The 72,089-nt window shown below is 34.9% G+C and overlaps 3 protein-coding genes across 3 annotated transcripts; all 3 read left to right on the top strand.

Moving 5' to 3' along the window:
- The first annotated feature begins 27,439 nt into the window (after positions 1 to 27,439).
- LOC127130588 (uncharacterized) lies at positions 27,440 to 27,985 on the top strand. The gene has a single exon (XM_051059569.1). It carries the CDS (start codon positions 27,440 to 27,442, stop codon positions 27,983 to 27,985), a length of 546 nt encoding a protein of 181 aa, XP_050915526.1.
- A 9,536-nt stretch (positions 27,986 to 37,521) lies between these two features.
- Positions 37,522 to 38,067, top strand: LOC127130589 (uncharacterized). Its single transcript, XM_051059570.1, has one exon. It carries the CDS (start codon positions 37,522 to 37,524, stop codon positions 38,065 to 38,067), a length of 546 nt encoding a protein of 181 aa, XP_050915527.1.
- A 30,202-nt stretch (positions 38,068 to 68,269) lies between these two features.
- LOC127130590 (uncharacterized) lies at positions 68,270 to 69,283 on the top strand. Its single transcript, XM_051059571.1, has one exon. It carries the CDS (start codon positions 68,312 to 68,314, stop codon positions 69,281 to 69,283), a length of 972 nt encoding a protein of 323 aa, XP_050915528.1. The 5' UTR covers positions 68,270 to 68,311.
- The last annotated feature ends 2,806 nt before the right edge of the window (positions 69,284 to 72,089 follow it).

The following is a 72,089-nucleotide window of genomic DNA, read 5'->3' on the forward strand; positions in this document are numbered from 1 at the left end:
AATTTTCAAAGTGTGTGAAGTTTGAGAACGGGCTGCGTCCCGAGATCAAACAGGCTATTGGATATCAGCGGATCAAAGAGTTTTCTGACTTGGTTGACTGTTGCAGGATTTTTGAACAGGATTCCAAAGCCAGAGCGGAGAGCTATCAGCAGAGGGTTGATAGAAGAGGCAAGAGTCAGAATGATCGTGGAAAACCGTATGCAGCTGGCAAGGGTTTTCAGAGACAGAGTGGGATGAAGAGGCCTAGTGGGGGAGACTCTAGTGCTCCTGCTAAGTGTTATAGATGTGGTCAGGCTGGGCATCGTATCCATGAGTGTACCAGTGCTGAGATGAAATGTTTCAAGTGTGGAAAAGGTGGTCACTTGGCTGCAGAGTGCCGGTTGAAGACTGTGACTTGTTTCAACTGTGGAGAGTTGGGTCATATCAGTCCACAGTGTCCTAAGCCGAAGAAAGAGAATCAGTCAGGAGGCAAGGTCTTTGCTTTATCAGGTTCTGAGACTTCTGCAGATGATCGTTTGATCCGAGGTACGTGTTATATTAATGGCTTTCCCCTTGTAGCTATTATTGATACAGGTGCTACTCATTCCTTTATATCTTTGGATTGTGCTGTGAAACTTAAGTTAGAGATATCTGAGATGCGTGGTAGTATGGTGATTGATACTCCTGCGAAGGGTTCAGTGACTACTACTTCGGTTTGTTTGGATTGTCCTTTGAGTATTTTTGGTAGAGACTTTGGGATAGACCTTGTGTGTCTTCCACTAGTACAGGTTGATGTTATTCTGGGTATGAACTGGTTGGTGTTTAACCGAGTCTATATCAACTGTTTTGATAAGACTGTGATTTTTCCTGAGATTGAGGAAGGAAAGAGTTTGTTTCTATCTGCAAGGCAGGTGAATGAGGAAGTAGCAGACGGGGCAGAGTTGTTTATGCTATTAGCGACTTTGGAGGCTAAAGATAAACTGGTGATTGGTGATCTAGCCGTGGTGTGTGATTTTCCTGATGTGTTTCCGGAAGAGGTGAATGAATTGCCACCAGAGCGTGAAGTTGAGTTCTCGATTGATTTGGTACCTGGTACTAGACCGATATCGATGGCTCCGTACCGTATGTCTGCTGTTGAGTTAACTGAATTGAAGAGTCAGTTGGAAGATCTGTTGGATAAGAAATTTATTCGTCCGAGTGTGTCACCGTGGGGTGCACCAGTGTTGTTGGTTAAGAAGAAAGAAGGTACTATGAGGTTGTGTGTGGACTACAGGCAACTGAATAAAGTAACGATCAAGAATCGGTATCCTTTGCCGAGGATTGATGATTTGATGGATCAATTGGTTGGTGCGAGTGTGTTCAGCAAGATAGATTTGAGATCTGGGTATCATCAGATACGTGTGAAAACTGAGGATATTCAGAAGACTGCTTTCAGAACAAGGTATGGACATTATGAGTATTCTGTAATGCCTTTTGGTGTGACTAATGCGCCTGGGGTATTTATGGAGTATATGAATAGGATTTTCCATCCGTATCTCGACAAGTTTGTTGTGGTGTTTATTGACGATATTTTGGTGTATTCGAAATCTGAAGAAGAGCATGCTGAACATTTGAGAGTGGTTTTAGGAGTTCTACGAGATAAAAAGTTGTTTGCTAAACTGTCTAAGTGTGAATTTTGGTTAGAAGAGGTTAGTTTTCTTGGTCATGTGATTTCAAGAGGTGGTGTTGCTGTTGATCCTTCTAAGATAGAAGCGGTGTCTAAGTGGGAAGCTCCGAAGTCTGTTGCTGAGATTCGAAGTTTTCTTGGTTTGGCTGGTTATTATAGGAAGTTCATTGAGGGATTTTCTAAGTTGGCGTTACCGTTGACGATGTTGACTAGAAAGGGGCAAGCGTTTGTTTGGGATTCGAAATGTGAAGAAGGTTTCCAAGAGTTAAAGAGAAGGTTGACTACTGCTCCTATTCTGATATTACCGAGTCCGTCGGAATCATTTGAGGTTTACTGTGATGCTTCATTGTTGGGTTTGGGTGGTGTGTTGATGCAGAATAAGCAGGTTATAGCTTATGCTTCGAGACAACTGAGAGTTCCTGAGAGGAACTATCCGACGCACGATTTAGAGTTGGCAGCTGTGGTATTTGTTCTGAAATTATGGAGGCATTACTTGTATGGGTCGAGATTTGAGGTTTTCAGTGACCGTAAAAGTTTAAAGTATTTGTTTGATCAGAAAGAGCTGAATATGAGACAGAGAAGATGGTTAGAGTTTCTGAAGGATTATGATTTTGGTTTGAATTACCATCCGGGTAAAGCAAACGTAGTGGCTGATGCATTGAGTCGGAAATCATTGCATATGTCTATGTTAATGGTTAAAGAATTGGATTTAATTGAGCAGTTTAGAGATTTGAGTTTGGTGTGTGAGAGTACTCACAATAGTGTTAAATTGGGAATGTTGAAGTTAACGAGTAATATTTTGGATGAGATCAGAGAGGGTCAGAAATCCGATATGCTTTTGGTTGATAAGTTGACTCTAGTGAATCAAGGTCAAGGTGGTGAATTCAGAGTTGATGAGAATGGTGTTTTGAAATTTGGTAATCGGGTGTGTGTTCCGGATGTTATCGAACTTAAGAAGAGTATTCTGGAGGAAGGACATCGTAGTGGCTTGAGTATTCATCCTGGAGCTACGAAGATGTATCATGATTTGAAAAAGTTATTTTGGTGGCCGGGAATGAAAAGAGAAATTGCGAGTTTTGTTTATTCTTGTTTGACTTGTCAGAAGTCAAAGATTGAGCATCAGAAGCCGTCTGGGCTAATGCAACCGTTGGCTATTCCAGAGTGGAAGTGGGATAGTATCAGTATGGATTTTGTTTCTGGGTTGCCGAGGACAAGTAAGAATTTTGAAGCTATTTGGGTGATTGTGGATAGATTGACGAAGTCGGCTCATTTTATTCCGATCAGAATGGATTATCAGTTAGAGAGATTAGCTGAGTTGTATATTGAGAAGATTGTAAGTTTGCATGGTATTCCGTCGAGTATTGTTTCGGATAGAGATCCTAGATTTACATCGAAGTTTTGGGAAGGTTTGCAGAAGGCTTTGGGAACTAAGCTGAGATTGAGTTCTGCATATCATCCGCAGACTGATGGTCAGACTGAGAGGACGATTCAGTCATTAGAGGATCTTTTGAGAGCTTGTGTTTTGGAAAAGGGAGGTGCTTGGGATTGTTATTTGCCTTTGATTGAGTTTACCTACAACAATAGTTTTCATTCGAGCATTGGTATGGCACCGTTCGAAGCTTTGTATGGTAGGAGATGTCGGACACCGTTATGTTGGTATGAGTCCGGTGAGAGTGCTGTGGTTGGACCGGAGATTGTTCAACAAACTACGGAAAAGATTAAGATGATTCAGGAAAAGATGAGAATTGCTCAGAGTCGTCAGAAGAGTTATCATGATAAGAGGAGGAAGTCACTTGAGTTCCAAGAGGGAGATCATGTGTTTCTTCGTGTTACTCCGATAACCGGTGTTGGTCGAGCTTTGAAGTCGAAGAAGTTGACACCTCGATTTATTGGTCCTTATCAGATTTTGGAGAGGATAGGAGAGGTAGCCTATCGTATCGCTTTACCGCCGTCGCTTGCGAATTTGCATGAGGTTTTTCATGTGTCTCAGTTGAGGAGGTACATTCATGATCCGTCGCATGTAGTCCAAGTAGATGGTGTACAGGTGAGAGATAACCTGACTGTTGAAACATCACCTATGAGGATCGAGGATCGAGAGTTGAAGCAGTTGCGGGGTAAAGAGATTGCCTTGGTGAAGGTAGCTTGGGGAGGACCAGCAGGTGGCAATGTGACTTGGGAACCTGAGAGTCAGATGAAGGAGTCTTATCCGGAGTTATTCGATTGAGGTATGTTTTCGAGGACGAAAACTCTTTTAGTGGGGGAGAGTTGTAACACCCCGATAATAATAAAATAATTATTTAAATTGAGTTAATAATTTATTTATTAATTTAATTAAATAATTGGAAATTTTATTATTATTATTTTTGGATTATTATTAATATTCGGAAAATATATAAGTTGGAATTTAGAAAAATCCCATTTTTGGTAAAAAGGTTAATTTCACGTGAAAAGGGAAAAAAGAGGCAGAAAAGGGAAAAGGGCAAAAAGCCAAAGAACGAAGGTTGAAGGAAGGGAAGCTTGGAGCTCAGAGACTGCCGGATTTACTCAGGTAAGGGGGGTTTATCATCGATTAATGGGTATTATGGGATAATATGTGATGGGTAGTAAGAAACCATGGATTTTGACTCTGATTTGAATGATGCATGCTGAAATTGTGAAATATTTGATGAACGAAATTGGATGATAATTGACGAAAACTCGTAGGAATTAGAGGTAGTAAGGTTAGCGAATTTGGGAGGCCGAATGTGTATGATCTGTAATTGATAAAACGAACGAACATGTATGAAAATTGGACTGTAGAAGGTTGGAATTGGATAGATCTCGTAGCAGAGAAAGCCATTGCAGATCTGGAATTTCTGGCTCTGGTCATACGCGTATGGCACTAGGCAATACGCGTATGAGAGGGCTGGTACGCGTATGGTTAAGGCATTACGCGTATGAGTGAAAAAGATGATATTTTGAACGTAGATTCGTCTCTGTTGGTACGCGTATGAGGATGTGGTACGCGTAGCATACGCGTATGGGCGTGGGCGATACGCGTATGGGATGGGCGAGGAAATGCGCCATACGCGTATGGGCATAGGCGATACGCGTATGGGCAGACTTGTGGTTTTTCTGAACTGTTGTTGTGCAGTTTTTGGTTGTTTAGGCTGAGGGATGTAACTTAGCTGATGTATGACGTGGTAGGGATCATTTCCCGTTGTTTTGAGTAGTATAGGTATTAGTAGAGTGTGCTAATACTGTGTTGATTATGCGGCATGATATGATATGCTTTTGTGATAAAATGTGTTGATGATGTGTGATGGTATGCATGATGTGGTGAATGTATCAGTTATGTATGCATTTGTGAATAGACTGTTTTATGGCTTAGAGTGTGAGCATATGTCTATTCTTGAGTTGTTGTTGTCGTTGCATTGCTAGGTGATTAGCATGCATATTGTGGCCCATTTGGGGTGGTAGCTAATTCCCATGGTGAGGAATTAGTGAGTAAATCATTTTGATTGTTGTTGATGTTTGCATGCTAGGTGATTAGCGTGCATAGCATGGCCCATTTGGGGTGGTAGCTAATTCCCATGGTGAGGAATTAGTGAGTGAGTCACTATGTCTCAAATGAGTGGGACTAGTGAGCTTGGTAGTCGTGCCTGGATTTGGACGGTGAGGTTGAACTATATGTTCACAAATAGTCGGTACCGCATGCATGGAGTCTCATTGCATAATATATGTATGGTGTATAATATGAATGGATGTATTCCAATATTATACGTGTGTTTGTGTTGGTGTTGAGTATTATGTTGAGTTGATGTGCTGTTACTGAATGTATGTTTGGATTAGGGTGATGAAGTGTGTTAAAATTACTTAGCATTACATAATGTTTTATAATGCTTATTATATTGATTGAGGAACTCACCCTTACAACTATTTTTCAGGTAACGAGAAATGAGTTGAGTAGAAGCTAATTATTGGAGTCTAGTGTAGTCTCCGTAGTGGGTCGTGCTCTGATAGATGTAACATCGGGATGGGTTGTCTTAACTTGTTTCGAATGTTTTATTGTTGGTTGAGAACCATTTTCCATGTAATGTTTTACATGATTGATGAAATTATATCCGCTGTGTTTTATGCAATTGTTTAAGTTTGAAATTAATAAAAGAGCATGACCGTTATATTGTTGAATGGTGTGAATATTATGTGTGACACCCTTGAAGGGCATAATTACTCTGAATTGTTATATGTTTATTATTTTAATTGAATAATTGGGGTTTTTTTTTTAGAAGGGTGTTACAGGCGGGCCCTGTCCCGTATGCATTTGATAAATCTGTCCCGTATCAGTATAATGCAACTATGTTGAAAGACGGTCAAGAGGTTCCATTACCTACGACCAATTCTATCGTAAACATTGCTGATGTTACTAAGGTGACCCACAGTGGTCGTGTGTTTGGGCCGGTGTTCCCAAAGAATATGGAAGATTTGTCTGTCAGTAAGAAGGTGGATGTGCCTATAGTAGAATCTGTTAGTGCTTCAAGGTTTTAGTCTGGTGAATCCAGCGGCTTGAAGCCTAATGATGACGATGAAGTACTCAGGCTGATTAAGAAAAGTGAATTCAACGTGGTGGAGTAGCTGCTTCAAACCCCCTCAAAGATCTCAGTACTGTCTTTGTTAATGAACTCAGAAGCACACAAAGAAGCACTGCAGAAAGTTCTTGAGCAAGCGTATGTGGAACATGATGTTACGGTGGATCAATTTGATCATATTGTAGCTAACATCATGTCCTGCAATAACCTCATTTTTTGTGATAAAGAACTCCCCGAGGAGGGTAGGAATCATAACTTGGATTTGCATATCTCCATGAATTGAAAAGATGATGCTCTGTCAAATGTGTTGGTAGACACTGGATATTCTTTGAACGTATTGCCGAAGTCAACTCTTTCCAAGTTGTCATACCAAGGAGCGCCTATGAGATATAGTGGCGTGATCGTCAAAGCTTTCGACGGTTCACACAAGACTGTGATTGGAGAAGTGGACCTTCCGGTGAAGATAGGTCCGAGTGACTTCCAGATTACTTTTCAAGTAATGGATATCCACCCGGCCTACAGTTGTCAATTGGGAAGGCCATGGATTCACGAAGCGGGAGATGTTACATCCACGTTGCATCAGAAGCTCAAGTTTGTCAAGAATGGGAAGCTAGTTATTATTAGCGGGGAGAAGGCATTGTTGGTCAGCCACCTGTCATCTTTCTCTTATGTTTAAGCTGAGGATGAGGTTAGAACTTTGTTCTAAGCCTTATCTATTTCTAGTGAAAAGAGAGTTGGGGCACCTATGTCCTTATTTAAAGATGCAAGGAAGATTGTTGAAGATGGTCAGTCTGATCAGTGGGGGCAGATGGTAGAGGTCTCCGACAACAAGAGTAGAGCCAGTTTGGGTTTCCAACAAGGTTCGTTAGCAGTCAGATCTTAAGATGTACAACTCAGCTTCCGTAGCGGAGGGTTCATTCATGGTAATGAACAACACTTAGCTGCTGTGCTAGAGGATGACGAAGAGGAAGACTGCACCAATTTTGTGACGCATGGAAAGGCTTGCGATAATTGGACCGCTTTTGACATTCCTATTATTATGCATCGATCTAATTAATTGCTTTTATTTGTTTTTGAAAATCCTTCTCCCATGCCTAAGGGAGAAGTGAACATTGTTTGGGCATTTCAATTTGATCATCAATAAAATATAATTCTATTCATCCACATCTATGATGTTTTGTTTTTACTTTTTGTTTTATTATGAAAATGGTAATCACAAAAAACATAAATAAATAATAATAATTGCCCATCTGCATAATATTTGGTCACAAATTCACTTCTCTAAAATCAAAATATCAAATCATTATGCAGGTTGGTTTCTAACCCCATTGAATACAATGATCCATCTCCTTCTCCAAATTTTGAATTCCCTGTGTTTGATGCTGAGGAGGAAAGTGATGAAGAAGGAAGCGATGAATTGTCTCGTCTTCTTGAGCATGAAGGAAAATCCATTCAGTCGTTCGAAGAGCAGATTGAGTTAGTCAACTTGGGTTCCAAAGATGATGTGAAGGAAGTCAAGATTGGGTTTCGAATGTGTCCAGAGGTTAAGAAGGGGTTGATTGATCTTCTCCAAGAGTATTCAAATGTGTTTGCTTGGTCCTATCAAGACATGCCTGGTTTGGATTCTGAGATAATGGAGCATAGATTTCCGTTGAAGCCAGAATGCCTGTCAGTCAAGCAGAAGTTTAGAAAGACCCATCCTGATATGGCCGTGAAAATCAAAGAAGAAGTGCAAAAGCAAATTGATGATGGTTTCCTTGTGACTGCTGAGTACCCGTAATGGTGGCTAATATCGTGCCTGTTCCAAAGAAAGATGGAAAAGTCTGCATGTGTTTTGATTACAGAGATTTGAATAAAGCTAGTCCGAAGATGATTTCCTTTTACCACACATTGATATGTTGGTAGACAATACAGATAAATTCAAAGTCTTTTCGTTTATGGATGGATTTTTTGGATATAATCAAATCAAGATGGCACCCGAAGATATGGAGAAGACCACATTCATTACACCTTAGGGAATATTTTGTTATAGAGTGATGCCTTTTGGTTTAAAGAATGTTGGTGCAACTTACCAAAGAGCAATGACTACTCTTTTTCATGATATTATGCATAAAGAGATTTAAGTTTATGTTGATGATATGATTGCTAAATCTATTGGTGAAGAGGAACATGTTGAGTATTTGTTGAAGCTATTCCAGCGTTTGAGGAAGTACAAACTTGCTTGAACCCCAATAAATGTACATTTGGTGTTCGTTCTGGTAAGTTGTTGGGCTTTATTGTCATCGAGAAGGGTATTGAAGTTGATCCCTCCAAGGTCAAAGCAATAACAGAAATGCATGCGCCCAAAATTGAGAAGCAAGTCAGAGGTTTTCTCGGTCGCTTGAATTATATCTCAAGATTCATTTCAGACATGACTGCCACATGTGCGCCTATATTCAAAGCTTCTCCACAAAGATCAGTCTTGTGCTTGAAGAAAGTATGGGTTGTGTTCTTAGTCAGCAAGATGAGACTGGAAAGAAAGAATTTGCAATTTACTACCTCAATAAGAAGTTCACCGACTATGATACTCGGTATTCTATGCTTGAGAAAACTTTTTGCGCATTGGCTTGGGTCGCTAAGCGTCTGCGTCAATATATGTTGAATCATACCACTTGGTTGATATCCAAATGGATCCAATCAAGTATAGATTTGAGAAGCCTTCTTTAATTGGGAGGATTGCCCGTTGGCAGATGGTGCTATCAGAATATGATATTGAGTACCGATCTCAGAAAGAAATCAAAGGTAGTGTGTTGGCTGACCATTTGGCTCACCAACCAATTGAATATTACCAGTCAGTACATTATGATTTTCCTGATGAAGAGATCTTGTACTTGAAAATGAAATATTGTGATGAACCATTGCTTGAAGAAGGGCCAGAACCTGGTTCCCATTGGAGCATGGTATTTGATGGAGCTGTTAATCAATATAGTTATGGCATTGGGGTAGTGATTATTACTCCTCAAGGCACGCACTTTCCATTTACAGCTAGATTGACTTTCAAATGTATAAATAATATGGCAGAGTATGAAACTTGCAGTATGGGGCTTGAAGAGGCCATCGATCTAAGAATCAAGTATTTAGACGTCTGTGGAGATTCAGCTTTGGTTGTGAATCAGATCAAAGGTGAATGGGAGACGAACCAACCCGGTTTGATACCATATAGAGATTATGCAAGAAGGATTTCAACTTTCTTTACAAAGGTTGAGTTTCATCATATCCCTCGAGATGAAAACCGGATGGCAAATGCTCTTGCAATGTTGGCTTCAATGATCGTAGTGAAGTATTGGAATGAGGTTGCCAATTTGATTGTGATGCGTCTTGATAGGCCATCTCATGTGTTTGCTGTTGAAGAAGCCAAAGATGAGAAGCTGTGGTATTTTCTTATCAAGTGCTTCCTCCAAAGTCAGATTTACCCGCCTGGGGAATCTTTGAAAGATAAGAAGACTTTGAGAAGATTAGCCGATAATTTATACCTGAATTGTGATATATTGTACAAGAGAAACTTTGATATGGTTCTGCTCAGATGCGTGGATAGACACGAAGCAGACCTATTGATGACTGAAGTCCATGAAGGTTCCTTTGGTACTCATTCCAATGGACATGCAATGGCAAAGAAGATATTGTGAGCATGTTACTATTGGCTGACAATGGAATCTGACTGTTGCAAGTTTGTGAAGAAATGCCACAAGTGTCAGATATATACAGATAAGATTCATGTTCCTCCGACATTATTGAACGTCATTTCCTCCCCATGGCCTTTCTCCATGTGGGGAATTGATATAGCAAACGTTATTCAAGGTGGAAGAAGTGAACATTTGACTTGTTACTTAGAATATTTTCAAATATGTTTGATTTTCCAAACTTCCACCTCAAACTTCATCACGATCCAAGCTTCAAATGGAAAAGTGTTCAACATGAAAGTTGTTCCCCTTGATCCAACCTTTCAAACAAAATCCAAGATCATCTCATTTGGATCAAAATTGAGGGACTTGCGCATGGCTTCTTTGTTGGGTTTGTTTTGGCAAGATTTGAATTCAAATGATTCTTCTTCTTTTCATGCTTCCATGTGATAACCTCAGTACACTTTGTGCATGAATTGGAGATGGATTGCATCATTCTTTAGGCCTAAACCATTGCCCATGCATCCATGCAACTTGGTTTCCAATTTTGGCAAAATTTCAAGTGGTGCAAAGATCAATTCCCTTGCCTATTTAAACAAGCTCATGGCCTCAGAAATCACATCAACACCTTGCCCAAGCTTTGCCAAGAGAACTCAGACCCTCACACCATAGAATTTCTTGAGGATTTCTATGAAGTTGAGTTTGAATTTCACTTTCTGTTTTAAAGTTCAAACTCCAAGAATTCATTGCCTTTTCCATCTCAATTGATTACTGCAAGCAAGAGGAGGAAGAATCAAGCAAATCCAAATCAAGATCAAGCTGAATTGAAGCCGCTCGAAGCTGAAATTTTAGAAACTTCTCTTCTTAGATCCTCCCCCATTTCTCAATTAAATTTGATTGATTTTTGGTTGGCTGAAGTCCTACAAATGTAGGAAACAAGATTGAGTTGTTTTGAGGTTAAATCGAAGCAACTCAGTTTATAATCCTCAAAATTCAAATCCATGTATCTTTTTATATACTTGGATTTGGAAAAAATTGAGGCCATATTCGAGCTCCTGAGCATTTTATCTTTGAAATAGTGTCCTTGTTTTTCATTTTTCATGAAATTGAGTTTGGACCAGTCCGATGGTGATCACCGGAGAAGATTACCAAAGCTAGGGCTCCGGTGGTGCGTTGGCAATGCCCAAGCATCTAATTTGGTTCAAATATTTTAATCTTGAGCGTTCATTATGATTACCATGTGTACATTGCATTGACCAAGGAGTATGGTGAAACGTGAGCATGTGACCATCAGATATACAATCTCAATTAATGAGGGAGATCTGATTGCCCTTGTTTTTTTTTACTTTCTTTTTAATTTCTGAATTTATGTTTATTCCATTTATTTTGTTTAATTCATAATAATTTCATTTCTAATCCAAAAAATATGGGACTTTCACCAAAAATCTTTAAATATTTTTCTCTTTCATTTTTTGAATTAAAATTATTTTTTGGATAAATTTTGATATTTTTCATGAATTAAATATTTTTGTGCATATTTTTTAATTGTTTAAAAATACTTCTGACTTTTTAAAAATGATGAAATTTTGTCTAAGGTCTTTTGACCTTGTTTGACCTAGAATAAATCTCTTGGCCATTTATTTGGTGTTTTGAAGAGACATTAGGTTTTGACCAAATTTAATTGAATTTTAATGCATTTTTAGATTGATTTTTAATTCATTTGTGTAAAAATTATGTTGAGCCATTTTTATGGTCTTGTGATGTTTGACTATTTGTTTGGGCCTTGGTCATGGTTGATTTGACATTTCTTGGATTAAAATCATTGGATTTAGGGGATTGATGAAATGTACATTTCATCTCCCCAAATAAATGAATGATTTTAATTTAATAAAATTTCTCCCATGACCAATTTGTGTTTATCTCACTCCCCTCCCTCTTCATCTTTATCCCTATTCTTTCTCATTCTTTTCATTGACCAATGAAATCTCTAATATCTAAAGGCTAATTGGTTCATCAATGACCTTGTGTCAGATGAACCAATACAAGTATAGATGAGATAGATCCACCCCTCTTGATCTTTTCTTTTAGTGCGTGGTATGTTTTAGGAGTTTGGTTCTTCATACCAAATCTCTAACATGCATTCACACCTAAATTTTTATTGTCCGCCCTCAGATGGTTGTGACTTCTACATAAGTCCAATTACGCTTGCTTAACATAGAGCTAAATTTGACCCTAAAGGCAGAGCATTCTAGTAAGTGAGATTGTAAGTCTCTCATCCATCATGGTATTGTGTGGAAAGTTTATCTTTTTTCCTTCCTATGGAAGATGTCTTGGTTTAAGGATCCATGCTTGTGAATGAATGATTGAGTGTTCTCCAAATAATGACTTAATCAATTAAAAAACAAAACACCACTAACACTTGACTAACTTTTGACTAACTATTGTTAATATTGCTTTACTTTCAAGTTATTTACTTTATGCAATTTAAATTTTAGTCATTTATCATTCATTGCCATTTACATTTCATTAAACTTGTTTATGTTTATGCCATTTTCACTTTGCTCATTTGAGCCATATCTTGTGATTGTATATATTTGTTTGTGTTTCTTCTAAGATGATCAAGGAGTATTTCATCTGATACATGAGAAGACAAAGAAGACTGCTAGCTATGGGATTTGCTTGCTTGGATGTGGTTATATTTATTTGATGCCTTGATCCTCATGATGTTTGGATATTGCTAATTGCTTGATTGATTATTGCTTGATTCAAAGTCCAAAGGGAAAGTGGGTTTTCTATATGACATTCTTGTCTGTTGGATTGCATCTCATTGGTCAGATATTTTCAACTCTTAACTTTTAATTGTATGCTTAGGATTAGTATCTTCATCTTCTCCCACTTCTTAAATTTCAAAATATCTCCCCCTTTTCAAAAACTTTCTTTGCTTCTGATTTCAAACTTAGGCCTTATTTCAAATAGAAACTTAGGCCTTATTTCAAATAGAAACTTTGGCCTTATGCCATTGAATTTTTGAACTCCTTTTTCTTAAATCAAACTTGTAAATAAATCTAATCATATTAACTTAAAATTTCAAAAGACAAAAAGAACTAACAACTTCATTCAAATTTTTTGGGCCCTTTGTGCCCTTCTAATTAAATTTTTGATTAAAATCAATTCACTCATTTTTGAAATTGTTACCACGAACTACGAGGTTTTGATCCCTCATTTTTATGTTGGTACGTAGGCACAATTCCGAAGGTCTTGTCAAACACAAAAATATAATTAATGAATTCTTTTCTCATCCCCACACTCTATTTCTTCTCAAACATCTTTTATACCAAAAACTCATACACACATAAAAATGGGCTCCCTAGGAGTACCTAGGACACTTTGGGTGCTAACACCTTCCCTCTGTGTAACCCATCCCCTTACCTGTAATCTCTGGCATTTTATTAGTTTTAATTTGAAAACTTCTTATCTTTGGATTTTGTTCGTACTTTTCCCTTTTCCTTTGGAAACAATAAAAGCACGGTGGCGACTCTGGTTTATTGACATTAAGCTTATCCATAGCTTGATGGTCATGAATTTACCGCTACAGAATGCTTTACAACATTTAAGAGGGAGGGCTCCAACTCGGATTAAATCATCAAATATGTCACTAACCCCTAATAAATGGAAATACTTATAATCAAAATATCATGGAAATGGGAGAATTATATCTCAACCAAAGATAACTCAAACCTAAATTCTCTCTTTTGAAAAGGTTAAAAGAAAAGGGCACAAAATGGCCAAAAAGGATTATATGAGGTTGTTAATTATTTTTGTCTTTTGAAATGAAAGTCAATATAGTTAAGTTCATTTACAAGTTTGACTTGACTTAAGAAAATATTTGAAAATTTAATGGCATAAGGCCAAGGTTTCTAACCATTAAAACATGTCTAAGTTGAAAATAACAAGAAAAGAAGCTTTTAAAATGAGGGAGCGATTTTGAAATTAAAGAAGTGGGAGGAGATGAAGAGACTATCCTAGACAAAAATTAAAAGTTTAGAGTTGAAAAGATCTGACCAATGGGATGAAATCCACAAGACAAGAATATCAAATAGAAACCTATTTCCTTTGGACTTTTAAGCAAGCAATATGCATAACCACCCAAGCAATCAATATGAAGATCAGAGGCATCAAATAAAGATGGACAACATCCAAGCAAGCACTCCAAAAGCAAGCAGTCTTCAGTGTCTTCAAAATGTATCAGATGAAATGTTCCTTATGGAAAACTCATAGAAACAATCATCATATATAAACAACAAGATCAAAATAACAGCTTAAGCACAAAGATAAATTAACAGATAAACCAAAGGGGAAGTTCTCAAGGCTTGTATCAGATGAATGAGATTGGCCAAGATAACTCAGTCTCAAATAATGGCATTGGCCAAGTCCTCAAAGCATGGGGAAATTGCCTACTCTAACTCCAAAAGTTCAGATCAAGACAAAGGCAGAGGTCCAACAGTCCACCAACATATTTTTTAGGGTTTTTTTGTTGTTATTAGGTATTTTAAGGTCCTAAGACCATAAACAGAACAAAATCACAAGCACACAATATATACAAGCCCAAAGACATGGCTCAAGTGAGCAAAGTGAAGATGACTGAAACATAAACAAGTTGCATGAAAAGTAAATGGCCATGAATGATAAAGGTACTAAAATTTAAATTGCATTAAGTAAATGACACTAAAGATAAAGCAATAATAAAGAAATGTTAGTGAAATGTTAGTGAAATGTTAGTGAAGGATTCAATTGTTTAAGTCATTCTTTGGAGAACACTCAACCATCCACTCACAAGCATGAAGACATGAACCAAGACATCATCTATGAGAAGGCCTCCAACTTGGACAAATCAACAAGTATGCCACTAGCTCTCACAAATGGAAAAAAGGTTAAGTCTTCACACAATACCATGAGGGATGGGAGACTTACAATCTCACATACAAGAATGTTATGCCTTTTGGGACAGATTTAGCTCTATGTTAAGCAATCGTGATTGGACTTATGTAGAAGTCACAACTATTTGAGACGGGGCAATAAAAATATTGGTGTTAATGCATGCTATAGACATGGTACAAAGAACCAAGCTCCTAAAGCATACCCCACACAAAAATAAAATGGGGTGGACATATCTCAATCAAGCTCATGTTGATTCATCTGACACAAGGTCATTGATGAATAAACTAGCATTTGGATTATAGAGAAATCATTGGTCAATGATGGATTGGGGAAGAAAAAGGATAAAGATGAAGAGAAATGGAAACTGGAAACCAAGATTGATCATGGGAGGAATTCCATCTTATCAATACTATTCATTGATCTTGAGGGATGCAGTGTACACTTCATCAACCCCATAAATCCAATATTATTGATCAAATGGAAGTTCAAATCAACCATGATCAAGGCCAATCAGAAGATCAAACAACACAAGGTCAACCAATTCACTCAACAACATTTTAACATTTAAAAATGAAAAAAAATGCATTTTAAAAAGGGAAAAAACTCAAATCCCCCCAAATCACCAAATAAATGGCCAAGGGATTTATCCTAGGTCAAACAAGGTCAAAGGACCTTACACAAAAAATTTGGGAATTTTTAGAAAGTCAGAAATATTTAAAAATATTTAAAAACAAGTCAAAAACTATTTAATTCACAAAAAATATCAAATATAATCCAAAAAATTATTTTAATTCAAAATATGGAAGAGGAAAATATTTAAAGACTTTTGGTGAAAGTCCCATATTTTTTTAATTAAAAACGAAATTATTATGAATTAAACAAAATTAAGCTATTTAAAATAATAATCTGAAACTAAAATAAAAGAGGAAAAACAAGGGTCATCAGATCTCCACCATTAATTGAGGTGGAAGATCTAATGGTCACACGTGTGCAGTCATGATAGACACAAGTCAACGCGTAGCAACATTGGTAATCCAAATCAAAGGCCCGGATTAGAAGCCATGGACCAGATCAGATGGCCTGGATCTCTTCAACGCATCACCGGAGCCCTAGCTCCGATCATCTTCTGAGGTGGCCTCCACCGGACTGGTCCAACTGAAACTTTCAAAAAAAATGAAGATCCATACACGGTTTTGAAGAGAAAAACACGAGGAGCAAGAATCTGGCCTCCATTTCTTCCAATTCTCACTATATAAAGAGATAAATAGAATTGAAAAATAAGGTGAATGAACTGAGTTGCTTCAATTTGACCTCAAAGCAACTCAATCTTGTTGCCTATATTGGTAGGACTTCAGACAACCAAAAATCAAGAGAAATGATGGAGAATTGAGGGAGAACTGAAGAAGGAAAGTTTCTGAAAATTCACCTTCTGTTTGCAGTGATGAAGCTCAATCTAAATTCCAATTCAACTGGCTTTGCTTCTACTAGCTTGTAGGAGGTGATTTGGATGTAAAAGGGCTTTGAATTCTTGGAGTTTCAATTCCAAAACAGAATGGGAATCAAAAATCGATTTCAAGAGAAACTTTCAAGAATATCTATCAATGGAGGGTGTGAGAGTTTGTAGGTCAAAGCTTGGGCCAAGGGTCCTCCATTCTGAGCAGAATGACATGTATATATAGCCTTAAAGATTCATTTCCACACACTTCCAAAAAATGGCCAAAAATAGCAACTTGGTATGCATGGTTGCATGGGCATGCAACAAGTCCTAAATAATGATGTGATCCAATTCCAAATCATGTGAAATTGATGTTGAAGTCATAACATGAAGCCATGCAATTTGAATTATCATTTGAGTGCAAAAATTTCCAAAACAAACCAAACAAAGGAACCATGCGCAAGTGCCTCAATTTTGATCTAAATGCCATGATCTTTGACTCTTTGGAAAGCTAGCATGAAGGGGAACAAGTTTGATCTTGAAACTTTTTACATTTGGAGCTTGGATCATGATGAATTTTGGTTTATAAGTTGGAATAATCAAACATAGATGAAAATTTTCTAAGTTAAAAATCAAATGACCACTTTTTCCACCTTAAATAACTTTTGCTATGAGCTTTAAATGACTTTGGTTCCTTCTTAAAAGTTGTATCTCTTTCAATACTATTCAATTTGGTCCAAATTTTGACACCATTTGAATATTTCATGGGGGATTTATGAATTTTAGAAGTAGAGGAAAATTGCTTGTTCAATGATGATGGCCCAAAATGACCTATAATGTTTCCTCTTGGTACATGCCCTTGCAAGTGAAATTTGACTCCTCTCAAAGAAGAAAAGTTGGAGAAGACATATTGAAATTGATCATGAAACTTGGATAACCTCATATCATAATAATTGAGCGAGTTATGATTCTTGGAAGTTGACCTTCCATCTAGGGCACAAACAAAATGACCTATAATCTTTCACCATATAAAATGACTTTCCAAGCAAAATTAGCTCTTGATGCAAACATGAAAGTTGTTTAGAATGTCATAAAGAATAACATTTATCTTGGAATTATTTTTATAGGACAAATATTGTAGGAGATAAGGTATATGGAACCCTAGATTTGACTAGTTTAGTTTTCTAGTCAACCTCCTTGAACCAACTTTCAAACTTGAAGTTATTTTGCTATTTGGGGCTCATGGAGAATCATATATGATTAAGATGAAGTATAATGGAGTATCCCTTGAGATTTTTGACCAGATGTTGAAGAAACATGGTAAGGAAGACACACAAGACACCTAGATGAATTAGGGCTTCCAAGGCAAACAAGCTTCAAACTCTTGATGAACTCTTGATCAAATTGACAAATAAAGAACATGGGGATCCATGTATGATGCTTAGAACCATTGTTAACTTTTGATAACTTGATTCCTTGCACTGAGGGTCTCAAACCCTAGATATGAGCTTGATGAGGCACAGGTGGGTGCACATACTACCTACAAAAAAAAAATATGCTAGACATATTTTTGGCCTTTTAGTTAGTTAACAAAGAAAAATAAAGTATGATACAATCAAATATGTGCTTGGTGATCTATCCCAATACAAACCCAGTAAGTAAGGGGTGAGGAGAATGCCAAGGTGTGATCCCAAAACCAATGCAAATGATGAGATGACATGAGGGATCTTAGGGTCAAAATTGGGGTCTTACAGTAGTATAAATCTTTTTTGTGGTTGATCATCTTTGTTAAGCTTCCTAGTAACTGGTAGTTGGTGATTTTTCCCGGCAGTTTATCCTTGATATGTTTACCTCAACCAGTAACAGATATTCTTCCTTTGGTCTTCTACCCAGTAACAGGTAGATGTAAATCCTATGTTCGGTCTTCTACCCAGTAACAGGTAGTTGTAAATCCTACTTTTTCTTTTCCCCAGTAGGCTATTCTTACCCAGTAACCAGTAATGGATATTCCTCATTTCACTCAACAAGTCATCCTTGATATGTTTACCCAGTAACCGGTAACAGATGCCCCTCTGCCCAAGTGTATTATCTTCTTACCCAGTAACAGGTAGAAGAAAATATATCTCCTTTGCTCCTGTGTTGAAGTTTTTCTTCCCCAATTGAGTTTGGATTCGTATTTCCTTATGACATCTAAATCCCTTTGAATGTTTGGGTATTTCATCATCGTTTTGATTTACTCCCTTCCCTAGTGGATATTTCTTGTTGTGTTAGTTGTATCCAGATAAATGCAAATTCTTTTTCCCTAGTCCGAGTCTTTCCATTGATTTATTTTCATGGAAATCCCCTCGTGTCTCCAGCAGTTTTTAAGTCGTAATCTGACCTATGCATAGATTTTTTTTATCCCCAGAGTCTTTGTCCCCTTAGTGAGTTTCCCTTATGGAATGCATTATGCTTCTGTGGACTTTCAGCCTCTCCCAAATTCTTTTCCTTTGTGGCAATATATCCCCCACAAATATTATTTTTGCATTCATTCATATGCATCCTGAGGTCTCTTAGGGACCAAAATTTGTTTCTTGTTGTTGTTATTTAAGTTGATTTTACCACATTGATACGAAGATTTTAACCTTCCCATCCCCGGATAGAAGGACCTTAAATAGGGGCAGCTGTAAGACCCTAATTTTGACCCCTAAGATCCCTCATGGCATCTCCTAGCTTTGCATTGGCATTGGGATCACACCTTAGTATCATCCTCACCTTTCATTCATTGGGTTTGAATTGGGAGAGGTCACCAAGAATATTTGATTGTATCATGCTTTATTTTCTTTGTTTACTAATTAAAATACAAAAATATGTCTAGTGTAGTTTTGTTTCTTTTGTAGGTAGTGTGTGTGTCCACTTGTGCCTCACCAAGCTCACAACTAGGGTTTGAGACCCTTAGTGAAAGGGATCAAGAAAGCAAAGGTCTACATTAGTTCTAAGCATCATATATGGATCCCCATGTTATTCATTTGTCATTTTTATCAAGAGTTCATCAAGACTTTGAAGCTTGTTTATCAAGGAAGCCCTAATTCATCTGGGTATCTTGTGTGCCTTCCTCAGCAAGTTTCTTCAACAATTGGTCAAAGATATCAAGGTACACTTCATTTTTACATTAGCATAAGAATATATGATCCTCCATGATCCCCTAATAGCAAAGGAACTTTAAGTGTGCAAGTTGGTTCGGGTAGGTTGACCAGAAAAGTCAACCGGTCAAATCTAGGGATTCCTAGAGCCTATCTCTTACAATTTTCATCATATGAAAATTATTCCAAGAGAAACTTTACTCTTTATGACATTCCTAACAACTTTAATGTTGGAATCAAGAGCTAATTTTTCTTGGAAAATTATTTTTTATTGTGAAAGATTATAGGTCATTTTGTTTGTGCCCTAGATAGAAGGTCAACTTACAAGAACCATAACTTCCTCAATTTTTATGATATGAAGATTATCCAAGTTTAGTTACCAATTTCAATATGTATTCTTCAACTTTTCTTCTTTGAGAAAGGTTAAATTCTACTTTCAAGGGCATGTCCCATGAGGAAACATTATAGGTCCATTTGGTCCTCAACATTGAACAAGTAATTTTCCTGAACTTATAAAACCCATAACTCCATCATGCAAGCTCGAAATGGTGTCAAATTTGTGATCAAATTGAATATAATTTAAAGCACTACAACTTTGTATAAGGAACCAAAGTCATTTGAAGCTCATATCAAAAGTTATTCAAGGTGGAAAGAGAGGTCATTTGACTTATAACTTAGAAAATATCAAGGCCAACTTTATCCATGTTCCAAGCTTTAAATGGAAAAAATACCAACATCAAAGTTGTTCCTCATAATGGTAGCTTTCCAAGAAGCCCAAGATCACTTCATTTTGATGAGAATTGGAGGACTTGTGCATAGGTTCTTTTTATGGATTAATTAGAAACTTTTGAACTCCAACTTGGTACAACTTTCCATGGCCTCATATGATGACCTCAGTAGCATTTTGGCACGAATTTGAGTGGATTGAAATCATCATTTGGGCCTGATCACATGCCCATGCACCCATGCAACTTGAATTGCTATTTTTTGTTCAAACTTTGAATGGTGTGGAAATAAAAATGTTAGGCATATAAATACATTGCCATTGCCTCAAAATGCAGGAAGACCCTTGCATAAGATTTGCCAATCAAACCCATAGCCTCATTCTACAAAACTCCTTGAAGATTTCTTTGAAATCGGGCTCTTGCTCAATTTCTATTTGTGAATAAGAACTCCAAGGATTCATTGCCATTTTCATTCCATTAAGCTTCTACAAGTGAGAGGAAGAGAAACCAAATGGAATTGCATCAAGAATCGAGCTCCAAAGCATCTGACTGAAGGTGATTTTTCTCAAACTTCTTCTCTTTGCTTCTCTCTCATTTCTCAAGATCTTGAATCAATTTATGGATGGCTAAAGTCCTACCAATATAGGCAATGTTCCTGAGTTGTTTTGAGGTTGAATCGAACCAACTCAATTTTGACACCTCAAGTTTCAACTCCACTTTTCTGATTATAGAGTGAGAGATGAAAGAATTGGAGGTCATATTTGTGCTCCTTGCATTTTTCTCTTTAAATTGGTATATGATCCATCCATTTTGGAACCTTTTTGGTCTGACAAGTCCAACGAAGGTTGCCAGAAAAGATGACCAGAGTTAGGGCTTCGGTGGTGTGTTGGCTCATCCACATCCTCAGATCTTGATCCCACTTTTTAATCCGGTCCTTTCCTTTTAATTACCAAGTATGTACATGTGTTGACTGAAGCATTGGTGGAATATGTGCGCGTGGCTATCAGATCTGCCACCTCAATTAATGAGGGAGATCTGATGGCCCTTGTTTTTTCCGATTTACTTAATTTTCTAAATTAATTTTTAATTAGCATTTTCTTCCAAAATTCACTATAATTTCATTTTTAATCAGAAAATTATGGGACCAACACCAAAAATTCACAAATAATTTCCTCTTCCTAGTTTTGATTTAAAATTAATTTTGGGTTGAGTTTTATATTTTTAGTGAATTTTTTTATTTTTGACTTGTTTTTATTGATTTTTAAATACTTCTGACTTTTGAAAAATGCCAAAAAAATTAGTCAATGGTCCTTTGACCTTGTTTGATGCATGATAAATCCCTTGGTCATTTATTTAGTGTTTTGAGGGGGTTTTAAGTTTTTGACCCTTTAAAACTTATTTTCTTCATTTTAAAAATTGTTTTAAATTGTTTTAACTGCTTTAATGTTTTGTTGAGCTTTTGTATTGACTTTGTGTTGACTCAACTTATGTTTGGCCTTGGTCTTGGTTGAATTGGACTTTAACTTGGTCAATACCATTGGATTTATGGGGTTAATGAAGTTTGAACTTCATCCTTCGAGATGAATGAATGGTATTGATCAAGTGAGGTTTATCCCTTGATCAATTTGGGATATCTTTCATTTCATCTCTCCATCTTCATCTCTGTTCTTCCCCAATCCTCCCATGGCCAATGATTTCTCATAGATCAAATGCTAGTTAATTCATCAATGACCTTGGGTCAGATGAATCAATATGAGCTTGATCGAGATAGGTTCATCCCCTCTTATTTTTGTGTGTGGTATGTTTTAGGAGTTTGGTCTTTATACCTTGTGTCTAGCATGTATTAACACCAATATTATTTTTTATCGGCCTCAGATAGTTGTGGCTTCTACATAAGTCCAATTACGACTGCTTAACATAGCGCTAAATTTGTCCCAAAGGCAATAACATTTTTGTAAGTAAGATTGCAATTCTCCTATTCCTCATGGTATTGTGTGAAAATTTTGCTCCTTTTCATTTGTGAGAGCTAGTGACACACTTGTTGATTTTATCCAAGTTGGAACCCTTCTCATAAATTATGTATAGGTTCATATTTTCATGTTTGTTGATTTTATCCAAGTTGGAACCCTTCTCATATATGATGTAGAAATTCTTGCACTTTATCATTCATTGTCATTTACATTCATGCAATTTTTTTATGTTTTAATCATTTTCACTTTGCTCACTTGAGCCCTTGTATTTTTGTGCTGGTGATAGATTTGTGTTTGTGATCTTGTTTTGTTTGTGGTCTTAGGACCTTAAAACACTTAATAAAAACAAAAAGCCCTAAAAAACACATTGTTGCAATGTTGGACCTTTGTCTGTGACTTGATTTGGACCTATGGACTTAGAGTAGGCAACATCCCTGAGCTATGGAAGGAAACTTGGCCAATGCCATTAATTTGAGACCATTTCATGACCAATGCCATTCATCTTATACAAGCTAGAGGAACCCCTTGGGTTTATCTGATACATTCTTTCTCTGTGTCTAAGTTTTTATTTTGATCTTATTGATATTATTTGATGGTTTCTCTTTGAGTATGTTTCAAGGGATATTTCATCTGATACATCTAAAGGACATTGAAGATTGCTTGCTTTGGAGTGATTGCTTGGATGTTTGGTTATCTTTATTTGATACAATTGATCTTCTTATTAATTGCTCGGATGATTGTGACTTTGTTGCTTGCTTGACAATCCAAAGGAAATGGATTTCTATCTGACATTGTTGTCTTGTGGATGCTTCCCATGTATTAGATCTTTTAAACTCTAAACTTTTAATCTTGTCTAGGATAGTCCTTTCATCTCTACCCCTTCTTATTTAATTTCAAAATCTCCCTCTCATTTTTAAAACTTCTTTGCTTGTTGTTTTCAACTTAGACTTGTTTTAATGAGTAGAAACTTTGGCCTTATGCCATTGATTTTTAAACTATTTTCTTAATCAAATTTGTAAAAGACTTAATCATATTGACCTTATTTTCAAAAAGATAAAAAAGAACTAACAACCTCATCTAATCATTTTGGCCACTTTGTGCCTTTTCCTTTTAATCATTTCAAAAAGAAAGCATTTAGATTTGATTTGTAGGTACCCCGTTTGATCTGTAGTATCAAAGAATAACAACGCTGATTCAAGATTGATCGAGTAACATAGTTAATTCAAGATCAACGTCTCCGATTCAAGAGACATCGTGATCGTAACCTCCGATCCACGATGCTACATCACTTAATTGCTTAAGAAGCTTCGCTTCGTCGTAGTATCTGTATCCCTCTCCATTTATGATTCCCCAACGAAACAATGACTAAAATACTAATTGTTGAATGAATCAAAATATGTCTGATAAAATATTCATAGTTGAATTTTTTTTCTTATTTTCATTTTAATAAATTCATGATCCTTCATTTTGATTTATATTTTAACATTTTTTTAGCACACCCAATATATTATGTTGTTATTTTCAATACCGAGACATTAAAGATCAGACTCTTAATCTATATATTATTCTATTAATATATTATCATATTTGATAATTAGTATTTTAATTTAATTAAAAATAACATAAATATCAATATTTGCTTTACCATTTTTTTTTAAATAATAGATAGACAAATGAAAATTTGGTCAATTTTAAAAATTATTAAAATAAAAATGTCTAATTTGATAGAATTTTTTTTAAACATTAAATTTAACTAAATTACAAGTATTTCCTTACACGTTTTAATTTGAATTTCAATTCTAGTCAACCTTCTAAAATAGAAAGTCAAACTGATATTAGTAATAAAATAAAACAATTTGATGAGATAAGATCTTATTTATATTATACTCTGTGTTTATGCATTTAAAATACTCATTCAAGTTGATGACTACACATACCAAATAAAAACTTCTTAACGGCTAATATCATAGTAAAAGGGAAACTCGTTTTGTAAAGGGATTTATGCATATTTGAGAGTGCATTAAAAGATAATTAAAATTGTAGCATACTGGTTCATATTTAATTTAGGTGTACATTAATATTATTATATAATAATTTACTTTTTTTGAGATAAAATTTATGGCTCAATTGACTCGTTCTAAAACACGTAAAAATTAAAAAGGTAAATCACAACCCAAAAATAAAATGCTTAGAAATGTAAAAGTAGCATCAATAAATATTATTTATTGCAGTTGCATGTCATAAATCCATTTGTCTAAAACTATCATTCATGGTGGTATTTTTTATTTAGTCTATAAATTTAAGATAATATATATCAAATTTAATGTAAATAAAAAAATTCAAGTCAATTTATTGCTGAAACTTGACCTTGACAAATAATGTATTTTCCTTAAATGTTCTCTTTTTTGTTGACCATAGAATTAGTTTTTTCATACATATTTTTTTCCTTGTATAAACATACAAAAATAGTTTATCCAAACATAAATACTCTTCACTAACAATTATCAAACCACACAAACTTCTCTTCTCATTGAAAAATTCTATATCTTTTATTTGGTTATTTCAACAACAAAAAAGTATGAATGAATTTCTATCGGAAATATTGAAGACAATTACTTAAAACACAATATGATTGAAGAATCGGAGCTACAACTAAGAAAGGAAACCAAAAACATAACACCAACCTCTCATGATGATTTTGAGAAGGACAAAATGATTTAAGAGACGGAGTCATAACTGCATGAAGAAACCAAGGTAATAACATCATTAGCTGAATCTAAAGATTTATTGACTCTAAGGCTTGACAATAACACTAAGCCAAATTCCAATCTATTAGAGAATGGTGGTCATTCAAGTTCATCCGAAAATGTTATTGTTGAAGTTTTACCTAAGGAATTCCCCTGTCTTTTTTGTAACAAGAAGTTCTCAAATTTGCAAGCTCTCGGAGGTCACCAAAACGCTCATAAGTGTAACATCCCTTTTTATACCCCAAAATACTTAACATATAATCAGAGTGAATAAACACGCATGTAAACAAAAGGGCGTCACATCGACGTTTTCAAAAACTAAAAGCTTTCAAAAACCAACATCATTCATCATCAATATACAATACACCTAGTCATTTAAAATAACACATTTCAATTATCATGAATATTCAAGAATATGCGTTCGCAGCGGAAAATAATGAGTATTCATGTATTTCATAAAATGATTCATGTCCCATACCATAATCATCTCTCAATAATCTCCTCAAGATAAAATAAAATCATATCCAGACTATTTGGCACTATGGCCTCTCAAACAGCAAATTTCAATTAAACATGTTCACCAGTAATAACACAATACATGTCCAAATAAGATATGAGTTCAATACTACTAATCTACCCCGTGTTACATTACCAGAGCATTGACTCACTACCTAGCCTCCAAAATAAAATACGGAACTCTCTGGCTAAATCTCGAGTGAGCTACCGTCCACTTACTTCAGCAATACTACTTTTGAATATCTGCACGATGCCCATGTAAAGGCAACATTCAAACAGAAGGGTGAGAATTCAAATCATTATGAAGAAGTATAATAAAGCACAATGATTAAATCAACAATTAACGGAATTCATCACACCTTGTATAACCATGTAAATAATACTAACCAACATTTATTTCACATGTTTCAAGCATACATCAAAACTCAAGGAGTATAATATTAAAATCCAATACTATATTCTCAATTATATACATAACTACAATTATCACATAATCACATAATTTGCCAAGTTATGTATCCAAACATCACCAAACTCAATTATCATATCTCATACACACATAACAATCACACCAATGCATATATTCAAATATCATATAACTCTAATGTGACTCGATGCAAGACATGTGACTCTATGCATGTGGTACCGCAATGTGAACCTAATGTTTCACCGCTTTCCGATTCAATATCTAGAATCTAAGCCACGCTTCCGATCCGGACAAGATCAAAGCCACTACGTCTATTTCCAATTAAGGATCAACGTCTGCTACGCCTATTTCCATTCAAGGATCAACGTCTATTACCATGTGAACCCACAGTTTCACCGCTTCCACTATGAAGTCGACCATGCCATGAATGAATGTACAAATACCAACAACATATGCAATTAAGATCATCTCTACCATCTTAACATTCCACATATCACCATAATTCAACTCTATGAATTATCCACCAATGGTACATATACCCATTCATAACAAATATACTATTCACATATATAAACTAATTGTCAAATACGCACACTTAGAACTCATTTCAACATGATTACATCATTTAAAATCCTCAATTTTCCCTTTTTCACAGCAAGTAACCGGCTAACGTATTTTGGGAACCCGTTACCTTGAAAACAGAATTCAATTCCTAGGCAGATTTTTTTAACTAAGTAACCGATTAACGTATTTTGGGTAACCGGTTACTCTGAAAAACAGAATTCAATATTGAGCATATTTTTAGGTAAGTAACCGGTTAACACATTTAGGGTAACCGGTTAACACAAAACAGAATCAATCCCTGGGCAGAATTTTTAACAAGTAACCGATTAACACATTTAGGGTAACCGGTTAACGCTTTTAGAGTAATCGGTTAACACAAAAACATAATACAGTTTCTGGGTAGATTTTTCAGCATGTAACCGGTTAACTCATTTAGAGTAACCGGTTACTCAGTGTAAACTTTGAATTTTTCTGAACGTTACAATTACTGTACTGAACTTTAATAAACTAAGTGGTTTCTCAATATATCCCTCAATTTCATCTATATATCCATTCCAAACGAAATTAATCATCATAAATCAAAGATTACTCATCAAAACCTAATAATTCCAAAATTATGAAAATTAGGGTTTCAACCTAAACATATTTCTACCCATTGACCCAATCATACTAACCCGTAATAATAAGGATTCTCCCCCTTACCTCTTCAATTTTCTAGAAACCTTAGTTTCTCTCTTGTTCTTCCGTTCTTCTCCTTACTTTTCCTCTTTTCTTTCTCTGTTGCCGTCAATGATCAAATGAATCCGGCTTCTCACTCTCCTCACCTCTTACTATTCTAGTATTATATTTGGGCTTAAAGAATGATACTTCTAATTTAATTATTAGGCCCAATAATACCTAGTATTATAATATTTCTATTTAGTTCAAATAAATTAAACCAACACAGTATACACACCAAGTTAATTAATATAATCAATTATTATACTACCTAACAACCAATTAATTAATTAAAACTCCAAATAAATAAAATAAAATATAATAATAATAATAATATAAGAAATAAATACTAAAATTGGGTTGTTACAATAAGCGTGAGCGTGACTTAATAAAAAATGAACGAAAAATGAAGGAGAAGAAAATGGATTCCATCCAAAGGGTTAAACCTATTTTTTCATACATTTATCCTTATTCAGGTTCTAGTCAGTATCAAGGGTATTCTGATTTTCGTGGCAACTTGCAACAAGCAATTGGTACTCACATGGATAATACCATGTCTTATTCGTTTGGTTCTCCAACTGGTAGCTATGGAGGGATGCATATGCCAAATACACCCTCCCCACCACCTTCATTTGTTATGCCAATGTCAAATCCACCCCTCACAATACAACAACTTAGGATGAATAATTATTTAGGTGGCAATCAAGTTGTTGTGCCGCCAATTCTTCAAAGACCAAATACTGTAGAGTTAGAACTTTTTGGTCATGCTAATCAAACCCCTCCATTCGGTGAGGATACAGAAGGAAGTTTCAATGCTCAATTTCTGTCTCACGATCTTCCAATAGAAACACGTGATTTTATTAGAGAAAGTCAATTTCTTAGAGAGGTCAATGTGTCTTCTTTATCAACTAAATCCACAGTGGAGGAACTCGATTTAAATCTAAGACTTTAAGATTTTGTGTCTACCTAATAAAAGTACATTAGGCAGATAATGTGACATCATATCTTCATAGTCACTCTATCGTTTAATTTAAATTTTGTTGCTTTTGTTTATTTTCTTCCGTATTTTAATGTATTTTATTTCATGAATGAATAAAATCTGTCTTTTTTTAATATTAATAATTTTAATTATCAACTAAATCTATGCCTTCTTCACTTGTCTGAACATCAGCATGTGATAAGAGTCAAATTTTTTCAATAAATTCTAAACTATTTTTAAATGAAGCAAAATATTAGGGCTAAAGTGCAAGGATCATATATCAAAATGAAGAATTAAATTTTGTAACTTTGAAGTTATCTTACTTGAGTTGTGTTACTTTTACAAATATTTTTTTATCAAATACTTATTTTATGAAATTTATTGTTAGGTTCAAAGTTTATGATTATAAATTATCTATGCAAATAATTTATATAAAAAATTAATTAATTTAATATATATTTGAGATGTATCAATATTGACATTATATACTACAAAATCATAAAGGATGTTAATTTTGATTATCTTTTCTAAATAATATGGGAACTAGAAATACTATTACTTAACAAATTTTGGACACCAATACACCTTAATCATATAAAATGATTATAGTTTTTCTTTTTATTAGCTCATAATTTTTGTTTTTCTTTATATATATATATATATATATATATATATATATATATATATATATATATATATATATATATATATAAACATTTAATCTAATCTAATCGTGAATTTTGAAAAATATATATTGATAAAAAAATTATTGAATGTTATAATATTTTAAAAGTGTTATGCGTGTATAATTTGTTCCATAGCTTCTAAATTAATAATATTGAAATATTAAAGTATTTTATTGACAATTATCATTTGTTGCATTTTCTTTGACAATAGAATTAAAGATAATTATAATTAGAAAAGGATTTGATTTGTTTGAATAATTATCACAATAAATAAGAAATGCTTATGTCTTAAAATAAGAATTGTGGACATTTTTATTAAAATTTTAATTTCTGTTATATTTAACTATTTCTTTTTATTGTTAAGAAAAACCAATAGAAAGTTTTTTATTGTTTTTTGTTTTGATCCAATTGGGCCTGTCTATATTTTTGTGAGGCCCAATTTCCTTGTAGTAGCAAATCATATTGTTTTGTTGAATGTCTTTTTTGGCCAGATTATTGGTTAATTCATTTTTTGATCTATTAGTGTGAATGAGTGATCCATGAGGTATGCCCTTTAGGGTTTTTCTAATTTGAGAAGTTATTATCCGACAAGGTTATATCAGCACTATAGAAGCTTTAAAATGGTGTTGTTTGTAAAAGATTGGGGAGATAAGAAGAGAAATGTTTTTTATAATTTTGTGTTTGTCAAGACTTCCTGAGCACCATGCCTATGTACCAACAAAGTGCAATGGAGGATCAAAATCTCATAGTTCATGGTAAAAATAACAAAGATGTTTCTTTTTATTCATTTTTAATGAAAATATATTTTGTCATTTTAAGGAGAACACTCAACTAGTCACCCACAAGTATGAGAACTTTACATCATCACAGTGAAGGGCTCCAATTTGGATAAAGATTAACAAGTATGCCACTAACTGTCTTAGATAGAAAATAATTATCATCAATATTATAGGGATAGGAGAATCACATATCCACTATGAAAATTATTAACGTCTAAACTTTGAGAAAAAAATTTAAAATAAAAAGTGCACAAAGGGCATAAAATGGTTTGAATGAGTCCTGTGCTTTTTTTAATGTCCTTTGAAATTGGTTTGAATATGCTTAAGATGTATTAACATTTATTAAGAAAATATTTTGAAAATCACTTGACAAAAGTCAAGGTTTATTAAGAAAGTGGTTCAAATTTGAAAATAAGAAGGTTTTTGAAAAGAGGATAAGATTTTGAAAATCAAAGAAGGGGAGGGAATGAAGAGACTATTCTAGAAGATAAAGCAAAAGATAGGGAGAAAATATATAACTAAGAGATACCAAGCTTTATGACATGAGTCAAACAAGAATTCTCTCCTTTGAATTAAGCTTCAAGCAAGCCAAATAAGCAAAGAATAATCCATGTGTCAGATGAAATCAAAGTAACCAAGCCAAGTCTTCAAAAGAAGTCCAAAGTCAAAGATATCAAATGAATCCCAAGGTCTCAAATTACAAACTCCCAAAGGATTCTCCCCCTTACCTCTTCAATTTTCTGGAAACCTTAGCTTCTCTCTTGTTCTTCCCCTCTTCTCCTTACTTTTCCTCTTTTCTTTCTCTGTTGCCGTCAATGATCAAATGAATCCGTCTTCTCACTCTCCTCACCTCTTACTATTCTAGTATTATATTTGGGCTTAAAGAATGATACTTCTAGTTTAATTATTAGGCCCAATAATACCTAGTATTATAATATTTCTATTTAGTTCAAATAAATTAAACCAACACAGTATACACACCAAGTTAATTAATATAATCAATTATTATACTACCTAACAACCAATTAATTAATTAAAACTCCAAATAAATAAAATAAAATATAATAATAATATAAGAAAGAAATACTAAAATTGGGTTGTTACAACTCTCCCCCACTTAAAGATTTTCGGCCTCGAAAATACCTCAAACGAACAACTCCGGATACGATTCCTTCATTTTATCCTCGAGTTCCCAAGTGATATTGCCATTGGCGGCTCCTCCCCATATCACTTTCACCAAAGCAATCTCCTTACCACGAAGCTTCTTCACTTCTCGATCTTCAATTCGCATAGGTGATGTATCAACCGTCAAATTATCCCTCACTTGAACATCATCTAATGGAACAACAAGCGATGGATCCGCAATGTACCTCCTCAATTGAGACACATGGAACACATCATGAGATTAGAAAGCGACGGTGGCAATGCAATCCGATATGCCACTTCACCTACCCTCTCGGAAATCTGATAAGGACCAATGAAATGCGGCGTCAACTTACGCGACTTCAAAGCTCTACCAACACCCGTTATTGGCGTAACTAGAAGAAACACATGCTCATCTTTCTCAAATTCAAGAGCTTTCCTCCTCTTATCATGATAACTCTTTTGACGACTCTGAGAAGCCTTCATCTTCTCTTGAATCATCTTAATCTTATCCGTAGTCTCTTGAATCAACTCGGGTCCAACCACAACACTCTCTCCCGATTCGTACCAACACAAAGGAGTTCTACACCTTCTACCATAAAGAGCCTCAAAAGGTGTCATTACAATACTCGAATGGAAACTGTTGTTATACGTAAACTCGATCAAAGGCAAGAAACTATCCCAATTTCCTCCTTGTTCCAAAACACAAGACCTCAAAAGATCTTCAAGTGACTGAATAGTCCTCTCCGTGTGACCATCAGTTTGCGGATGATATGCCGAACTCAAACGTAACTTCGTACCCAAAGCACTTTGCAAACCTTCCCAAAATCTCGAAGTGAACCTCGGATCTCTATCCGAAACAATGCTCGACGGAATACCATGCAAACACACAATCCTCTCGATGTACAACTTAGCAAGTCTCTCCATCGAACAATCCATCCTCATCGGAATAAAATGAGCATATTTCGTCAACCTGTCCACAACGACCCAAATCGCCTCACAATTACTCGATGTTCTCGGCAAGCCCGAAACAAAATCCATAGAGATACTATCCCACTTCCACTCGGGAATAGATAACGGTTGCATCAAACCAGACGACTTTTGATGTTCAATCTTTGACTTTTGACAAGTCAAACATGAATACACAAATTCCGCTACATCCTTCTTCATACCTTGCCACCAAAACATCTTCCTCAAGTCTTGATACATTTTAGTAGCACCAGGATGAATACTCAGACCACTTCTATGCCCTTCCTAAGGAATCCTCTTTCTCAAATCCGCAACATCTGAAACACAAACTCGATCACGACACCTCATGATACCATTCTCATCAATCCGAAAGTCACCACCTTTGTCTTGATTAATCAATGTCATAACATCGACTAATTTCAAATCTGACTTTTGATCTTCTCTAATCTCGTCAAGAATGCCACACGTAAGCTTCAACATACCAAGCTTAACACACGAAGGCGTCGCATCACAAACCAAACTCGAATCTCTAAATTGCTCCAACAATTCAAACTCTCGAATCATCAACATAGACATGTGCAATGACTTCCTACTCAATGCATCGGCTACAACATTCGCCTTTCCAGGATGATAATTCAAACCAAAATCATAATCTTTCAAGAATTTCAACCATCTTCTTTGCCTCATGTTCGATTCTTTCTGATTGAACAAGTACTTCAAACTCTTGCTATCACTAAACACATCAAATCTCGATCCAAACAAATAATGTCTCCAAAGCTTCAACACAAACACAACGGTGACCAACTCTAAATCATGCGTCGGATAATTCCTCTCATGAACTTTAAGTTGCCTTAAAGCATAAGCTACCACTTGTCTTTTTTGCATCAAAACACCTGCCAAACCCAACAAAGAAGCATCACAATACACAACGAAAGGTTCTAACGGATCCGGTAAAATCAAAATAGGAGTCGTAGTCAATCTTCTCTTAAGCTCTTGAAAATTCGCTTCACACTGCGAAGTCCAAATGAAAGCTTGACCTTTCCTAGTCAACTGCGTCAACAGTAGCGACAACTTAGAAAATCCTTCAATGAACTTCCTATAATAACCAGCCAAACCAAGGAAACTTCTAATCTCAGCAACAGACTTAGGAGCTTCCCATTGAGATACAGCTTCAATCTTCGTAGGATCCACAGAAATACCACCACTCGAAATCACATGTCCAAGAAAACTTACTTCACCCAACCAAAACTCACATTTAGAGAGTTTAGCAAACAACTTCTTCTCTTTCAACACCGATAACACAACCTTCAAATGCTCGGCATGATCCTCTTCTCTCTTAGAATAAATCAATATATCATCGATGAACACAATAACAAACTTATCCAGATAATCATGAAAAATTCTATTCATATACTCCATAAATACACCAGGTGCATTAGTCACACTAAAAGGCATCTCGGAGTACTCGTAGTGACCATACCTTGTCCAAAAAGCAGTCTTTTGAATATCTTCAGCCTTTACACGAATCTGATGATACCCAGACCTCAAATCAATCTTGCTAAACACACAAGCTCCAACCAGCTGATCCATCAGATCGTCAATCCTCGGAAGTGGATACTTGTTCTTAACCGTCACTTTGTTCAGTTGTCTATAATCGACACATGATCTCATAGAACCTTCTTTCTTCTTGACCAACAGAACAGGTGCACCCCACGGCGACACACTAGGACGAATAAACCTCTTCTCAAGCAAGTCTTCAAGTTGACTCTTCAACTCTTTCAACTCCAAAGCAGACATTTGATAGGGAGCCACCGATACAGGACTAGTTCTAGGAACTAAATCAATCGTAAACTCAACCTCACGTTACGGCGGTAATCACCTATATCTTCAGGAAATACCTCCGCAAACTCACAAACTATTGGCAATTCTTCAATTGTCCTCTTCTCACGAATATCCAGGGTTGCCAACAATATAAACAACTCGGCACCACCTTGCACCGATTCATCAACTTGCTTAGCAGACACAAACCAATCTTCCTTAGCACCAACCTCAGGAAAAATAACCGTCTTCTCAAAACAGTTGATATACACCCGATTAAATTCTAACCAATTCATATCCAAAATCACATCAAGTTGCTCCAAAGGAAGACAAACTAAATCAATTCCAAAATCCCTACCAAAGATACTCAACGGACAATTCAGACACACATAAGAAGTAGAAACGGAACCCATAGCAGGTGTATCAATAACCATACTTCTACGCATATCAGATAATATAAGATTCAATCTCTTAGCACAATCCAAAGAAATGAAAGAATATGTTGCACCGGTATCAATAATGGCAATCAAAGGGGTACCATTAATAAAACACGTACCTTGGATTAGCCTATCATCGGTAGTGGCCTCCGCACCAGACAATGCAAACACTTTTCCCTTCGCTTGCTCCTTCTTCGGCTTATCATATTTGGTACTAATGTGACCTTTCTCACCACAATTGTAATAAGTCACACTCGAACCAACTCCACACTTGTTTGCTCTGTGACCACTCTTGCCACACTTGAAACACGTCACAGAATCCTTACCACAATCAACAGCACGATGACCTTCAACGCTACATTTGAAACACTTAAGTGGAGTAGAAGATCCTCCCCTACTTGGATTCTTGCCAAAACCAGATTGTCTCCTCTTGTCATCATACGGTTTCCCACGATCCTGGTTTTTCCCCTTCAAACTCTTGTAGAAAGAAGCACTTTCCCTACTATCCTCATCATAAATCCGACTCTTGTTAACCAACTCCGCAAAACGAGTAATCTGTTGGTAACCAATGGCCTTCTTGATATCATGTCTCAAGCCATTTACAAACTTCAAGCATTTAGATCTCTCAGCATTAGTAGTATTGTAATGAGGACAATACTTGATAAGGTCCTAAAATCTAACAGCATATTCCGCAACAGTACCATTTCCTTGCTTCAATTCAAGGAACTCCACCTCTTTCTTCCCACGACAATCTTCTGGAAAATAGTTCTCCAAGAAGACATCACGGAAAAGAGCCCAAGTAACCTCAATGTTGTCTTCTTCAAACCTCTGAAGAGTGTTATTCCACCAATCTTCGGCTTCCTTCTCAAGCATATGAGAACCTAACTGCACTTTCTGAGCATCAGTACAGTTCATGACTCTAAAGATCTTCTCAATTTCCTTCAGCCAAGCTTGAGCTTTATCAGGTTCATGCTCACCCTCAAAGACAGGAGGATTGTTCCTCTGGAATCTCCCCAAAGCACGGAACTTATCGTCTTCTCCATTTAGGTTACCAGCATTCGCTTGAGGGATCTGACCAATGGAGTCAGCCAACATCCTCAGCGCCTCAGCAATGGCATCATCATTCCTGCCTGCAACCATCGTCCTAAACAGCCCGAACAACCAAACAAACAGTATCGATCGTGTCAGATACACAAATCAAATACAACAGGATTGGAAAACATTAACGACTATTGACCAACTGGTCAACCAGGCTCTGATACCACTAATGTAACACCCCTTTTTATACCCCAAAATACTTAACATATAATTAGAGTGAATAAACACGCATGTAAACAAAAGGGCGTCACATCGACGTTTTCAAAAACTAAAAGCTTTTAAAAACCAACATCATTCATCATCAATATACAATACACCTGGTCATTTAAAATAACACATTTCAATTATCATGAATATTCAAGAATATACGTTCGCAGCGGAAAATAATGATTATTCATGTATTTCATAAAATGATTCATGTCACATACCATAATCATCTCTCAATAATCTCCTCAAGATAAAATAAAATCATATCCAAACTATTTGGCACTATGGCCTCTCAAACAGCAAATTTCAATTAAACATGTTCACCAGTAATAACATAATACATGTCCAAATAAGATATGAGTTCAATACTACTAATCTACCCCGTGTTACATGACCGGAGCATTGACTCACTACCTAGTCTCCAAACTAAAATACAGAACTCTCCGGCTAAATCTCGAGTGAGCTACCGTCCACTTACTTCAGCAATACTACTCTTGAATATCTGCACGATGCCCATGTAAAGACAACATTCAAACAGAAGGGTGAGAATTCAAATCATTATGAAGAAGTATAATAAAGCACAATGATTAAATCAACAATTAACGGAATTCATCACACCTTGTATAACCATGTAAATAATACTAACCAACATTTATTTCACATGTTTCAAGCATACATCAAAACTCAAGGAGTATAATATTAAAATCCAATACTATATTCTCAATTATATACATAACTACAATTATCACATAATCACATAATTTGCCAAGTTATGTATCCAAACATCACCAAACTCAATTATCATATCTCATACACACATAACAATCACACCAATGCATATATTCAAATATCATATAACTCTAATGTGACTCGATGCAAGACATGTGACTCTATGCATGTGGTACCGCAATGTGAACCTAATGTTTCACCGCTTTCCGATTCAATATCTAGAATCCAAGCCACGCTTCCGATCCGGACAAGATCAAAGCCACTACGTCTATTTCCAATTAAGGATCAACGTCTGCTACGCCTATTTCCATTCAAGGATCAACGTCTATTACCATGTGAACCCACAGTTTCACCGCTTCCACTATGAAGTCGACCATGCCATGAATGAATGTACAAATACCAACAACATATGCAATTAAGATCATCTCTACCATCTTAACATTCCACATATCACCATAATTCAACTCTATGAATTATCCACCAATGGTACATATACCCTTTCATAACAAATATACTATTCACATATATAAACTAATTATCAAATACGCACACTTAGAACTCATTTCAACATGATTACAGCATTTAAAATCCTCAATTTTCCCCTTTTCATAGCAAGTAACCGGTTAACGTATTTTGGGTAACCCGTTACCCTGAAAACAAAATTCAATTCCTAGGCAGATTTTTTTTTAACTAAGTAACCGGCTAACGTATTTTGGGTAACCGGTTACTCTGAAAAAATGAATTCAATATTGGGCATATTTTTAGGTAAGTAACCGGTTAACACATTTAGGGTAACCGATTAACACAAAACAGAATCAATCCCTGGGCAGAATTTTTAACAACTAACCGATTAACACATTTAGGGTAACCGGTTAACGCTTTTAGAGTAATCGGTTAACAAAAAAACAGAATACAGTTTCTGCGTAGATTTTTCAGCATGTAACCGGTTAACGCATTTAGAGTAACCGGTTACTTAGTGTAAACTTCGAATTTTTCTGAACGTTACAATTATTGTACTGAACTTTAATAAACTTTGTGGTTTCTCAATCTATCCCTCAATTTCATCTATATATCCATTCCAAACGAAATTAATCATCATAAATCAAAGATTACTCATCAAAACCTAATAATTTCAAAACTATGAAAATTAGGGTTTCAACCTAAACATATTTCTACCCATTGACCCAATCAAACTAACCCATAATAATAAGGATTCTCCCCCTTACCTCTTCAATTTTCTAAAAACCTTAGCTTCTCTCTTGTTCTTCTCTCTTCTCCTTACTTTTCCTCTTTTCTTTCTCTGTTGTCGTCAATGATCAAATGAATCCTGCTTCTCACTCTCCTCACCTCTTACTATTCTAGTATTATATTTGGGCTTAAAGAATGATACTTCTAATTTAATTATTAGGCCCAATAATACCTAGTATTATAATATTTCTATTTAGTTCAAATAAATTAAACCAACACAGTATACACACCAAGTTAATTAATATAATCAATTATTATACTACCTAACAACCAATTAATTAATTAAAACTCCAAATAAATAAAATAAAATATAATAATAATAATGTAAGAAATAAATACTAAAATTGGGTTGTTACAATAAGCGTGAGCGTGACTTAATAAAAAATGAACGAAAAATGAAGGAGGAGAAAATGGATTCCATCCAAAGGGTTAAACCTATTTTTTCATACATTTATCCTTATTCAGGTTCTAGTCAGTATCAAGGGTATTCTGATTTTCGTGGCAACTTGCAACAAGCAATTGGTACTCACATGGATAATACCATGTCTTATTCGTTTGGTTCTCCAACTGGTAGCTATGGAGGGATGCATATGCCAAATACACCCTCCCCACCACCTTCATTTGTTATGCCAATGTCAAATTCACCCCTCACAATACAACAACTTAGGATGAATAATTATTTAGGTGGCAATCAAGTTGTTGTGCCGCCAATTCTTCAAAGGCCAAATACTGTAGAGTTAGAACTTTTTGGTCATGCTAATCAAACCGCTCCATTCGGTGAGGATACAGAAGGAAGTTTCAATGCTCAATTTTTGTCTCACGATCTTCCAATAGAAACACGTGATTTTATTAGAGAAAGTCAACTTCTTAGAGAGGTCAATGTGTCTTCTTTATCAACTGAATCCACAGTGGAGGAACTCGATTTAAATTTAAGACTTTAAGATTTTGTGTCTACCTAATAAAAGTACATTAGGCAGATAATGTGACATCATATCTTCATGGTCACTCTATCGTTTAATTTAAATTTTGTTGTTTTTGTTTATTTTCTTCCGTATTTTAATGTATTTTATTTCATGAATGAATAAAATCTATGTCTTTTTTTAATATTAATAATTTTAATTATCAACTAAATCTATCCCTTCTTCACTTGTCTGAACATCAGCATGTGATAAGAGTCAAACTTTTTCAATAAATTCTAAACTATTTTTAAATGAAGCAAAATATTAGGGCTAAAGTGCAAGGATCATATATCAAAATGAAGAATTAAATTTTGTAACTTTGAAGTTATCTTAGTTGAGTTGTGTTACTTTTACAAATATTTTTTATCGAATACTTATTTTATGAAATTTATTGTTAGGTTTAAAGTTTATGATTATAAATTATCTATGCAAATAATTTATAAAAAAAATTAGTTAATTTAATATATAATTGAGATGTATCAATATTGACATTATATACTACAAATCATAAAGGATGTTAATTTTGATTATCTTTTCTGAATAATATGGGAACTAGAAATACTATTACTTAACAAATTTTGGATACCGATACACCTTAATCATATAAAATGATTATAGTTTTTCTTTTTATTAGCTCATAATTTTTTGTTTTTCTTTATATATATATATATATATATATATATATATATATATATATATATATATATATATATATATATATATATATATATATATATATATATATATATATATATATATATATATATATATATATATATATATATATATATATATATATATATATATATATATATATATATATATATATATATATATATATATATATATATATATATATATATATATATATATATATATATATTGAAAACTTTAATCTAATCTAATCGTGAGTTTTGAAAAATATATATTGATAAAAAAATTATTGAATGCTATAATATTTTAAAAGTGTTATGCGTGTATAATTTGTTCCATAGCTTCTAAATTAATAATATTGAAATATTAAAGTATTTTATTGACAATTATCATTTGTTGCATTTTCTTTGACAATAGAATTAAAGATAATTATAATTAGAAAAGGATTTGATTTGTTTGAATAATTATCACAATAAATAAGAAATGCTTATGTCTTAAAATAAGAATTGTGGACATTTTTATTAAAATTTTAATTTCTGTTATATTTAACTATTTCTTTTTATTGTTGAGAAAAACCAATAGAATGTTTTTTATTGTTTTTTGTTTTGATCCAATTCGGCCTGTCTGTATTTTTGTGAGGCCCAATTTCCTTGTAGTAGCAAATCATATTGTTTTGTTGAATGTCTTTTTTGGCCAGATTATTGGTTAATTCATTTTTTGATCTATTAGTGTGAATGAGTGATCCATGAGGTATGCCCTTTAGGGTTTTTCTAATTTGAGAAGTTATTATCCGACAAGGTTATATCAGCACTATAGAAGCTTTAAAATGGTATTGTTTGTAAAAGATTGGGGAGATAAGAAGAAAAATGTTTTTTATAATTTTGTGTTTGTCAAGACTTTCTGAGCATCATGCCTACGTACCAACAAAGTGCAATGGAGGATCAAAATCTCATAGTTCATGGTAAAAATAACAAAGATATTTCTTTTTATTCATTTTTAATGAAAATATGTTTTGTCATTTTAAGGAGAATATTCAACTAGTCACCCACAAGTATGAGAACTTTACATCATTACAGAGAAGGGCTCCAATTTGGATAAAGATTAACAAGTATGCCACTAACTGTCTTAGATAGAAAATAATTATCATCAATATTATAGGGATAGGAGAATCACATATCAACTATGAAAATTATTAACGTCTAAACTTTGAGAAAAAAATTTAAAATAAAAAGTGCACAAAGGGCATAAAATGGTTTGAATGAGTCCTGTGCTTTTTTTAAAGTCCTTTGAAATTGGTTTGAATATGCTTAAGATGTATTAACATTTATTAAGAAAATATTTTGAAAATCACTTGATAAAAGTCAAGGTTTATTAAGAAAGTGGTTCAAATTTGAAAATAAGAAGGTTTTTGAGAAGAGGATAAGATTTTGAAAATCAAAGAAGGGGAGGGAATGAAGAGACTATTCTAGAAGATAAAGTAAAAGATAGAGAGAAAATATTTAACTAAGAGATACCAAGCTTTATGACATGAGTCAAACAAGAATTCTCTCCTTTGAATTAAGCCTCAAGCAAGCCAAATAAGCAAAGAATAATCCATGTGTCAGATGAAATCAAAGTAACCAAGCCAAGTCTTCAAAAGAAGTCCAAAGTTAAAGATACCAAATGAATCCAAAGGTCTCAAATTACAAACTCCCAAAGTAAGGGTCAAGATCCTAGTTTTAAGTTCATAGCTCCATGATAATGCCAATGATAGTAGCCTTAAGTTTATGAATCAAGAGAACCAATTTTTTAGGGGGTTTTTTCCCATATTAATGTCTTTAAAAGAAAAATAAGTCCAAATTGACAAAGGAAAAAAAGAGCATAAACATAAATAATATGATATGAAATGCTAAATAAAATAAAAGAATAAAGTAAATAGCAAGAAATAAATGACAAAAAAATAAAGAGTATAAGATAAATGACATTAAAGTAAAGTTAATACAATAACATGTTAGTAAGTTGTGTTAGTAATCAAGAATATAAAGATAATTTGTCATTTTTGGATGAACACTCAACTATTCATCCAGAAGTATGAAAGTATGGACCTTTACATCACCATGAGAAGGACTCCAACTTGTATAAATTAACAAGTATGTCACTAGCTCTCTTAGGTGAAAAGGAAACAATATTTTTCACACAATACCTTAGGGATTATGAGCCTTACAATCTCACTTATGAAAATGACTTACTTTCTGATTCAGAACAAATTTAGCGTTATGTTAAGCAATTGTAATTGGAATTATGTAGAAGTCATAACTATCTGAGACCGGTCAATAATAATATTTATGTTAATACATGCTATAGAAGTGATATGTAAATCATTCTCCTAAAGCTATGCCACACAAAAAAAATAGGATGGTTCAAGCACAAAGGCTATGAGAGTGGTCCATTACATCAATCAATACTTCATGATACTTAGGATAAACTTATGCATCAATCCAAAGTAACTTAAATGATTCATGATCAATTAGTAGGTAGATTTGAAATGATGAAAGTTCATCAAGTACCAATTCACATATCATGAATAAGATGGACACAAACAATCCAATTGATCAAGAGAAAAAAGGAAGAGAAATTGATGAAGAAGAAGAAGAGAAACCAAACCCAAATTGGATCAAATGATTGATCAAGTCATGATAAAAATCAATCATCCATCTTAGTGGATTAGGGTTTTCACCCTATTAACACCCACTACAACAAACAAGACCTTAGACAGCGCTTTTTTTAGCCTTAGACAGCGCTGTCTAAACCTCCGCTGCTAAAGGTTTAGACAGCGCTTTTTTAAATCTTAAAAGCGCTGTCTAAGCCCCCCCTTAGACAGCGCTTTGGCCAAAAGCGCTTTATAAGACCCTCTTATTTTAAATTTTTTAGGTATACCTTAGACAGCGCTTTTGAAAAGCGCTGTCTAAGCCCCACCCCCTTAGACAGCGCTTTGGCCAAAAGCGCTTTCTAAGACCCTCCTATTTTAATTTTTTTAGGTATACCTTAGACAGTGCTTTTCAAAAAGCGCTGTCTAAGCCCCCCCCCCCCCCCCCCCTTAGACAGCGCTTTTGCCTAAAGCGCTTTCTAATCCCCCCCTTAGACAACGCTTTTTACAAAAGCGCTGTCTAAGGTATACGAAATTTTTTGAAGCTTTTGTTTTAAACCACATTTTTTCCAGGTTTATAAACCAGAATTTCTACCTGTTTTCAACCAGATTTTGACAGACAATTATCACATTTTATATATGTCATTTTGGTCTTTTTTCTACCAATTTTTGGCTAACAAATATATATATATACCAATTCAAACCAATTTTGCCTTAAATGTATCAAAATATATACAAATTTATGTACACATTTACAAGTCATAACATATACTACAAATGTACACATTAATTACACAAATTTATGAACAAACATTGAGCTTTATCATGAATTGACACCACTCCTCTTTGATTTCGTCCACTTGATCCTTTGTATAAAATGCACACTTGAATTCATCAAAGTACTACATAATAATATAACATATTTTGAATTAATTCCAACTATTTAATTATATGAGATATGTGTAAATATAAAAATAACTCATAAGTTAGAAATACATACATCGGTGGGAATATTTAATCGGCCCAAAGCAAGAGTATCTCGCATAAACCTCAACATGAAATACCCGCAATCTATTTGATTACGTTGTTGAGGACACTACATATGAAAAAAAAATATGGATTATAAATCCTAAGTTTTATCAAGTGTCATCACTAATATAATAAAAAATGTGGTAATTAAAAATATACCGCCACTTTAATCCATGTAATGGAGTTCGCGCCCCTCCTTGAGGTTTGGATATCTCGTTGGGCCCGAAAAGCTTGTAGGACGCTAATAAAATAAAAATGAAGCAATTAGAACAATTCACATAAACTAAGAAAAATTTTGAACATTCTCACTTACGTGTCAATTAGGACCTTCTTATCCGGGTATGTTGTCCAATCATTTCCTAACGAGTCAAGATAATACACAAATTCTCTGATAGGATTGATTGCGAGCAACAACCAATATCCACTGTAATGATTAGGCAAATGTTAGATGGTAACTTGGAAAATAATTATAATAGATGAATTTAGAATGAAATGCTAACCCGGTATTAAACGGTATAAAAAACAACTTCTCCGCATCTTTATTGTCCATGAGGATCCGAAGAACGTACTCCGTCACGGTATCCGGTCTACTTAAGATTAAACCTAAGTTGACGGTCGCGGGTGCTAAGAATCCGAATGACACGTCCAAACCATTGGGGCGCATCAATTTGTCATACAAAAACCTAATATAAAAACATCATTAACATAAAGTAAACATCATTAACATAAGTTGTTTAATTAATAAAACAAAGTAGACCGGATTTACCTAATATATGTATTGACAACGGTGACGCCGATTTCTTCATGACTAAAAACTTGCATGAAGTCTTCATTACCAATCATTTGGTCGTAATCAAAGCCGAAAATCCCTACCTCCATATGTACAGTCCGAACACCTCCGGTCGGTATATCGGTCATCTCTAGAAATGTCCTGAGGCACGACCTATACTTGGTGGTAGGTTTTTTCCTAGCTACGGTCTTCTTAGCACCAGAACTTTTTACCCGTGCGGAGGCGTTGCTAACCTCCTTTTTTTGTTGTGCGGAGGCATTGCTAACCTCATTTTCTTGAAGCTACATGTCATATAAATAGTTAGATCAAATTAAGAATGTAACAACTTCCATGAATATATGTCATATAATTGTATATTACCTCTTTTCTTGAAACCGTGGACTCGGTATGCCATGGAATCGCATTATCTTTTGATTTGGATTTTGTGGGAGTCTATTTAACATAACCAAGGAAAATATGTAAGTAAAATTTTAAGCATAAATTTTAAACTTTGAATATACACATTAAAGTTAACATAAGTTTTAAGCATACCTCATATCCTACGCATATGAGGTTTGTCGGCCATGCAACAAACGAACCTACTGCTTCGTGCACCGTTGTTGCATCCGAATCATCGCTAGGATATGGTAATGCTGCATTCGGCTCAACTGCAATATCAACTGATACCTTCAAACATCCAGCAGGGAGCTCTCTAGTGTGGAGTAATACTCCGCTAACGTTATGCACTTTTCCCTTGCCAACCATCCGATAGTATGGTGACGACAAATACAGCTGACAATGGGAAATGCCCTAAAACCAATAATAACAAGAAATCGTTAATATGTATATATGTCAAATACATAATTTAAGCAAATAGTTCAATTTAAGACAATTATATGTAATTACCTCTGGAATGTTCGGCTGAAAGGTACAGTTGATACTGTCTTTGTCCGAAGCATCTCTGTATACTGTTGAGGCGCTAGCCTCTCTTTCTCTCCTCAATGCATCAAGCTCAGCTTGCATGGCTTCCAATCTTGCATGAAGCTCCCGATTACTAGGAGCCTTTCCTTTTTTAATACTCAGGGAGGTCGGAGTGACTCCAAATCCCTTACCCCTCACCCGACCAGAATACTCAGGGACATCTAATGCCCAACTAAGTATGCCCTTAGTATCATCGGGAGATAAAGACTTAGATAGCTCCTCCTGAAAAATCAGATGAATACCGTATACTTGTCAAATATTTGTGTATAAAAATGTTATTCAATTAATGAAAAAATGTTATACTTACACATTTCTGGTATACGTGTAAAACTTCTTCTTGAGGAACTCCAGATTTGCCCACACGGGCTTCCTTCCACAAAACATGTGCAGGAAGAGATGTTTCTGAACTTTCCTCCTTCTGCAGCTACACATTAAGTCATACAATTTGATCAGATAAAACTAATATATGATGAACAAATTTGTTATCGCAATTTATAAATACTTACCATGGATTGTTCTAAGCGTCCATATCCGACACGTCCTTTTCGGTACGGATATGCGGGACTTGATGCTCTTTCCCAATTTGTAGCACTTATTCTTTGAAAAACCGGGTCTTGTCTTTTGGATTTGAAAGCTTCCCATTCTTCAGCCGATATCAAACTTTCATATTTTTTAGGAAGCTCCGCATCCACAAAATTACCATCCGCATCCTTAAGGAACTTGGATGATAAAAATGTCCGAAACCCTCTTAGAAGCTTTCCGGCCAATTTCATACAAAAACCTCTTCTTTCTTCTTCGATGTTAAAACATCGCTAAGAAAAACATACAGATTGATAGTTAGTATCGGTAATTGAAAAAACATAATTGATACCGTATAATTAAGGGCCAAATGATTGTACCTTTATCTCACTCCAAATTTTTTCTTTGGACTCATTCAGCTCTTTCTTTCTCCAATCATCACATGTAATGGGAATTTCATTCCTTACTAGTGCACCGATAAAACTAGTTAAGGTATGCCCATTAGGTTCTATAAGCTGTCCCTGGTTGCTCCAATAGACATCTAGTATGATGCCTCGAGATCTTCCTTGGACCACCCTTCTCATTACTGTGATGCCTCTTCGAATTTCTTCTTCCGCGGATACTTTTTTACTAACTTCCTCATGTTGGTCATCAGCCATGTCTAACCTGTAATAAACCAAGGAAACCATCAAATATCAAATATAACTTATAATCAAAGCAATTGAAAACAAAAAAATAAAGAAATCATGCATTATCAGATATAACTTATAATCAAAGCAATTGAAAACAAAAATATAACGAAATCATGCATTATCAGATATAACTTATAATCAAAGCAATTGAAAACAAAAAATAAAGAAATCATGCATTATCAGATATAACTTATAATCAAAGCAATTGAAAACAAAAATATAATGAAATCATGCATTATCACATATAACTTATAATCAAAACAATTGAAAAAAAATAAATAAAGAAACCATGGATAATTTACCTAAGTCACTAACATCTCTTTCTTTTCTTTGTTGGAATATTAATCACTTGTTTCTTAGCAATGCGTACGGATGAATTGATCCAAATTCCCTCATTATGATCGTTTCTTATATATGACTCATCCGGTATAAGATCCTCAACTTCATCATTTCTATTCAACTCATTCCGTCTAATGCATGACTCATTCTCAACATCAATATCACATTGATCGACACCGCTATCATCAGTCACTTTGTTAGAGAAAAGCACTATAGACCATTTTGTACTCTTCGGGTCATTCACATAGAACACTTGTTTAGCTTGAGATGCTAGAATAAAAGGTTCATCTTTGTACCCCACCCTAGTAAGATCAACTTGCAAAAATCCAGACTTATCCATTCGTATGCCACTACTATTCACCCACTTGCAACCAAAGATGGGAATCTGAAACTTCTCGTAATCAAACACCCAAATGTGCTCAATAACTCCAAAATATGACAAATTTGCATATTTGGGGTTTAAGTCCTTCATACTTGATATATGCATTGCTTCAGCTAGCACGGTGACACCACTATTTTGCATAGTACTCTTATCATCTTGTTCTTTGGTATAAAATGTGTATCCATTAATTGAATATGCGCTATGAGAAAACACATGCAAACTTGGACCATATGCCAAACATCTCAACATTTCTGTTACCGAAGAAGGATCTGAAGAGCGCTTCAAATAAATATGATCCTTCAACCATTGTATGAAACTTTGATTGTGCTCTATAACTATCCAATTTTCATTTCTGTTCGGATTTAACCTTCGGAGTACATCCTTGTGCATTTCAACATATGGCTCAACCTCATTATTATTGTGCAGAACATACAAATGAACTTGATCCCGTTCATCCCTTGATATTGTCACAATTTTATTCCCAATTAATTTTTTACCTTCCATTTTGTCGAAAATCTGAGCTCTGGGGAGTCCAATCGATTGAACGTTAGACAAATATTCAGTACAAAACTCAACAGCTTCTTCAACAATGTATCGTTCAACAATACAACCCTCTGGTCGACTTCGGGATTTCACGTACCCTTTTAATATTTTCATATACCGTTCAGCAGGGTACATCCATCTCATATAAGCTGGTCCACACAACTGTGTCTCTTTCACAAGATGAACAACTAAATGAACCATTATGTCAAAAAAAGACGGAGGAAAATACATTTCAAGCTCACACAAGGTAATTACAATCTCTTTTTGTAGTGTTGGTAAGATCTCGGGATCGATCACCTTACTACAAATTGACCTAAAGAAAAAACACAATTTAGTTATGGCACTTCTTACTTTTTCTGGCAAAATAGAACGTATACCTATCGGTAGAAAATGTTCCATTATAACATGGCAATCATGTGTCTTCAAATTCTTCAACTTGAGGTCTTTCATAGAAACAAGTCTTCTGATATCAGATGAGTATCCTTCTGGAACCTTAACTTCACTCAGAGACTTACACAATTTTTTTTTCTCCTTTCTAGATAAAGTAAAAGCAGCAGGTGGTAGATATGTTCGTCTTCCTTTCTTCACGGGTGCTAATTCAGTTCTCATTCCCATTTTTAACATGTCCTCCCTTGCTTTAAGGCCATCCTTAGACTTGCCTTTTATATTGAGTAATGTACCGATAACACTTTCAAATACGTTTTTTTCAATATGCATAACATCGAGAAAATGTCTCACGTACAAAGACTTCCAATATGGCAATTCAAAAAATATCGACCTTTTCTTCCACCCACCTTTCACAATCTTATGTGCAAAAGGCTTGCCAAACTCAGTACGCACATCTTTCACCTTTTCAAAAACTTGTTCACCTGACAATGCGGGTGGAGCTCTACGATGTTCGGTGTCTCCATTGAATGCTTTTCTCCACCCACGGTAGTGATGTTTAGAATGTAAGAATCTAAGATGACCGAGAAACACATTCTTCTGGCAAAGTTCCAATCGAATCGTATCGGTTCCGTCTTCACAAACAGGACACGCACGTTGACCTTTAATGCTATACCCAGATAGATTCCCGTATGCTGGAAAATCATTAATTGTGCCAAACAACATCGCCCTCAAATTGAAACTTTCTTTCCTATATCCATCATAAACCTCCACACCGTTCTCCCACAAAATCTTTAAATCTTCGATCAGAGGTGTCAAGTATACGTCTATGTCATTCCCTAGTTGTTTAGGCCCAGAGATTAACATAGATAACATCATGTACTTACGCTTCATACATAGCCACGGAGGTAGGTTATAAATCATAAGAATCACAGGCCATGTGGTATGTGAGATACTTTGAAGACCATGTGGGTTCATTCCATCAGTAGATAATGCCAATCGAAGGTTTCTTGCTTCTGATCCAAACTCAGGATAATCATTATCAATCTTCGACCACTGTGGTGAATCAGCCGGATGCCGATACTTTCCATCAATAATTCTTTCATCTGCATGCCAAGTAAGATGTCTTGCATCGGTTTCACTACGAAACATGCGCCTAAATCTCGGAATTATCGGAAAATACCATAAGACTTTTGCGGGAGATAATCTTTTCTTATATCGAGACAAACCGCATTTAGGGCACTCAGTTAACATTGCATATTCGTTACGAAACAAAATGCAATCGTTAGGACAAGCATGTATCTTATCATAGCTCATGCCAATAGAGCACAACATTTTTTTTGCCTCATAGGTTCGATTAGGAAGAACATTATCATCCGGTAGCATTTCTCTCATAAGGGCCAACAACTCTGTGAAACTTTTATCCGACCATCCATTGCCCGCCTTTAAGTTGTACAACTTTAATACCGCAGAAAGTCTTGAGAATTTAGTGCAACCTTTGTACAACGGTTTCTCTGCATCGCTTACCATCCTCTCAAACATTTCAGGACAATCATGAAGATCTTCTTCCAGTGCTTCTACAATCTCTTCAACTCGATCACAATCGTATGTTTCCGTGTCTTTGTCGTATGAAGCATAGGTCGTATTACTTTTTCCACTCGATTCAACATTCTCGTTAATTTTCTCACCATAAAATATCCAACACTGATAACTTTGATCAATTCCATGCCTCAGCAAATGCGATTTCAATCCATGTGCGTCAACCTTACCAATATAACAACAACGCAAGCAAGGACAATGCATTCGTCTGGGGTTTTCAGCGTGTTGAACAACATACTTAACGAATTCCAAAACCCCACTCTCGTACTCTTTGGTCATTCGATCGGCACATATCCATGTTTTATCCATGGTTTTCCTACTTATTAAAGTAAACAATTAATCCAGACGAAAATACATAACTAAGGTAGTATCTTTGAATATCCTAACAATTATAAAGTTCAATTCATTTTAAACTTCAAAAACCTATACATAACCAATGTTAATATAAACTTCAATAACGTATCCGATAAGCCAATATACCAACTTTAATTACCTCATCACTTTCATTTTTTATATTACAAGAATCAAACTTTTTCTATTACAATATACCTATAACTATACCTATAACTATATTAGAGTTCGTTCAATCATTTTATGGGAGAAATCTTGTTCCTTTAGAATGAAAGTGAGATGAACAACACTTTCACAGTTAAAAAGAAAAAAAACTACCTATTCAATCTTCAAGTATAATCACTAAGGAAACATGAAGTTTGAACAATATTGAACATCTAAATCCAAAATGATATTTAGAGTTTAAAGTCAAGTAGACACAGACACTGTAACAAAACAATGTATGAAATTTAATACTACCTACCTACCTTTTTATGTGGGAAAACCATGTTTCATGTCCAAAATCTTATGTGTTCAATCTAAAAGTCTATTAATGGACCCCATTACTCGCCTAAACTTTATATTCAAATATTTGGACAAAATACTTGATGTACATGTAGAATAATGCAACAAAAATAGTACTCATAATTAATGTGATATTGTTAGGTATTCATATTTGCATATTAGATGATAAAGAAAGATGCTTGCACTTATATAAAGACAAGAACAAGAATTTTATTTCTCATTCAGTTAGGGTTGGCAATTGAGCATCAACAGTGTATTTTACAAACAAAAAGAGCAAGCATTGAACCAAACAAAATAACGGAGCATGAAAAATACTGATGAAGTTATTTACAAATACTGATATTTCCCTAAATGAAGAACATACCGAAATGAAGGATTCTTCAAACACTTTCAGAAATGAAATATTCTTCAAACACTTGCAATGCCTGAAACCAAATGAATGAAAATGTTAAGAAATGACGAACAAAACGCAGTAGAAATGACGAACTGAATCAGAAATGAAAAAATGCAGAAATGAAGAACATACCGCAGTAGAAATGACGTTCTGAAACAGATTCTTCAAACACTTTCTGGTATTGAAACCGAATGATTACAATGTATTCTCGTTCGCTGTTAGGGTTCGCTGGAGGGGTTTAATCGCAGGAGGGAAAACAAAAAGAACTGAGAACGAAAATAGAAGTCTGAAATTTAATTTTAATTAGACCTTAGACAGCGCTTTTGTGGAAAGCGCTTTCTAAGATATGCCTTAGACAGCGCTTTCCAAAAGCGCTTTCTAAACCCCCACCTTAGACAGCGCTTTTGGTTTTAATTTTTTTTTTAATTGAAAGACTTTAAACAGCGCTTTCTCAAAAGCGCTGACTAAGGTCTATATTTAAAAGCGCTTTCTAAAAGCGCTGTCTAAGGGGGGGTCTTAGACAGCGCTTTCTAAAAGCGCTGTCTAAGACCCCCCCTTAGACAGCGCTTTCATTATTTTTTTAGAACATTTTCCGTGTTTTATTTTTATTTTAACCTTAGACAGCGCTTTCTTTTAAAAGCGCTGTCTAAGATGCGCTGTTAAAAAACCTTTTTGGCGTAGTGACCCTAGATCTATTGAGTTTGATGAGACCTATGATCAAAATAATCAAGATCCAAGGCCAACAGAAGTCAACAAAAGTCAAACAAGCATAAAAATGCAAGAAAATGAAATAAAATGCATCAAAAATATTTTTAAAATGAATTTAAAAAGGGAACTAAAAGAGAAAATCCACAAAGCCCTTCAAAACAACAAATGAATGGCCAAGAAAAGTATGAAAGGTTGGAGATAAAAATAACAAACATAAAATAATTTTTTAAGAATTTTTAAATGCATAGAAGTATTTTTAAACCAATTAAAACAAAGGAAAAAAGATAAAATCTAAGAAAAACAGAAAATTAAGAAAATAAAATATGGAAAAAAAATCAGGTTAGGAAAAATAAAAGAAAATTTTAGAAATTATTTTGGGATTTTTTGGATGAAAAATGATTTTTCTATGAATTTTTAAGGAAAATGCAATTTAAAATAAAAAAGAAAAATAAATAAAACTCATAAAAAACAAGAGGCGTTGGATCTAACCTCATTAACTAATGTGGGAGATCCAACAACCATCAGGCTAGGGCGCACGGTGGAAAATAGCTAGAATAAAACACGGAATCACATTCAAAATGGACCAATCAAAATATTTCAAAATGCCAACGTGGGTACAACTTAGATGACCTGAAACAAAATCGATCGTCTTCTCCGGTGATCCCTCATTGGAGTTTCATCGTTTGGCAAATTAAGAACACGATACCACCACCAAGGTGATCGTCTCCTCATCATGAATTCAACGTCATGCTCAAAATTTATTTATCTAAATTGAGCATGGAGAATTTCATAGAAGTTTCAGCAACAAGCAAGACACAAAAAATTAAATTAAATGATGAACACGATCAATCAACCCCAGATAAGTTAGGGGAAAGAATCATAGAGTGAAGGACTACTTTGTGGTAACTTGTTTGAGTTCAAATGATGCTCAAAACTACCTTGTCCAAATGATGATCAGAAGTTGAAGAAGCTTGATCTGGTCAGGGCACTTCAGAAGGTCTTAGAGCTTGGGAATTGTTGCAAAAGCTTCATAGGAGACCTAAGGTGCTCATAAAATCAAGAAATTGAATTGAAACAAGCTCGAAATCGAAACACGATAGCTCAATTTTCTGGAAAAATTTGAGAATGGAGCAGAGATTTTCTGGATCTCAAAAGCATGTGAATGAAGAAAATATGTTGCTTTATTTATAGGGAAGTGATTGGTGATCTCATACGTGGCAAATGATGTTCAATTCATGCAAAACAAATTTGCTCATGATGTGAGAAAAGTGTGACTAGCAAAACCATCAAAACTCAACCAAATCATGCGTTTTCTTGTGTACTTGGACTTTTCTTGAATTTCAAGGTACATGGATCATCATATGAACTCAAAATAAGGTGTCCTTGAATGTATTTTGATTAAACTGCTCAAAGTTTAAGGTAACTTATTGAAGAAGGCATGGAAATAAATACATGAACCTTTGACTTTTCTTGAGAAATAAGCAACAAAACATTGAGATACTCTTGATTAAAATTAGATTGAAAGATGCTTGAGAACCTTAGAGATCATGTTTTGAGAGATAAGCCCTTTGAGAATCAATGGTTGTACACACTTTGACTTGAGGAATCAAAACAAACCCTAGTTGAGGAACCATGCTTGATGCTCTTGATGAAAAGCCCTACCTTGTACAATAAACTTAAAGAAAACAAGACATATTTTTGTTATTTTTATTAGTGGTTAGATAATTAATGAACATATAGATAAAAAAGGTAAGAAACCAACAAAGAGGTGTTTGATGATCCATGCAAAAGGCAAACCCAAATATGAGAGGGAGAGGCCAAAGATGAGACATTGTTTGTATGCAAGGATGCAAATGATATATGGGATCTTAGGATTAAAAATTAGGGTATGACAGATGCCCCTATTTAAGTTTATTCAATTCAGAGATATGAAGATTGAAATCTTTGTCTCGACAAGATTGTAGAGACTTAAAAACAGAAGACCCAATTTTTTGCCCTAAGATACCGCAAAAATGCTTATGATATGATATGAATGTAGACAAGGATCTCTGTGGGGAATACAGCGCCACGAGAGACAAAGAACTATTGGAGAAAGAGGAGATTGAAACTCTACAGGGGAATAACAGATTTTAAAGGGGGAACCAAACTGGGGACAAACAAAGTCTCACAGGGGAAGAGGAAAGTAGCGCAAACAAAATTACAACACAAAACTGCTGGAGACAAAAGGATGTCTTCCAGGAAAATGAATCACCGGGAAACGACTCGACACGGGAATAACTATTGTATTGGAAAGAAACCAATGCATAGTTAGAAAACAAACAAACCAAAGACCCAACGGGGGAAGACTTATCAAAGCAAGACTTCACTAGGGGAAAAGATCAATCACAGGGGATGCCCAACCCCACTAAGGGAAAAAATTACCTAACTATCAGCCAAGTGATAACCTAACAAAGGTGACAAGGTCCAAAAGGAAAGATTACCAACTACCAGTCAAGTGATAGCTTAACAAGGTAACCAACCGAAGGTAAAAATAAATATTACCTAACTATCATCCAAGTTATAGCTTAACAAAGTTAATAAGACCAAAAGGAAAGATTACCAACTACCATCCAAGTGATAGCTTAACAAGGTAACCAACCGAAGGTAAAAAGAAATATTAACTAATTATCAGCCAAGTGATAGCTTAATAAAGGTAGTAAGGTCAAAAGGAAATATTACCAACTACCATCCAAGTGATAGCTTAACAAGGTAACCAACTAAAGGTAAAAAGAAATTATTACCTAACTATCAGCCGATTGATAACTTAATAAAGGTAATAAGCTCGAAAGGAAATATTACCAACTACCAATCAAATGATAGCTTAACAAGGTAACCAAATGAGGGTAAGAGAAATTATTATCTAAATATCAGCCAAGTGAGATCTTAACAAAGGTAATAAGCTCGAAAGTTCAACCTAGGAATAAACTGGAGAGAAACGGTCAAAGATGACTCAATCCAATGAGGAAATAAACTCAAATGGGGATTAATTTCATCCAAATAATGAACTGGAAAGGAAAACTGAAACAAAACCTTCCACGAGGATCAAACTCTGTTGGGGAATTAGAAGGAATATGTGTTTTTGCTTAAGGTTGAGACTCTGTTGGAGAGACGATGCACACACTTCGTGGGGAGAAAAACACCAGAGAGTGGGGAAAGCACCAACAAATGCAAGGTGCACAAATAAACACCATGGTGATATGCATATGCGTATGAGTATGTGTATGAATATGCTGAAAAAACATGCACAAAGGGTTAGGCCGGTAACATGGTACAACCGGATACTCAGCTAATCTCAACAAGGTGGAGATGGTACTGGAGATTTTGCTAGAGATTCAGCTGAAGAAAACCCTGCAATGAATGATCATAAGCCATCAAAGGAGCTAAATCCTGATACAAGGCTTAAATCCTTCTGGAGAGAGAAAAAAGATATTTCTTGGAGACCCAAATTTAATCTTCTAAAAGCATGAACTCCGTTCCGAGGGAGGTAAAGATTTGTCAGGGATAAGAAACATCCGAACAAACTATGTTACGAAGACCTGTTGGCGACTTCACTAGGGATTATACCATTCTCTCAATCTCTGCTGTGGGAACTGATGAGTCTGGATATATTCATAAGGAAAATCATGTCTTTAGGAGAACACTAAGCTCCACTATTCAAGATCTTACCATCCTTGAGATCACTGTTGACATTCCTCTTTTATATTCACAAATCAAGGAAAATATTTTTTGTAAATTTCAAAGACATGATTGTTTATATATCTTTTGTTTCAAAAATTATTATAAAAAATAAATGAAAATTCTTAAATTGAAACAAGATAAGAACAACAAACACATGGGCAAAAGGCTCAAATTTTATTGATAGAATGGTAGTCCACAAATGGCGTGACTTCATGGATCATTACAAAGTTGAAAAATGGTAAGTACATGGAAAAGGTTGCATTGAAATACAATTATAACTATTCTCCCTAACAACTTTGAATTCCGTTATGATTAGAACTTGGGTCGACGATGACTGAATGTGAATCTTTGATGGTCATTGTTGCTTTAACTGATCAAGTCTGGTCGGATGCAGTTACTTACCATAATCCCTAACTTTTGCCTAGATTGACCTATCAGGTTTTCAATTTACCGGGATGATTATTTTTTGTTTATGTCTCTAATTTTTTCCTGGACCGCCCTTTCGGGTTTTCAATCCATTGAGACACTCATTTTTGCCTAAGCCACCATTTTGGGTTTTCAATTTAGTGAGTTATTCTTTTATTTTTTCTAGGCGAAGTATTTCTTGATTGCATCGCATTCACAAGATGAGGGAGCTCCTCACCATCCATAATCGTAAGAGTCATTGCACTATCAGAGAAAGCTTTCTTAACAACATACTAGCCTTCATAATTAGGAGTCCGCTTGCCCCTAGAATCGGTATTGAAAGACAAGACCTTTTTTGAGCACGAGGTCTCCTTCTATAAATACACGAGGTTGGACCTTCTTGTCAAATACACGAGGCATCTCAACCTCTACGGGGAGCACTACTTCCATTCCATACACAAGAGAGAAAGGGGGTGCCCCTATTGAAGTGCGAATGGATGTACGATACCCACGCAAAGAAAAAGGGAGCATACCTTGTCAATCCTTATATGTCACAACCATTTTATGGATAATCTTCTTAATATTCTTATTTGCAGCTTCAACAACCCCATTCATCTTAGGTTTGTAAGGAGAAGAGTCATGGTGTTTAATCTTGAAGTCTTCACAAAGCTCTTTCATCATCTTGCTATTCATTCTACCCATTATCAATAATGATCTTACTTGGAACACCATATCGGAAAATAATCTGATTCTTGATAAATCTGACCACAACCTGCTTGGTTACATTAGCATAAGATGTTGCTTCAACCCATTTGGTGAAGTAACTAATAGCCACCAGAATGAAATGATGTTCGTTTGAAGCTTTGGGTTCAATCATACCAATTATGTCAATTCCCCGCATAGAGAAAGGCCATGAGGATTAAATAATATTGAGAAGAGTCGGAGTCACATGAATCTTATCATCATAAATCTGACATTTATGGCACTTCTTCACATATTTGCAGCAATCAAATTCCATTGTCAGCCAATAATAATCTTCCCTTAACATCTTTTTAGCCATTGCATGTCCATTGGCATGAGTACCAAATGATCCTTCATGAACTTCTTGTATTAATATGTTTTCTTCGTGTCTATCCACGCATTTGAGCAAGACCATGTCAAAGTTTCTCTTGTACATCATATCTTCATTCGTAAAGAAATTGCCAGCTAGTCTTCTCAAAGTCTTCTTATCTTTGCTGGATACCCCAAGCGGGTACTCTTGACTTTGAAGGAAACACTTGATATCATGATTCCAAGGCTTATCATTTATGACTTCTTCTACTATGAACATATGAGCAGGTCTATCAAGGCGCATAATTCTGATATGAGGCGCATCATTCCAACGATTTACTTTATACATATAAGACAGTAGCCAAAGCATCTCCCATCTGATTCTCTTCACGAGGTATATGATGAAACTCAACTTTGTTGAAGAAAGTCAACAACTTTCTTGCATAATCTTTGTAAGGAATCAAGCCAGGATGATGAGTCCCCCATTCTCCTTTAATCTGATTAACCCCTAAGGCTGAATCTCCATATACATCAAGGATCTTAATTCTCAAATCAATGGCTTCTTCAAGACCCATGATACAAGCTTCATATTCTGCCATGTTAGTCCTACAATAAAACATCAATCTTGCAATGAAAGTGATATGAGAACCCTTAGGAGTAATGATGATTTCCCCAATTCCATTACCATATGCATTAATAGCTCCATCAAATAATAAACCCCACCTGTATCTAGGTTATGGTCCTTCTTTCGGCAATGGTTCATCATAATCTTTAGTTGTTAAGTACATAACATCTTCATCAGGGAAGTCAACCCTGATGGATTGATAATCATCAATTGGTTGTTAAGCCAAATGATCTGCAAGAATACTTCCTTTAATCTCCTTCTGAGTACGATACTCAATATCATATTCAAACAATAGCATCTGCCAATGAGAAATCCTCCCATTCAAAGTAGGATTTTCAAAAATATACTTGATTGAATCCATTTTAGATATCAACCAAGTGGTATGATTAATCATATACTGCTGTAGGTGTAAATTCCTGACCAGCGAGCTATTGATTAACTCGACGTCAATAAAACCAGAGTCGCCGCCGTGCTTTTATTGTTTCCAAAGGAAAAAGGCAAAAGTACGAACAAAACTCAAAGATAAGAAGTTTTCAAATCAAAACTAATAAAATATCAGAGATTATAGGTAAGGGGGTTGGTTACACAGAGGGAAGGTATTAGCACCCAAAGTGTCCTAGGGAGCCCTTTTTGTGCGTACTTGTTTTGGTTTAAAAGATGTTTGATAAAACGGAATAAGGGGATGAGAAAAGAATTCATTATTTATAATTTTGTGTTTGACAAGACCTTCAGTCTTATGCCTACGTACCGACATAAAAATGTAATGGTGAGGGTTTGGATTGTAGGTTCAAAGCTTGGGGATCAGGTCCTTAATTCTGAGCCAAAAGGGTCTTATTTATAGGCCATGCATTTGATTTTCACACACTTCCGAAATTGGCCAAAAATAGCAATGCCCTTGCATGCTTCCATGGGCGTGTGATAGGCCCATGAAATGATGCTATCAGGTCCAAAATCACCAATGTGAAATGCTGAAATCATGTCATGTGGTCATGCAAAGGAGATTGAAATGTGAGTGTGAAATCCATTCAAATGAGCCTTTGAAAAGTACTCATGCTCAAGTCCTTCAATTCTTGGAAAAATGAGATGATCTTGGACTTTTTGGAAATTTGATATTAAGTGGAACAACTTTAATGTTGAACACTTTTCCATTTGAAGCTTGGATCATGATGAATTTTAAGGTGTAAGTTTGGAAAATCAAACATATTTGAAACTTTTCTAAGTACCAAGTCAAATGTTCACTTCTTCCACCTTGAATAACTTCCGTTATGGATTTCAAATGGAAAGAGTTCCTTCATCAAAGTTGTATATATTTCAAACCTCTTAAATTTGGTCACAAATTTCACCTCATTTGAATTTGGCATGAAGGAGTTATGCATTTTAGAAGTTGAGGAAAATCACTTGTTCAATGGTAGTGGCCCAAAATGACCTACAATGTTTCCTCTTGGCACATGTCTTTGAAAGTTGAATTTGAACTTCTTCCAAGAATAAAAGTTGGAGAGGACATCTTGAATTTGATCATGAAACTTGAATGTATTTCATATAATAATTATTGAGCAAGTTATGGTCCTTGGAAGTTGACCTCCTAACTAGAGCTCAAACAAAATGACCTATAATATTTCATCATAAAAATGACTTTCCAAGAAAAACTAGCTCTTGACCTAAACATGCAAGTTGTTTGGAATTTCATAAGGAGTAACTTTTCTCTTGGAATCATTTTCATATGACAAAAATTGTAGGAGATAGGGTCTAGGGAACCCTACTTTTGACTAGTTGACTTTCTCTGGTCAACCACCATGAACCATCTTGCAAACTTGAAATTATCTTGATATTTGAGACTGATGGAGGATCATATATGCATAATATGATTTAGTATGAAGTGTCCCTTGATATATTTGATCAAATGATGGAGAAGCTTGCTGAGGAAGTCACACAAGATACCTAGATGAATTAGGGCTTCCAAGGAAAACAAGCTTCAAAGTCTTGATGATTTCTTGATCAAAATGATATGTGAAGATCATGGGGATGCATATATGATGTCTAGAGTAAATTTGAACCATCTCTTGATTAGTCTCCTTGCATTGAGGGTCTGAAACCCTATATATGAGCTTGATGGAGCATGGATGAACACACACACTACCTACAAAAGAAGTAAACTATACATTGACATATTTTTGGCATTTTGGTTAGTAAGTAATGAAAAACAAAGTATGATACAATCAAATGTGATTTGTTATCTCTCCTAATACAAACCCAATGAATGAGGGGTGAGGAGGATGCCAAGGTGTGATCCCAAAAGCTAATGCATATGATGAGATAGCATGAGGGATCTTAGGGTCAAAATCGGGGTCTTACAGTTGTAAACGAAAAATGGGTTCCTTGAGGAGTAATAATCACTGCCCCAATTCCATTACCATAAGAATTAACAGCTTCATTAAATACCATGCCCCAACGAGAACCAGGTTCTGGCCCTTCTTCAAGCAATGGTTCATCACAATCTTTCATCCTCAAATGCTAAATGTCTTTGTCATGGAAATCATTTTGCACTGACTGATAATCATCAATAGGTTGGTGAGCCAAATGGTCATCCAAGACATTACCTTTATTAACTTTCTGAGCTCGGTATTCAATATCATGCTCAGATAATAACATCTGCCAACAGGAAATCCTCCCAGTTAAAGTAGGCTTTTCAAAAATATACTTGATTGGATCCATTTTGGATATCAACCAAGTAGTATGATTCAACATATACTTGCACAAACACTTAGAATCCCAAGCTAAAGCACAACATGTCTTCTCAAGCATAGAATACTGATACTCACAATCAGTGAACTTCTTACTGAGGTAGTAAATTGCATATTCTTTTTTACCAGATTCATCTTGCTGACTAAGCACACAGCCCATACTCTCTTAAAGCACAGTCAAATACATGATCAAAGGTTTTCCTTCAACAGGAGGAGATATAATCAGAGGCTCAAGCAGATACTCGTTGATACTGTTAACAACTTTCTGACAATCCTCGATGCAATCACAAGACTGATCTTTTCGGAGGAGCTTGAATATAGGTGCACATGTAGCAGTCATATGCGAAATAAATCTTGAGATATAGTTCAAGCGGCCGAGAAAACCTTTAGCTTGCTTCTCTGTTGTGGGCATATGCATCTCTTGTATTGCTTTGACCTTGGCAGGATCAACTTCAATACCCTTCTCGCTGATAATAAAGCCTAACAACTTACCAGAGCGAACACCTAATGTACACTTATTTGGGTTCAAGCGGAGTTTATATTTCCTCAAACATTGAAATAACTTCAACAAATGCTCAACATGCTCTTCTTCAGTCCTTGATTTGGAAATCATATCATCAACATAGACCTCAATATCTTTATGCATCATATCATGCAAAAGAGTAGTCATAGCTCTTTGGTACATTACACCAGCATTCTTTAAACCGAAAGGCATCACTCGATAATAGAATGTTCCCCAAGGTGTAATGAATGCGGTCTTCTCCATATCTTCAGGTGTCATCTTGATCTGATTATAACCGGAAAATCCATCCTCAAAAGAAAAGACTTTGAATTTAGTTGTATTGTCTACCAACATATCAATATGTGGCAGAGGAAAATCATCCTTTGGACTAGCTTTATTCAAATCTCTGTAGTCAACAGACATGCATACTTTTCCGTCCTTCTTAGGAACAGGCACAATATTTGCCACCCATTGGAGATACTCGGAGGTAACAAGGAAATCAACATCAATCTGCTTCTGCACTTCCTCCTTAATCTTCACTGCCATATTAGGACGATTTCTTCTCAATTTCTTCTTGACCGACGGGCATTCTGGCTTCAACGGCAATCTATGCTCTATAATATCGATATCAAGATCTGTAATATCTTAATAGGACCAAGCAAACACATCAGAATATTCTCGGAGAAGATCAATCAACTCCTTCTTAACCTCTGGACAAAGCTGCAACCTAATCTTAACTTCTTTGATATCATCTTCGGAACCCAAGTTGACTAATTCAATTTGCTCTTCAAACGGATGAATGGTTCTCTCCTCATTCTCAAGCAAATGGAACAACTCATCAGACACGTCTTCATCATCATTCTCTTCCTCGGCTTCAAACACAGGTAAATCAAAGTTTGGAGAGGGAGTAGGATCATTACGTTCAATGGGTTTGAGAACCAACCTAAATAATGATTTGATATTTTGATTTTAGAGAAATGGAGTGCAAAAAAATATTATGCATATATGGGAAAAATTATTGCTTATTTATGTTTTTTGTGATTATCATTTTTAGAAAGAAAAAAAAAGTAAAATCAGACATCGTAGATGTGGATGAATAAAATTGTATTGTTATTGATGATAATATTGAAAATGCCCAACAATGTTTTACTTCTCCCTTAGGCATAGGAGAAGGATTTCTATTTTAATAATAAAAAAATTACTTTGAACGATGTATAACAATAGGAACGTCTACAGCAAACCAATTGTTGCAAGTCTGTCTGTGTGTCACAAAGTTAGCACAAGCTTCATCTTCATTGTTGTCTCAATAATTACAGCTGAGTGTTGTTCATCTCCATGAATGAACTCTCCACTGCGGAAAACTTGTTCCATAGCCTTGAAACTGCTGTTGAACGGACCATGCTGAAATCCCAGACCAGTTGTGTTCTTATTCTCAATAATCTCTACAACACGACACCACTTGTCGGTGCCGCCAGCCTGAACAACCTCTTTTGCATCTTTCAGAGAAGACATGGATGCCCCAGTCTTCTGAGTTTCATTAGCAAGAGATAAAGCTTGGAACGAAGTTCCAACTTCTTCTTCAGCTTCGACATAGGTGAAGGATGATAGATGGATCACCAAAAGCGCTTTCTCTCCACCAACAATGACGAGCTTGCCATTCTTAACAAATTTCAGCTTCTGATGCAGCGTCAACATTACAGCATCCGCCTCATGAATCCATGGCTTTCCCAGTAAACAATTGTAGGTCAGGTGAATGCCCACTACTTGGAAAGTAATATGAAATTCACCTGGACCAATCTTGACTAGAAGGTCCACCTCTCAAATGACAGTTTTTCGAGAATCGTAGAATGCTTTTACCACCACAGAACTTCTTGATTAATCGCAGAACTTCACTCTTCTTGATTAATTGCATAACTTTATCATTATCATTAACATTCAACCCGCTGGATTCACCAGACTGATAAGTTAGAGTGTTAACAGGATCAACTGAAGGAACACCTGCCTTCTTACCAATCACAATGTCCTCCACAACCTTCATGGATACTGGACCAAATACACGACCGCTATGGGTCACCTTCATAACATTTGCAATGCTTACCACTGAATTTGCAGCAGAAAGAGGAACCTCTTACCCATTCTCAATCATAGTAGCATTATATTTATAAGGTACAACTTTATCGAATGAATAAGGGACGGGTCCCGCTAACCGTATTACCAACGACGATACTGATCTATTAACAATCTTGATGTTGTCAAACTGAATAACTACCCGTTTGGGGGTCTTTAATACTGGTACGATAACATTCACATCATTGCCAATATATCTGGACTGTTGACTCTGAATTAATCCTTCATCCATCAACTTCTGAATATCCCTCTTGACAATCACACATCCTCGAGGGTTGACACTGGAAATAACATAACCATCATGGTCATGTTCATAATCACTGATCAAGCACAGAGTTCTAAGGATCTCTACCAAATATTGGAGAATATGACGAACATCGAAAACCCTGAAATTCCCAGGACATCCATCTACCATATTCACATAAGCATTTCCATGAGCGGGCAACAGATTAGCTTTGACATTAAGCGTGCGGTCCTCAAAGGACACCATACCACTCTTGATCAATTTCTGGACCTTATGCTTCAGAGGATAGCCATTTTCAATGTCATGGTCGGGAGCTCCCTGATGAAAGGCACAGTGAAGATCTGGCTTGAACCACCATGGTAAAGGTTCAGGAGTATGTGGAGGATTTCTTGGTTGAATCAAACTCTTGACAATCAAAGAAGGATATAATTCTGCATAAGTCATTGGAATGGATCAAAAGTGACCTTCTTCCTCTCAAAATTCTGATGATTGTTGTTGTAGTTATTGTGGGCACGTTGTTACGATTGTTGCTGATGTTATTGCTGAGCAGGCACTAATTGATTTGCTGAATTGTTTATAAAAACAGGAATAACAGACGATACTTAATGATGATGTTGGCGAGGTCTGGCATTCTTCCTCACATGAGGCCTCCTTTTCCTTCCTACAGACACTACATTGGTTTCCCCTCCCTTCTTCTTAGAGAAACTACTGTATTTCTTGCTTGAAGACGCTTCATTTTTAGACAACCGACCTTCTTTGACACCTTCCTCTAATCGCATCCCCATGTTCACAATTTCGATGAAGTCATTAGGAGCACTAGAAATCATGCGTTCATAATAAAATGAACTCAGAGTCTTCAAAAAGATCTTGGCTATCTCTTTCTCCTCCAAGGGTTGGCTAATTTTAGCAGCAGGCTCTCTCCATCTTTGGGCGTACTCCTTGAATGTCTCCTTATCTTTCTGGGACATTGACCGTAATTGATCCCGATCAGGAGCCATATCAACATTATACTTATATTGCTTGACGAAGTACGAACACTAGCACTGTCCAAGCCCATATACCACTGAAGTGCAACACCAGTTAAAATGTCTTGGAAGTAGTGGATGAGTAGTTGATCGTTGTATGTCTGAGTAGACATCTTGTGAGCATACATTACAAGATGACTTAGAGGACAAGTATTTCCCTTATACTTTTCAAAGTCTAGGACCTTGAATTTGACAAGGATTTTGAAGTTGGGAACCAAGCACAACTCAACAACACTCTTACCAAATAGATCTTTACCCCTCAGGGTCTTCAATTCGTTTCTCAGCTCAAGAAACTGGTCTTTCATCTCGTCCATCTTGTCATAAACATCGGGGCCCTCAGACGGCTCAGAATGATAGATGGTTTCCTCGACATGAGGAAAAGTATGCATGGGCTAGATGTTGTCATAGAAACAAAAGTTGGAGCATATCCTTCAGGCATAAAGTTCGGTGGCATTCTCCACAGGAATCCGACAGGCATGGATGGCACACACTGGCTAGCAGGAACTACAAGCACTGATGCATAAACAACTTCAAGGATAACAGTTCTCTGAGGAGAAGGAGTTGTAGGAGGCAGAGATGGTTGATTCTGAGCAGCAATGACAAACTCCATCAAAGCAGTGAGTCTGGAAATCTCATCCTTAAGCTCTCAGTTCTCTTGTTCTAGATGCTCCATTTTTCTCTGGCGATTAGCTCGAGTATTATAGTGATGAGTCAGCTTGTCTAATACAAAGAAGAGAATCTTAAGACATTTGGCTGAAGGCTGGGACTCAAGAAACCTGTTGTGCAACTGATGCATGAAATGCAATACTTTTTTAATTTTTTTTAATTTCAAGGAACATACGAATTTCTATTTGCAAATATTTCAAATAATAATCAATAATAATAACAATTTGACCATAAAAATATCCTTTTATTCATATAAACTTGGAAGGATTATACTGAGTACAATTTTAGAAACCAAAAAGTATAAATACAAGAGAAAAGGAAAATGTCATTCTAAGAATCCCTAGTAACTTAACTAGCCAAAGGTGTATACTTCCTTCAAATGCGTCTAATCTCTGACTCAAAAGCTATCTGCATCTGAGCTTTCTCGAGGAAGAGCTGATCAACAATCTTCTTCCAAGCATTGGAAGGCTGAGGCATACTAGAGGAAAATAAATCCTCTGGCTCTCTCTGTCTCTTCAATGCACGCTCTTCAAATACCTCAATGAGTGCATCCTTGTCTTTCGACTCAAGTTGCAACTCCACATGCTTTCGTTTCAAAGTATGGAACTGCTCCTCCCAAAGGTATATCTCTTGCTTCATCTTGGCAAGTGCATCTTCCAACTCCTCTATATCTTGGTTAGGGAGAGTTAATGGCTCAACCATAACCACAAACATAGGTCTCTCGCAAGCGTACGACATATTAAACTCCAAAGCTCTCTTCTTCACCCAAATAGTGTAAGCTTCCAAAGCTACACAATTGAATGGACCAAGCTCAGATCTATCCTTCCAATGAATATTATGCCAAGCACGCACCATCTTACTCTTTAAATTTTAGGGATCTTTACCCTCTTGATAGAACAATCCTTTAACTGAACATTATTAGGTTTATCTCTCAAGGGGAACCCAAGCTGACGACGAGTCAAATCAAGGTTGTAGTTGATTCCTCCTTGTGTACCAATAAGAGACGCATTAGAGAACTCACCACAACTGTCAATAATATCCAAGCTATCAAATGCAAAATCATACCAAACAATATCATCATTAGTGAGAGACATAAGTCTCTAAGACCACCGTAGACATTGTTTGTTCTCCAAGAAAGCAGACGTCTAGGGCAAGGGCAAAATAAACCACTTGTACAGAAGAGAATGCAACACACAACAGTTCCACCACCTTTATAATTCCTCAAATGCAAAGAGAAATACATGTCACCAAACAAAGTCGGAACATGATTCTTAATCAAGAAGATTCTAATAGCGTTAACATCAACAAAATTGTCAATGTTAGGGAACAATGCTAAACCATAGATAAGCAAGACATAGATGGTTTCAAAAGCGTCCATACTACCAACTTGAGAAAAAGCAGTAGCTCTACCAATAAAAAACTCAGAAGTTAACCCTAGCATCCCTCCTTTCTTTGTCATATTAGCATCAATCTTGGATTTCTTCAAATGAAGGGCTTCGACTATGACTTGAGATCTCAGAATCTCCTTCAATCCACTGAAAGGTACCTTATTAGACACGGACATACCCAAGAGATGGGCATACTCCTCTAATGTGGGCACCTTTAAAAAAGCTGCATATCCTCTCTATTGGGCCCATTGGGAGAATCAACCAATCTGATAGATTGTCAACCATAATGTCAGCACTTGCTATAGCTTCAGCAATGCTCAAGGTGGATGGAGTCCCAACAACTTTGGTAACCACCCATCAATATCTATTGGCACTGTCCAGCTCAACTAACCGAAGCCCCCTTTGAGGAAATTTATCGGCTTTAAAGTGATCAACGAGATTGATCCAAAAGACACCATGGAACGTTCTCTAGTACTCCAAATAAATTGTTATTTCATCATCATTGGGCTTACAACCATTCCTTCTTCGGTAAAATTGGATGAAGTTAGAAGACGTTCCCTCATTTAATAAAAAACTTATATTTTTGCCTCAGACAAGACCAAAAAAGGAATTGGTTTCTCAATAGGGTCCTCGCCCTCGTCCGTTTTTCCTAACATGAGAGTTCTTGAAGGGTCACCTGACAAAGTTTTCTCGGAGAAGGAGTCCCCCCGACACTCATCCTCTTTCAGAATCCTCAATTAGGGAATCGATCTCCAATTCGAAATCCCTACTAGAATAGGTATGTGAATGCGAAGCAGGCTTCATTGTCCTTCTCAAAGAGGAATAAGTACTACCCTCTGAATCACTATCTACGCTAATAGGGTTATCGTTTATCGTAATGAAAATTCAGTAAATGCTTGAAGGAAAAGCTAAAGTGAAGAGAAGGTACCTTGATATGTAAGGTCAATGCAGTTAAGTTAAAAATAAGGTCAAAAGTCAAAATTGAAAAGTTTTAAATCTTTGAATGTGTGACAACAATTACTCTTGTAAAAATTCTCTTAGAGAAGAGGGAAAGACTCGAAGGAAACAATGGTAACTCAGTCTACAAGATTGCACAATGTTTCTCCACATTCCCTCTATTTATATAGGCAAAGACAATCGTGCAGATCGAATTGAAAGTAAGAAGCGAGTGCGGATCAACAGTTAGATTTTCTCTTGGGAACGCAACTAAACTCAAGTACATTAAAGTGCTCAGTAAGTTGTGTCATGCCACTCTCTACCTTCTCAGGTCACATGTCAAGAAAAAATGGTGAAACATTTCAATGATCCAGAGTAAGCCGTGTTACGCCACTCTCTACCAATGCATCACCTATCATCTGACGCCTGGACAACTATTCCCAAAGGCCGACCACGACTAGTGAAAGACTCCCACGATATCCAGAGCGCCTGCCGAATCGTGGGGCAAATAGTTACATATAGGCCAATGGCCTAATAAGAAACAACTTGTTTATTCTGCCCGCTCCATTAAGCCCAATGTATGCATATCTTTACAAAGTATTTTCAGGTACCCAATCTCTAATTTCCACTCTCACTATGATTATGTTGAACCTTAAACTGACTTAGACGTTGGTTTGTTAACCACGTAGGTACCCCCCGCTTGATCTGTAGTATCGGAGATTAACAATGTTGATTCAAGCTTGACATCGATTAACATAGTTGATTTAAGATCAACATCTCCAACTCAAGAGACATCGTGATCGCAACCTTCGATCCACGATGCTACATCACTGAATTGCTTAGGAAGCTTCGCTCCGTCGTAGTTTCTGCAACCCTCTCCATTTCTAATTCCAGAACGAAACACTAACTAAAATATTAATTGTTGAATGAATCAAAGTATATCTGATAAAATATTCTTAGTTTGAATTTTTTTGTTATTTTCATTTTAATAAATTCATGATCCTTCATTTTGATTTATATTTTAATATTTTTTTAGTACGCCCAATATTTGTATTGCTATTTTCAATACTAAGACATTAAAGATCACATTCTTAATCTATATATTATTCTATTAATATATTCTCATATTTGATAATTAGTATTTTAATTTAATTAAGAAAATAACAGAAATATTAATACTTGCTTTACCATTTTTTATTTAAAATAATAGATAAACAAATGAAATTTTGGTCAATTTTAAAAATTATTAAAAATAAAAATGTCTAATTTGATAGAAAATTATTCATTTTAAACTTTAAATTTAACTAAATTACAAGTATTTCCTTAAATGTTTTAATTTGAATTTCAATTCCAGTCAACTTTCTAAAATAGAAAGTCAAACTGATCTTAGTAATAAAATAAAACAATTAGATGAGATAAGACCTTATTCATATTATAGTGTTTATGCATTTAAAATACTCATTCAACGTTCATGACTATACATACCAAATAAAAACTTCTTAACAGCTAATATCATAGTAAAAGGAAACTCGTTTTGTAAAAGGATATATGTATATATTCGAGAATACATTAAAAGATAATTAAAATTATAACATATTAGTTCATATTTAATTTAGGAGTACATTAATATTAGTATATAATAGTTTACTTTTTTTGAGAGAAAATTTATAGCTCAATTGACTCGTTCGAAAACATGTAAAAGTTAAAAAGATAAATCACAACCCAAAAATAAAATGCTTAAAAATGCAGCAGTAGCATCAATAAATATTATTTATTGCATTTGCATGTCATAAATCTATTTGTGTAAAACTATCATATGCAAAAAGATCAAGTTTGTGTTATTGTTCACTACTTCATTTACTCTAATAGACTTGACCCTATCAATAAATAAGACGAGAGTTTGAATTAAGAAACAAGACTTTTCTTGTAAAAAAATTAAATTAACTTCGACAGTAGTTTCTTGATATATTTAAATGATAATATCAATATTGTTAATTCAAATATTTACTTTATAAGTGTAAATTTTCGGTGGTATTTTTTATTTAGTCTATAAATTTAAGATAATATATATCAAATTTAAAATAAATAAAAAATTCAAGTCAATTTATTGTCGAAATTTGACCTTGACAAATAGTGTATTTTCCTTAAAAGTTCTCTTTTTTGTTGACCATATAATTAGTTCTTTCATACATGATTTTTTCCTTATATAAACATACAAAAATAGTTTATTCAAATATAAATACTCTTCACTAACAATTATCAAACCACACAAACTTCCCTTCTCATTGAAAAACTCTATGTCTTTTATTTGGTTCTGTCCAAAAAAATGTATGAAAGAATTTCTATCGGAAATACTGAAGACAATTACGTAAAACACAGTATGATTGAAGAATCGGAGCTACAACTAAGAAAGGAAATCAGAAACATAACACCAACCTCTCAAGATGATTTCAAGAAGGGCAAAATGGTTGAAGAGGCAGAGTCAAAACTGCATGAAGAACCCAAAGTAATAACATCATTAGCTGAATCTAAAGATTTATTGACTCTAAGGCTTGACAATAACACTAAGCCAAATCCCAATCTGTTAGAGAATGGTGGTCATTCAAGTTCATCCGAAAATGTTATTGCTGAAGTTTTACCTAAGGAATTCCCCTGCCTTTTTTGTAACAAGAAGTTCTCAAATTTACAGGCTCTCGGAGGTCACCAAAACGCTCATAAGCGTGAGCGTGACTTAATAAAAAATGAACGAAAAATGAAGGAGGAGAAAATGGATTCCATCCATAGGGTTAAACCTACTTTTTCATACACTTATCCTTATTCGGGTCCCAGTCACTATCAAGGGTATTCTGATTTTCGTGGCAACTTCCAACAAGCAATTGGTACTCACATGGATAATATTATGTCTTATTCGCTGGATTCTCCATCTAGTAGCTATGGAGGAATGTATATGGCAAATACACCCTCCCCAGTACCTCCATTCGTTATGCCAATGCCAAATCCACCCCTCACAATACAACAATTTAGGATGAATAATTATTTAGGTGACAATCAAAGTGTTGTGCCGCCAATTCTTCGAAGGCCAAATCCTGTGGAGTTAGAACTTTTTGGTCATGCTAATCAAACCCCTCCATTCAGTGAGGGTGCAGAAGGAAGTTCCAATGTTCAATTTCCTTCTCACGATCTTCCAATAGAAACACATGATTTTATTAGAGAAAGTCAACTTCTTAGAGAGGTCAATGTGTCTTCTTCATCAACTGAATCCACAGTGGAGGAACTCGATTTAAATCTAAGACTTTAAGATTTTGTGTCTACCTAATAAAAGTATATTAGGCCGATATTGTGACATCATGTTTTCATGGTCGCTCTATCGTTTAATTTATGTTTTGTTGCTTTTGTTTATTTTCTTCCGTATTTTAATGTACTTTCTGTCATGAATGAATAAAATCTATATCTTTTTATTAATATTAATAAATTTTAATTATCAACTAAATCTATATCTTCTTCACTTGTCTGAACATGAGCATGTGAATTTTGTGAGTTAAGAATAAAATTTTCCCAATAAATTCTTAACTATTTTCAAATGAAACAAAATTTTAGGACTAAAGTGCAAGGATCATATAGCAAAATGAAGAACTAAATTTTGTAACTTTAAAGTTATCTTACTTGAGTTGTGTTATTTTTTAAAATATTTTTTTAATCAAATATTTATTTTTATGAAATTCATTGTCAGGTTCAAAGCTTATGATTATAAATTATCTATGCGGATAATTTATATAAAAAAAATTAATTTAATATGTAATTGAGATGTATCAATATTGACATTATATAATACAAAATCTCATAGGATGTTAATTTTGATTATCTTTTCTGAATAATATGGGAACTAGAAATACTATGGAAGTGATTTTGATTACCTCACAAATTTTGGACACCGATACACCTTAATCATATAAAATGATTATAGTTTTTCTTTTTATTAGCTCATAATTTTTTGTTTTTCTTATATATATATATATATATATATATATATATATATATATATATATATATATATATATATATATATAATATATATATATATATATATATATATATATATATATATATATATATATATATATATATATATTAAATTTAAATCTAATCTAATCGTGAATTTTGAAAAATATATATCTGATAAAAGAATTATTGAATGTTATAGTATTTTAAAAGTGTTATACGCGTATAATTTGTTCCATAGCTTCTAAATTAATAATATTAAAATATTAAAGTATTTTGTTGACAATTATCATTTGTCGCATTTTCTTTGACAATAGAATTAAAGATAATTATAATTAAAAAAGGATTTGATTTGCTTGAATAATTATCCTAATAAATAAGAAATGCCTACGTCTTAAAATAAGAATTGTGGACATTTTTATTAAAATTTTAATTTTTATATTATATTTAATTATTTCTTTTTATTGTTGAGAAAATTCAAAAGAAAGATTTTTATTGTTTTTTATTTTGATCCAATTGGGCTCGTCTATATTTTTGTGAGGCCTAATTTCCTTGTAGTAGCAAATCATATTGTTTTGTTGAATGTCTTTTCTTGGTCAGATTGTTGGTTAACTCATTTTTAGATCTATTGTGTGGAGAAAGGAAAAAAAAAGAGCATAAACACAAACAATATGATATGAGATGCTAAAATAAAAGTATAAAGTAAATAGCAAGAAATAAATGACAAAAAAAAGAGCATAAGATAAATGACATTAAAGTAAAGTTAATATAATAACATGTTACTAAGCTGTGTTAGTAATCAAGAATATAAAGATAATTTGTCATTTTTGGGAGAACACTCAACTATCCACCCACAAGTATGAAAATATGGACCTTTATATCCCATTGAGAAGGACTCCAACTTGGATAAATCAACAAGTATGTCACTAGCTCTCTTGGGTAAAAAGGAAACAATTTTTTCACACAATACATTAGGGAGTATGAGACTTACAATCTCACTTATCAAAATGACTTACTTTCTGATTCAGGACAAATTTAGCGATATATTAAGCAATCGTAATTGGACTTATGTAAAGTCATAACTATCTGAGACCGGTCAATAATAATATTTGTGTTAATACATGCTAGAGAAATGATATGTAAATCATTCTCCTGAAGCTATGTCACACAAAAAAAGAGAGGATAAATCAAGTATAAAGGCTATGTGAGTCGTCCATTACATCAATCAATACTTCATGATACTTAGGACAAACTTATACATCAATCCAAAGTACCTTAAATGAATAATGATCAATTAGGAGGTAGATTTGAGATGATGAAAGTTCATCAAATACCAATCCACATATCTGAACAGGATGGACACAAAAAATCCAATTGATCAAGAGAGAGAAAAAAAGATCCATTGAGTTTGATGAAGAAGAATAAGAGAAACCAAACCCAAATTGGATAAAAGGATTGATCAAGTCAGCATCAAAATCAATCATCCATCTTGGTGGATTAGAGCTTTCACCCTATCAACACCTAAGATCCATTGAGTTTGATGAGACATATGATCAAAATAGCCATGATCCAAGACCAACAGAAGTCAACAAATATCAAACAAGCATAAAAATAAAATGAAATAAAATAAAATAAAATGCATCAAAAATATTTTTAAAATGAATTTTAAAAGGGAAATAAAAGAGAAAATCCATAAAGCCATTCAAAACACCAAATAAATGGCTAGGAAAATTATGGAAGGTTAGAGATAAAAATAACAAACATAAAATAATTTTTTCAGAATTTTAAAATGCATAAAAGTATTTTTAAACCAATTAAAACAAAGGAAAAAGTTAAAATCCAAGAAAAGTAGAAAATTAAGAAAATAAAATATGAAAAAATAAAAATCAGATAGGGAAAAACAAAATAAAATTTTAGAAATTATTTTGGGATATTTTGGATGAAAAATGATTTTTTTATGAATTTTTAAAGAAAATGCAATTTGAAATAAAAAAGAAAAAGAAATAAAACTCAGAAAAAACAAGAGGTGTTGGATCTGACCTCATTAGTTATCGTGGTAGATCCAACAACCATCACGCTAGGACGCACGGTGGAAAATAGCCAGA

The sequence above is a fragment of the Lathyrus oleraceus genome, chromosome 3, assembly GCF_024323335.1.
Source record: "Lathyrus oleraceus cultivar Zhongwan6 chromosome 3, CAAS_Psat_ZW6_1.0, whole genome shotgun sequence".
NCBI classification, from domain to species: Eukaryota; Viridiplantae; Streptophyta; class Magnoliopsida; order Fabales; family Fabaceae; genus Lathyrus; species Lathyrus oleraceus.

Bases quoted from the DNA above. Each gene is read 5' to 3' on its own strand.
- LOC127130589 (XM_051059570.1), top strand. From the start codon at position 37,522: ATGAAGGAGGAGAAAATGGATTCCATCCAAAGGGTTAAACCTATTTTT.
- LOC127130590 (XM_051059571.1), top strand. From the start codon at position 68,312: ATGTATGAAAGAATTTCTATCGGAAATACTGAAGACAATTACGTAAAA.
- LOC127130588 (XM_051059569.1), top strand. From the start codon at position 27,440: ATGAAGGAGAAGAAAATGGATTCCATCCAAAGGGTTAAACCTATTTTT.